Here is a 70,858-nt window from a genome sequence, read left to right as displayed (position 1 = left end):
CTTGGGGGAGCCCGGGGGATGTCAGACCCCACTCCCAACCCCACACAAGTGCAGCATCTGCACCGCAAGCACACAATAACCCGGACCCCCCCACGTCCCCAGCCCCTCCCTGCCCTCAGCTGTGCCTTCTCGAGGTGACCAGGAAAAATTAGGCTGGAAACTGTCCTGGTGATTGATCCAACCAAATAAACATCTCCAGGGAAAGGGGGGGAAGGAAGAGAAAAGCCTTTCTGCAGCACGGAGCCCGAGAGGGGAAGCAGGTAATTAGCTATGTGATGGAGCAATCCTCTCCTGCCGAGGAAATTCTTGACACCAGAATCCTGCCCTGAGAAACCAAGTGTGACCCAAGTGAGGATTTTTTTCCCCCCCTTCCCCTTTTTAAAATTAAGATCATTATATGTTTTTTAAATGTCAAGCCCAGGAAGAAGTGGTGGGGTGGGGGTTGGGGAGCTGCGGGCATTCTTCACTTCAGAAGCTTGAATGTTTCAAAGTTGCTGCTGTGCTGTTAGCTGACGGCTATTGTGTGTGTTTAAGGCTGGGGGGGCCCGGGGAGGGGGCTCGGACCCCCCGTTGGTGTGGATTTGCTGTCCAAAGACCGTTAGAAAGAGGCAAGAATGAATGAGATTGAATGGAATTGTAATGCACAAGGCCCTCCTCCTTTCTCAAGGAGCTGGGAGGCCAGGAAAGCGAGTCGTGGGGAGAGCAGGCAGCTTTCCTCCACATAGGAAGAGGCTTTGCAAATCAGCAAATTGTATATTTCTAGGGGAAGAGGGGAGGGAGGGGGGTTATTTATTTTTTTTATTACAGATCTGGAAAAAAAAAAAAAAGCCCTGCAGCAGCTAAGAAGACCAAAAGGAGACAGAGAGAGAAAAGAGGGAGAGGAGACTTGATAGAAAAATCTGATTCCCAAACCTCTTGTAAGTGTAATTACTTTCTAAGAAAATGAATTGCTTTCTAAGAAAGATTAAAAAATGTAGAAGTAAGTCTGAAATTATAGCAGGGACCAAACTCTGTTGATGCCTTTCCTACACAGAGAGATTTCTGGGGCAGGAACCAGAGGCCTAGAACCCGCAAAACCTTTGTCTGAGATTTGAAAGAGATCTGGGCTTAATTTTTAAGAGATTTTGCTTTCTCCTCCAGGCTGTGGGTCAGCTCCGAGGCAATGCTCGGGCTGGTGACGGGGCAGCGGCCGCTCGGCGTTGCTCTGGTGCCTGGGCCGCATCCCAGTGGCAACAGACAGACAAAGGCTGCTTATTATTGACTTATTCAGCAGAAATGAGGAGGGGGATGAGATTTTGGGGTGTTTTTGAGCGCTCTGCAATGTGTGTGTGTGTGTGTGTGAGCACGTGTGTGGTGTCTGTGTGTGTGTGCGTGTCATGTTGTCCAGGACAGGGCTGAGCGCACGTTTTCCACGGTTTGTTGTGCCGCAGTTGATTTGGGGTTCAATCTTGTATATTTTTCTAATGTGGTCATCTATGCGTGGTGGAGCAGGGGCTTGGAAATGGAAGGAAAGTGGAGGCATGTTGCTTGTCTCTGGGATTCCTTTGTTCGGGGAACAGTAGGTGGTAGGTTTAAAACGGCAGAGAGCGACAGAGGAGGAGAAGAAGAAAGAAACGAAAAAGGGTGGAAAAAAATGGCCCTTTACGAATCATCTGACTGTTTTCTTCTGGGATGGAGAAATGCTGCATTAGAGATTAAGGAAGGGCTGTGCTTAAGACAAAATGTCTCACTGGAAGTGAGGGTAAAATAGCAGCCAAACCCAGCCTGCCTTTAAAGCCTGGGATCAGGAAAAGGCTGCAGGGCCGCAGAAGCGGGGGATGAGCTGGTGAGGGTATTTAATGGTAAACTTTCGAGGGGCTGAGCCGATGATGGGTTTGTTGTAAAGGAGAAATAAACCCTGCTGCCGGCCTGCCGAGCAGCAGCGCTCCCCCCCGCCATATGACATCGCTCAGTCACCACCGCGGGGCTTCGCAGTGACAGGAGGCTCAAAATACCCCAACCCCGCTCCGCCGGGGGAGGGGAGAGGAAAATCAACCCCTCGGGTTTTCGGGGAGGATTCGCGGGGGGACAGGGGCAGCTGGCGGAGCGAGCGCTCGGGGACAGACAGACCGACAGAGCCAGCTCCCCGCAGGGCCCTCCGGCCGGGTGCGGACCCGTCGGGAAGGGCACGGAGGGAAACACCGCCTCCTCTTCGGCGAGAAACAACCCGGGGGTGTCCCGTGGGTCCCCCCAGGGCTGACCCGGGCGCCCCCGCGCCCGCTGCTGCGGCTCCGCGCCTTCAACACCATGGACAGCGAAGCGGGGCCGGGCCGGGCCGGGCCGGGGGGAGGACGGGGACCGGCGACCGGGGACGGGGGCAGAGGGCTGGGGGCCGGTGACAGAGGGACCGGAGGTCTCGGGGAGGCCGGGCCCGGGCCGGACGGGAGGCCGAGGGCCGGGGCTCGCAGGGGGGAGGCGGCCCAGTCGCCCCCGCATCCCGAGCATCCCTAGAGCCCCTCCGCATCCCTCGTCCCCAGCTCGGAGCGGCACCCTCGGGACTGGATGCGAGGTCCGAGCCTCCCCCGGGGACAGGCCCCGTGCAAACGGTAAACCTGAGCGTTTTCCTCCGTGATAATTTGTTTAGGCTGTTTTCTTTTAAATCGATAAAAGATTGAGGGCCTCGGTCTGGCGGAGTAAATAGGTCAATATGGAACAGGCTCTAAATAAGCAGATTTTTTTTTTTTTTTTTTTTTTTTTTTTTTTTTTTTTTAAGTTTCGGAAGATGAAAAGCAAAGGGAAAATTCCCTTTGCTGTGTAATGTCAAACGCTGATTGTTCCTGGTTTGTGCTTGTCATGAACCGCAGCATTATAAAAGAGGAAGAGGGAAAGGCACGCAAACAGGGACGGGGGCTCTCAGTGCTGTGGATGCCTTGAAAATATGGCTCTTGAGTTTGGGAGGTGATATTTCACCTCCCTGCGAGTATTTCAGTAGCCAAATGGGGCCCACCAGTTTTTTACAAGCTGCTATTTGGAGGCCATTTCCCCTTTGGAGCCTGGCCTGGCAGGGCACGGCCCTCAGAGAGGGAGACGAAGGCCTCAAAACAATTGTTTTGCTCCAGCGGGGAAGGGAATAGATCCCTCTTCCAGCGGTTGTTGCCCAGCTGTCCTGGAAATGCTCATACTGCTGAGGCAGGGAGAGACTTCCAGCACTGGAGCAAGACACCTTCCATCAAAACAATTGTATCCTGCCTTCCCCCACCTTACACCCTTCCTTACCATGGAGGAAAATACCACAGTGCATGGAAATATACCCAGGCAAATAAATCCTCGCCTGAAAGCTCTGCCAGCAAGCACGCATAGCACTGCTGGTCATAAAACTTACTCTAGGCAGGGAGTCAGGGCATGTAGAAAGCCACAGACCTGCACCTCCTGTCACAAAATGAGTGTGAATGTGCCTCAGGTTTTTTGGGAGGGTGTGTGTTTGGAGCAGGAGGGATGGATAATTAGCACTGAAGAAGCGGCGTGCTTACCAAAAAATTAAACACATGCAAGGGTTCTAAGCAAGACCTCTCCTTACTGGACATAGCCAGCTTGTTATTAAACATGATTTCTCTTCCCAGAGATTAAATTTGGTGACCTGAGATAAATAAATAAATCTCAGAGCCTATTCCCATTGTAGCAGCCGCCCTGTGATGAGGTCTGTAAGTTTAACCAACAAGGGGTGCAGCAAACCCATCTCCGCTTCCCAGCTCGCAAAATGGATGTGGTGGAAGGATACAGCGAGGCACCAGCTAAACTGCAAGTGCAGGATGCCTGAGAGGGATGGGGAGAGACACCTGGATGCCACGGCACAGGTTAGAGCAGGTTGAGGGCAGCAAATCTATACGTGATTTCGGCATTTTCCAGGGTGGAAGTCTTAGCTTAAAGAAAAAACAAAATACTCTCTCGGTTTGTCACTTGGAAGTCAAAACCATTTCCTTCCAGGTCCTCACTCCTGTGAATCTGAGCTCATGCAACGTTAAGAAAAATCTAGCATTAAACCCCAAAATATAAAATTCGTATTGTATATTTAAAGGGAGCCTCTTACTTTATATAACTCAGGACACATTGTCTCTTCTTGGAGAGAACGGGGGTGAAATCCTACACATTACTTAAAAAAAAAAAAAGAAAGAAAAAGAAAAAGAAAACACGTTTTAAAATTACATCCATGTCAGCTCTAAAGAAAATTATCGCTGATGTCTTTTTGAGCTTGGAAATATAACTGTAGGATTCAGCTTTCCCCTCCCCCTCTGCCCCTCCACCCCCTCCCTTCCCAACCAAAAAAAAAAAAAAAAAAAGAAAAGAAAAAGCAACAGAATATATAAAGCTCCTCTGATTAACAGTTTAGGTGCAGAACCCTATTTATAGGGTACACGTTCTCCTGTGCCGCCTCGATCCTCCAGCCTGGAGCGGTGCATTATTGATGCAGCTGCAAGTGCTCAAAGCTTAAACAATATTTTTTCCGAAAGCCCCAGCAGCCCGCCCGGGAGGAAGGTGGGGACGGGCTGGCGATGGAGTCCTGAATGTTACTCCTCCAGTTTCAAGGACATCTTGCTGATGAGGATTTGGTTAATGGAGGAGAACTTATGTCCTAGCGGTGACGTCATTGGGTCCCAATGTAATCCTCTTGTGCTGAACCCAATCAGCAGATGTGCTGAGAGCCGGGATGCGGAGAAGAAGCTCTAATCCCTTAGACTGGATGAGATCAGCTGAAAAAGCCAGGACTAGACCACAAACCCCTCTGCTAGGAAGATCAAGAGAAAAGGGATAAATTGAGAGAGACGCCTCATAACCCCTTTAAAGAGCTTTGGAGAAGAGAAGAGAAAGATGGGTGGTGCACCAAGTTCATCTTGCTTTTAAAGCCTAGCGGGAGCCTGGTTTTCACTCTGATGAGGTCCTTCTGCATTGTTCCAGGGCAGGAGGAGAAAAGAGGAAAAAAAAAAAAAAAGAGAGAGAGAAAGAGAAAAGGAAAAAAAAAAAAAAAGAGAGAGGAAAAAAAAAGTCTGAAATTCAAAGATAATGAGAGACTAGGCGCCTTTCTTATTCATCTCCAGCTTGCCTACACAAAAACAAGCGTCCTGAGCCACGGGAGGGCGTTTGCACTGGATCTGAGCGAGGAGCGGAGTTTGTGCCGCCGGAGCCGCCGGGCGCCGCGTCCACGAGTGGGTAAATCCGCTACGAGCGGGGCTCCGGCTGTGAGCGCGGGGTGCGGGCGACAGTGGCGGGGAGCGACCGGCTCTATCGCTGACTTGGAACAGCATCAGGATTTTTTCCTCCCCTTGTGCAAGCGACCTTAATGGGCTTGTGATTTTTTTGTTCTTTCTTTCTTCCTTTTTTTTTTTTTTTTTTTTTTTTTTTTTTTTTTTTTTTGCTTTTGGACAAAAAAGAGGGGAGGAAGGGGAGGGGGCGAGGATTTTTCAGACACGATATCTAGAGAGAGAAATCGTCCTAAATTCATAAGGCGACTCTAAGTCTGACGGCGATCAACGAAACCAGTTTAATTGCTTTACTTCTTTTCAATCCCTCTCAATTTAAATTTTTTTTTCCTCTTTGCGTTGCTATTATTTTTTTTTTTAATGAAGCTATTATTGTGCCAACCGCGGCGGAGCGGAGAGATGGGAAACGCGTGTTTAACCTCCGCCGGTTTCCCTTCAAGAGGAGAGAAATCGGCTCCTTTGCCTGGCCAGCAAAGACAAACACACGAGCGGGATTTTCATTTCGCTCTGGGGAGGGAGCGGGGGTCCCCCGCATCCCCCACGGCCCCCGCATCCCCCCGCCGGCTGCCCGGGGCTCGGACGGCGGCAGCCCGGCGTGGAGGGGAGAGCCGCTCCTGCAGCCCCGGGACCGGGGTGGCTGTGAAGCATCTCCGGGCGCTTTGCCGCCGCTCCTGCCTCCGTGCCGGGACGCGCCGCACGGCACCGGCAGCCGGAGGCTTGTTGCGAGATGTCCTCGGCGCTACCGGCTTTATTATTATTGTTGTTGTTGTTGTTATTATTATTATTATTATTATTATTATTACCACCACCAGCCGCATTTTTCTCGCTGGTAGGGCCGGAGCTCGGGATGTGTCCGTCTGTCCGCCCCTCTGCCCCTGGGGCTGCTCCGCGCCCGGCGCTCCGCATCTGCCCGGGTGCGCTGCAGCGGTGCGGCTGGGAGGGGGTCCGGGGCACGCTGCCGACCCCGGCAGGGCGAGAAGCGGGGGGAAAAGGACGGCAGCGGCCCCCGGCAGCAAGGCAGCCCCTCCTCGCCGCCCTCCTCCGCTCCCCGCCGCCCCCGGCCCCGCCGCGCCCCCGCGGCCGCCTAGGCGGAGGGGGGCCCCGGGCGGAGGGGAGGGCGGCCGGCGGTCCCGGCGGGGTGGACCCTCCACTGACAGCCTCTCTCTCTCTTTCTCTCCCCCCCGCTCTCTCCCGCAAGCCCCGCTCGCCGCCTGCCCTGCTCCGAGCGGGGACAGCCCGAGCCCCTCTCTGCGTGTTCACAGCGGACCTTGATTTAATGTCCATACAATTAAGGCACGCGGTGAATGCCAAGAGAGGAGCCTCACAGCTTCATTTTCATGGAAATTGGGGACATAAACCCTCTAATTACACTTAACAACAGCCACGGAGCGATCTATGGAGCATCCTCGGCCTTTTGACAAATAGGAGTAACAATGCGCCAGCGCCCGGCGGGGCAGCTGTCTCCTCGCATTAACGGGGGCACGGGGGGAGGCGGGGGGAGGCCCCGCTCCGGCCCCGCCGGGACTTGCGGGGGCTGCCGGCGTACAAAGGGCAGGAGGAGCGGCAGGACAATGCGGGCAGAGCTGGGGGGGCCGCGGGCAGGTACCGCTCCGAGGAGTGGGGCGTGGGCGGGGGGTGACGAGCGGCCCCTCGTCGCAGAGCGAGGGACCCCCCCTCCCAAAGAGACACCCCCCTCTTCTCAGCCTCCACAATGCCGTTCAGAAAGCTCCCTGAAAAAGCACCCCTCTGGAGGATTTTAGGAAGGGGGGCGCTTTTTGCTTCATTTTTTCAGTAGGTCTTTTATTGGTGTTATTTTTGCCGTTGCCCCTGCAATGCTCCTCCCTCACGTGGGGGCTCGGCCATGTGGCTCCCGCTGCTCTGCGGAGCTGCAAGACAGGTCCAGGGTCCTGTCCTGCCCCTCTGAGCCCCTTTGCAGCTCAACTATCCACAGAACAAAACGATGAGCCTGCTTTTTTTCAAAAGCAGGGCTGGCAAGGTGAGAGGCTGCAGCTCTGCAGCCTCCCCAGTGCCACCTCCGGCCCTGTCACCGCAGCCTGCAAGGTGGCACACATCCCCTTTTGCAGTCTCCAGCGAGACTGCAGTAACCCACACCGGTTCTTAGGTCAGGCTTTAGACCTCAATAAATCTCTGTTGTAAGACTCGTGTATTCAACTTCCTAAAGACATGCCGAGCCCTAAGTTTGAGCTTCCTGAGGACTGTGCTTGGGCAAGGGAGGATTTGATAATTTGGCAGCAAAAAGCCATAGAGCCGGATTGAGCCGCATACACCCAAATCTCTGCGCCCCCTCCCCGCTTCATCTCTGCTCCACTTTTGTCAGCATTGCGTCTGTCCAAGGAACCGAGGCCGTGGATGTCTCCATCCTCCATCCCTGCAGTGCTTGTGTGGGACACACGACCTTGTCTGCAGCGGAAATGTCAGTGGCAGAGCACTCGCCTTGCTTAGGAGGGGGGAAAGGAAAACCTTCCCGTACTTTGTGGGATTACTTGATTTCAAGCTGGCCTGCGAAAAGCAGGGACTTTCAGGCAGGGCTCCTGGGGGAAGTGGGGCAAGGGAAGAAGCAGAGGACACGGGCCGTGGAGGAGCGTGGTGTTGAGGCTGTTCTGCTGCAGAGGCATTGCACAACTGAGCAGTTGTGGACGGGTCATGCCTCCAAAGCTGGCAGGAGACAGGAGTGAGGAAGCACACGATGCCCACAGAGCTCCATCGAGCGGTGCAGCCACCTGTCCCTCTCCTGGACCTGATCATGAGCATTGCTCCAACGAGGCCAGGTACCATGTAACTGCAGCAGCTCACAGGGCAAGAGGCTGTGGGGTGCAGGAGGGCCCAGCTTCATCAGGAGGGCTCTAGAGGCACAGAGATTCTTAAAAGAAGCTGGATTTTCCCCCTCTCTCTTTCCCAATAGATCAGCACAGGTACTGAGGTGTCGGAGACCTGCTTGCTCCCACATCCATCGTGTGCTGCAATGTCACAGGATGCATTTTGACCTCATTTGCCCCCAATGTAAGCTGGGCTATGCGGTGACTGGATTCACTGCTGGGGGAAGGGAACATCGCTGATCTCTTCCATGCAACCCTGTGGGGGCAGATCTCCAGCCACAGGGCAGTTCTGCTCTTGAACAAGTCCTTGGTTCTTTGCAAAGCTGGTAGGGAGGAGTAAGAAGTCAAGTGCAGGGAGACAGATCCTGATAAACGTAAAGTTGACATTGAGAAGGGAGTGAGCCACTCCAAGGTAATCTGCAGTGCAGCAGGAAAGCTGCTGGCTTCCTCCAGGGGCCACCAAGAGGCCAAGGATAGCTCTGAAGGAATGCAGGTAACTGGTGGGAGCTGTGTGGGGCCAAATGGACCACACTGGGCCCAGTCCCCAGATTGGCATTGAGAATCAAGATCGGTTGTGCCAAGATGGTGCAAGTCAGATGCTTATCCTGGACCAGATTGCTCTCCAGGTTTGCCGGGGAGGGTGTTGCACAGACTCCTCAGCAAACAGGACTGCCTCAATTCGCAAATGCTCTTCCTCAAACTTTCTATGTGCTCCCTTCTTAGCCAAGAGGGGATTCATTAAATTTGATCACTGAGATGTAACCCTCCTCCCTCACACAAAGCCCCCTCCAGTGCTACCACACCTATTGCTCCGGCGTGCCTGGCAGCAGCCGTGCCCATCCCTGATCTGTGCAGAGCCAGCGGCTGCAGCACAGCCGGGGGGTCACACAAACCCCACCGAGCTCTGGGGCCACGGTGCTGCAAGGAGCCCTCCCCACCGCTGTGACACCCAGGGAGGCAGCAGGAGCCGGATCAGTGCGGCTGGCAGGAACGAGAGGGGAAGGCTGGCAGTGCAGCCAGCCGTGGTTTCATGTTGCACCTTCCCTGCTCCTACACTGACCCCTCTTTAGGTAAGTCAAGGCTCAGTCACCAGGCAGCAGAGAGTTATTGCACAGAGACCTCCATGTGCCCATAAACTGCTCTCCCCGGCCTTCTCCATTGTCTTTGCTGCTCAGTGTGGATTCACAGGTCCCTCAAGGATAAGGTCCCACTTCTGTGCAGCTCCTTAGCCGTGGTTGGTGGTGATCCTGCAGCGATTCCTGGCTGGCTCAGAGGCTCAGCTCTGCTGTGGTTCAGCTGGAGGCACCTCCTCCAGGAAGTCACACATCCCACAGGTTGCTCAGCTGAAAAAAGCCCCCAGAGTGACACCATTAGTCACACAGCAAGGACAGCACTGCCACCAAGTCACCTCCGGTTGCAGGCACCACTTCCTTGACATTCAGAAGGAGAATTTATCCAAGATCAGATATACTCCTGTGGCAGTCACAGCTTTAGTCCAGTTTCCTGATGGGAAAGCCTTGGGGAAAATACGAGCTGCAACAATGGGGCTGGATCAGGCCATTCTATGATAGACTCACCATGGAGGAGAAATCATCATCTTATTTCCCCTGTACAGCTCCCCCACACTCAGGAGAGTGACACAGTTTCCTCCCCACAGGGAAAAGCACAGCTGGAGCCAAGTTGGGGTGAGAAGGAAGCATCACCTTCCACCCTCTAAGCATCTCTTCCTTGTAGATGTACACAAAGCACCAGCCTCCAGTCCACGTCCACATGACAACTGCTCAGGAATTTGCACATGACAGGCTCATCCTTTACAAGTCCTGACATCAATCATTAAGGATAGGTTAAAAAATAGTGTCTTTTCTCCCAAATCACCACAGGGCAGGTGGAGCTGCCTTGTCAGCCCCCTGTGTGTGCCAGGGAGGCCTTGGGTTTGAGCTACATTGAGAAATACAGGCACCACTTGGCAATAGAATAAGGAGAAACCCACCTGGGCAGAGGCCTGACTTTTGATGACATGAGTGGGTAAACCTAAGAAAGAAAGGTTAACAGTGAAGTGCATAAAAGGCTGCTGCAAGGAGAGGCAACCAGACAATTTCCATGGCTTTGCAGGTAGGAACAGGCCCAACCTGCAGCAGGAATGATTCAGGTAGTAGGAAAAGAGCCTTCTGGTGGAAAGGATAGAGAAGCACTGGAACAGCCTGGGAAGGAGGAGAAATTCCTGCCCAGGGAAGATCTGGGAGAAGCACATAGCAGGAGTCCCAAGGTGGCACTGGTCCCTCCAGCCTAACAGTGCCACCAGCAGAAAGTGGCATCACACATCTATTTCTTCTGAAAATACAGCGAAGCTTCCTCACATCTTCATGTCTTTTCCTAAACCCAAAGGGCTCATCATCTGTGTCTCCACAGAGACCAGAAATGTGCCTCTGCTCAAGTGACAATGGCAGAGTGCAGTGCCTTGTTGTCCTCATACAAAGACAAGGTTGAGGAATCGCAACAGAAGTCGTCAAATTCAAGCATCATTTTTTTCTAAAACGATAGAAATGGGATGTATCTTCATCAGTCCTATGAAAGTAATCCTATTTGGGATTACTTCCTCACATGGTTTGTCCCAAGCCAGCTCAAAACCAATTGAGAGCATTACCAAGGTATAATACCCTCAGGTGACATCCCAGAGGGATTGCCATTTTCTGTCACCTCCTAATAGCTCCCTTTCAATTGACTGCACACCTTCCTGGGTACATTTGCAGAAACAGAGGAAAACATTGATAATCAGATATGTGTGGGATCATAAAATATATCTTACACAGGTGCATCTGAAGATTCATATTTATAATACATACATATATATATAGATATACATAATATATGTGTTATACAGCTGTCTCTCTGTCCAGGGACTTGCAAAGTCAGACACAGAAGGATTCAAAGCACTCACTCAAGGACCCTGAACCACGGCCTACCCTCAAGGGAGGGGAGATTTTTAGGAGGAGAGGTGATTTTTTAAGCTGTCAGAACAATTCACCTCACCTGCAGCCCAGCTTTCCCAGCCTGGGCTGCCCGACTTTTGCCACTAGAAAGTGAGGGACCCTCAGCACATCATCCTCCCTCCCTGCAGATCCTGCCTGTATTTTAGAGCAGCTTTCCTGTGCTGTTTGTGGAGCTGCTCTAGGACTGGGAGAGCACAGGGATCGCTTTCACAGCCCGCTCTCATAACCCTCTAAGTAACCCCACCGCCAGCTGCTGCCCAGCCCGAGCGGGCAACACATCTTTAAACTTTTATCACCTTTCGTACAAAGCGAGAACAGAGACAGAAACAGCTCCTGCAGGACAGAGGAGACAACAGCGGGACAAAGGCACTGTGCCTCCTGCAAAGGGCCAGGTGACCGCAGGATGGCACCACTGTGGCTTCTCCTGCAGGGACAGCAGGGACACCGTGCCAGGGCCGGGCGGCGAAGCGGCCGCGCTCCCGCTGACAGAGTCGCCGGCCCTCGGGCCTCCCGGGTGGCCTTTGTGTCACCGAACCGCCGATGAATGATTCAGTATCCTGCACCTACACACGCCCTGAACTACGAATTTGGTTTCAAGACTGTGGCTTGAATTAAATTTCATTCTGAACTGAGGAGGCAACTCTGCCTCCTCCTGACCGTCCAATCCCGCTTCCTGCGAGGCCAGAGCCACCCCTCTGCTCCGGCATTTAGGGAAACAACCAAAAGAGGTCTTCTACTACATTCTTTCACCCTCAACATTTTAGCCCACCAGCTGCCTGCCACTGGCTTTGCTACTCTGGCTCAGCTCTGAAAACCTCTCTGCCTGGCAGCCCAGCACGCCGCAGCCTGGTACCCCTGGTACCCCTGGTACCCCTCCCGTCTGCCGGGGCTGCCGGGCCCTCTGCAAGGCGCAGGAGGCGGCTGGGGAAGGGGCAGGGACCCCGTGCTCCGGGTGGGAGCCATGGCTGCTGCTGGGCACACGGTGGCACTCGCTCTCCATCCCAGCAGAGCTGCGGGAAGCGACAGCCGGTGCAAGATGCAAAGCAGGCATTGGGTTGCTCCGTCAGAAGATGCGTGCTCGGCTCCTTCCCTGCATCCCCCGGCCCCTCTCTGGATCCTCCAGGCACGGCCGGATCGCTCGTGTCCCGGTCCTTTCTCTCACACGCAGCAGTTCTGGACGCCAGGGCTGCCACTTCCACGGGGTGTCGGCCAAGAGCTCGTGTCTAAAATGACAAGGCCGGGACACCGCAAGGAGCAAAGCCTTTCCTGCTGGTCTGCAAATGACCACTGTGATAAACCAGACTGTCTGAAGCCCTTTCTCCCCATAAGGATGGGAGAAGGTTACCGTCTTCACTTAAAAACTAGTTCTCCCTCCTTTCCCTCATTGCCACAGGATTCCCAACTGAGATCCACCCCAGAGGATGGATCTCCATCCCCAGAGGCAACACAAATCTCCTCTTCCCCGGCCCTGCCCCCATAAATTAACCCAATCTCCAGGGGGAATGGATGCTCCTGAGCACTTCACATCATGGTAGTAACATCCAGCCTTCCCCCACCTTGTTCCAGCAAAGCTTGCATCCCTTCCCCTACGGAAAATGCCAGCTGATTCAGAGAGCTTCATGTTTTGTGCAAAGCAGTGATCAAAGGCTTGCTTGCAGCTGCTGAGCTTCATTTCAGCTATTGCACAACACAAGAAGCTGCCTCCTAGCCCACCTTATCCCCAACAGCATCTCCAAAGCAGGAATGGTATTTAGATGAGACCTACAGAAATCACCTAATATGATGCGTCAGATCTCTTGCATTCAGATGGGGAAAGAAAAAAGGCAGAAGCAAGGGAGAGGAGGAGGTGGTAGGTGCACATGAGATAATTTGTCAGGAGCCTGTATGTCAGCTCCCAGAGAGAGGACTTGTATCACATACTTGGAAAGGAGCAACTTCCATTTTAGAGGGGTTACTTGTAGGGTGGCACCCTCATAAAAGACACCCCACGGGGTCCTGCAGCAGGAGAGGTTGTGCAGTGTTAATGCCAAGGCACAAGGATGCCAGATCCGGAGGCAGCCAAGCTGTAGGCTTGGAGCGTAAGGCATGAGGAGCTGACACCCAAGTGTCTGCAAATAAATGAAAGCAGGGAGAAGGGAGGTGGAGCTGGGATGGAGCAAAGCAGCACTGCAAACCGGCCAGTGGAAGCAGGAGGACATGGGGGCTGTTTTCCTGGGCTGCCCTGCAGCTTTCTGCTCTAAACTCTGCTGGCAGCACAAACCCTTCCCACCCAAGGCTCCCCCTTTTCCCAGTGCAAGTGACAGCCAGACAAAGTCAGACATCTACACTGTCAAATCCTGATGGAAAGCCTTACCACTGGAAACCTGTCATTCCACAGCTGAACTCAGGTGCAGGCCCCAGAGACAGAAAAGCTTTTGGCATCATTACAGGAAAAGATCTGGAAGTGCTGTAGGAAGTTACATCCCAATTAGCTTCACGTAAAGGTGGGGTAAGCATTACAAAGCATTTAAAAGATCAAATGCAAAAGCACAGCTTGAGTAATAGGGACCAAGGTGATTTCAGCAAGGAACAGTTGTGGTTAATCTGGTGGAGCTCTTTGAGGCTGGAACTGCTGCAGCAGCCAAAGGGGAGGGAACAGCACAGCACAATTAGGTTTGCAGCATGCAGTGGACAGGGCTTTGCAAAAGAAGCTAATGACTGAGATGGGGAGTCCCAGAATAAGAGGATGTGCTGTGGCTTAATGCTCTGGAAATTGCCCAGAAACAAAGATGCAAGCAGGAAGGTATTAATGGAAGCCTTCTGTGTCAGAAGGAAATGATTCCAGGGATGCAGCAGTGCAGCCAGCTTGTCAAGAGCAGAACAAAAGGCAGTGAGGGAGGACAGGGCTTCCTAGGGCAGGGAGCTGCATTTCAGTGCTGAACATCATTTTCCATGACCCCTCATACCCCGAATAAACAATTCCCTCCTTTTTTTTATTATTATTAAGCAGGGCTGCTGGAACGTTGCTTTTTATATTTTTTTCCGGCTTTTTTTTCTTTTCTTGCTCTCAAGTTTCTTGGCTTGGGTTTTTTTTTTTTTTTTTGGTTTGGTTTCTTGTTTTGCTTTTGGTTATTTTAATTTTTTTTGTTTGGTTGGTATTTTTGTTTGTTTTTTGTTTTTTTTTTTAACAAAATTAGGAACTTCTTTCAGAACAAACTGTGCCAAGCAGCACACACAGGCCCCATCAGTGTGGGGATGGAACAGTTGCATGGCTGCGATCACATCCTATACTTGGAAGGCCAAGCATGAGCTATGCCAGATGGTGCCAACCGGGAGTTACATTGCCCATATCCTTCCCTGCATTCTGCAAATCTGCAGAGAAATGGAAATGGCAGGTGAGGAACAGAAAGGCTTCATTTTGTACCCTTTAGCTTTGGTGAGAGCCTTGCAGTGCAATAATTTGACACACATGGAAACAAATTCCAAGTGAATGGCACCTAAAAACCATCTCAATTCCCAGGACTGAGAGCAGTGACATAAGAGAATACTCCAACATGACTAAGACAGGAGCTAGGATTATTTTTTTGCTCTAGTCCTTGAATTCAGTACTTGGTTGTAATACTCACAAGCCAGGCTGATTCTCAGCTCGAGCTACATCCCTGCAAAGACCACAATCTGAGGGGTTCCCCCCTTGTGGGAGTCACATCTAGAAGTCAGAGCTGAGTATGGCATAAGCTCAGGAAAAGAAAACAAAGGGTAAAATATTCTTGGCTCCTGGAGCACTCATCCCACAGGGAACAGAGCCTGACCTGACAGCAGCAGAGCACACACAGGTTAAGGAATCTGTTTGCCAGAGGAGGATGCAAAGCACTGTGAGAGGTCACCCACACTCTTATGATTTACCACAATCCTGGTGATTTCCACGTGAATTTATTTCTCAATTCAACAGGTCTTGAGAACTCTGGGAACAATTTACCAACTACATCACATGACCTCAGAGTGATCCATATATACCTATAGCTTTAAACTAATTCAAAGGCATCCTAAATATGCAGTTGGACCTATGGAAAGAGTCAACTCCCTGCCTAGCTCTCTTTGGCTCATCTGAACTCTGCTGATGGCCACTGAAATGGCAATGCTGTTAACTACAGCAGCACCACTAAATTAGCACCACGGAGATGATCAGGATCTCTGCAGTTGGCCTCTTGGCATGAAGTTTGCTATTACATTTCCTCCAGCTCTGCTAATTCTGATCCTTCACCCTCCACTAGCTGTGCTAACTGTGCAGCCTGGGGTGTAGATCCAAGCACTGAACTAAGGTATTTTGGGTTTTATAGTTAGAGCTCAAATAAAAAACCAAGTATGGACAGGACTGTAATGGGAAGGGGAGAAGCGCTCTGGGACAGAGAGCCTGTGCTGTAAGCCAGTGTTGCTACTAGAGAAAAGGTAACCCTGAATAAAATCCTTATCTTACCAGCCCTTTCACACTGTAAAAGAATTGCAGAGCTTCCCAAACCCTTTTTTATTTATTGGCAAGTTCTTGCAGGAAGGAGAACCCATCCTCTCAGAATCCCTTTGTTGGGCTGGAACCACCCAGCGTGGGATGTGCTTTTACAGCATGGGCAACCGGGCAGGCATCACACCAGACCAACTGTCTGACAAAAGCTGTGAAAAAGGGGTTGCTTTCCCTGGTTTGCATCTCTGAGAACAGCCTCTGATGTACACTGAGCCTTCCAGACCTCCTCCCTCCTCTGCTATTTCATTTCATTGTTAATCATCCCACTCTCCTCTTTGTTAGCATCATTAATACCTTTAATGCATTCTTATAAAAAGCACAGTGAGATTGCCAGCTAGTGGAAATCAGCAGCATCTGGGGCTGTGCCAATTCCCTTCAGCTCAGACACACAGTGATAGCTGCCACCTTCCCATTTGTGTGAAGAAAAAGCCATCACTATTTGTCCGTGCCCATCTCCTCTTGGAAGCAAATGCATGCATGTGTGTACATAAATGTAATATATACACTGGCATACATAAAGCTATTATACAGCAGAAAAATCCCAGTGTTTATTCCAGAGTGTGATTTATTTGAGAAACTAATGGCTTATTACATGCAGAACGCTCTCATTCTACTAAGGATGAAAAGTGCCTTGGAGAATGAAGTCTGAGAAAGCTGCACAAGTAACTGCATTGGAAATGATGACATTAGCTCACAGAGAAAATCCATTTTAACTGCCCAGGACTCTGAGCCTGTGTTTGTACAATTTCCTGTGGGCAGAGGTGTCAGAGAGGTACTGCCTATAAACCTCCTTTTCTCTGTGATGTGATGGCTCCTGTAACTAATCTTTCAAACACACAGAACGCTTGCTGCAGTCACCAGGCTAGAAATGCTTTGTGCCTCTGGACAAACCTCACCAGACTGACTAATGGCACAGCTGGGATCCCAGGAATAATTCAAACACCACCTTTATTGCTTTATGAGCAACGACTGAGGGATGCTGCAGCAGCCACAAACCTCTCAGGAAAGCCCATGTGGGCTTCTCACTGCAGGTGTGCTGGGGAAGCTGATGACAGCACATACTGTGCACCACTTGTTTTCCCTCCCCTCCTCCTGTCTTTCCCTTTATCTCTAACATAACCATGCCTTCACACTTTAAAAAACAAATAAGAGCAAAAAATATCAAGGTTGCTTTCACGTTTGCCACCTTCCCCCTTCCCTCTGCTCAGGTTTCTCTTCCCTGGCCCCCTCTGTGCCTTGCTGCTCACCCTGCAGAGCCGAGCAGGGCTCTCTCATGCTCCACTTGTACAACGGGCTTTCTACAGGCTTTTGACTGCTAATGACCTCCATGCTCCAAGTATTTCTGAGCGAAAAACTGCATCTGTTCACCGACTGGAAAGCACAAAAGCACAGCTTCACAAATGCCTGCGATGGTTTTACTCACCCTCTTCATCACCTCAATGGGCCACTCGATTTGTGGAACATCAGCCCATCAGGAAGATGATGAGGAAGGTGAGAGGGAAAGGGGCTGGGTGTTCTCTGAAGCCCCAACGCAGGTCACAGTCCCTACAGCAGATGACAGTTTTGAATATGTTTCTGAGGATGGTTGTGCCTCACAACCCCACTCTCATTTCACCAGGAGGCTTTTGGACTTTAACAGGAGGAACCTCTGTGCAATTTGTGACCTGCAGGTTCACACCCTTGCTTGTATTTATTATTTTAAAAAACTCTAATGGAGTAATAACTTTTAAAAATCTGTCTAAAGATCACTCTGTCTGCTGCTCTTTTATTAATACCCTCCTTTTCATCTTCCGCTATCATGTTCTTTGAAATAACTGAATTAGCAACTTGCAGTGTTTTCCCATCCTCATCAAGGTCAGTAAGTTCAGGAAAAAATCTGAAATTATACCTGGCTCATAAAATTACTCCTCTTCCCCACCTACTATTTTACTCACTACGGGGAGATTACATTTCCCATGGGGGCTCATTAGTGTTGCTCTTTGCTCAGCATCAGGAAATCTTTTGGAGTTGTCTTTGCTCCCACTTGATAGAAATTGCTCTTTATTTCTTCTCCCAGCTCACTGACCACGACTCCCTCATTCTTAGGGATTTTTAGAAAGACATTCTTAGGCATTTTTAGAAAGACAAAGCTTTTGGACCAAAAAACCCTACCATGCTTCTAACCTTGATGCTGCTGCTGAGAGAATGAACGAGCTGTCCAAGGCACACTGAAAGATTGTTCTTTAAGGGACTAACAGGTTAAAACTAGGAATTCCTGTTCTTTGTCAGAGCAAACAAGGAATTACAATGTTTTAGTTGTAATTTCTCTTTTACAGAGGTCAAATATATAAAGCTAGAGGACACAAAGCAGTCTCCCTTGCTTTCATTTTTTTAAATGCTGCACACCAGTGATACAACATGCAGCTATACCTCCTTAATTGGTTCTTTTGTTCCAAACTTCTGGTGGCTGATCTAGCATTAGTGGAAAAAAAGCATAAATCCCTGAACACTGTGAAATGAGCTAGCTCAGTTAAGCAGGTACTACATATAAAAACCAGGGCATAACAACACTGAATTTGGTGTGATTAAGAGTCTGACCGTCCAACTGCTGCCAACAGTTCAATTTCAGTACACTATAACTGAGTATTTTGATTCAAAAGGAGATCTCAAAATGACACAGCGTTGAGGACTGAAAAGGATAAAATACGAGAGAAATCTCAACAACTTGCCAGTGGCTTAAGAAATAAAACCTGCTTTGGTACCTCAGAATTTGATACTCTCCCAGAAATGGGGTCCTAACCAGAAACTGCTCCTTCCTGACACCTCCCAAGCAGCCTCCCTGCTCAGCCTTTTTGGCTCCTACTCCAGTCCCTGCTCTACCTTAGAGTACCTGTGGGAAAGTAAAAAATAGCTTTTAAAGATTAAACCTTCAGTCTTTAAACAGAACAGTTCAAAAATCCTTTGCAATGGCACAGTTTTGTTATCAGTCCTACCCTGCACCTTTCAGGCTTTGTCCAAGCCCAATCCTGAGCAGCAGAGCTGGGAAGGATCTCAGCTTTTGTGTATCTCAGAGCACCTTTCAGAGAGGCTTTGCATGAGTTCAAGATTGGAATAGAGGTCTAGAAAGTTTACAGACAATCGCACTTAACAAATGTGAATCTTCATGCCAGGTAACAAATGTCACTGATGTATTTATGAAATACAGGCCAAAACATCAAAGCACCTTGTCTTTTCCCCAAAGTGTTTTCAAGGGCTCTGCATAATCATCTTTTTTACAAGTGGCCAAAAGCCTCCGCTGATAGTTTTTGATGTTACAAGTGGGAGCTTTTTGCAGACCTCTGAGGAGTTCTTCCCCCTACAAATCAGACTATTGGCACTCACATAAATTTATACTGTTGATGTTTTACAAATTCGTATAGAACAGATTTAGATTAGAGAAGGATTTTCATACACAGCAATGGACTAAGAAAGCCGAAGAGTCTCCGTAAATCCCCAGACTTTCTAAAATCCGTTATTTCCTGAAAGGGCTGATTATTCACAAAGGGGATGAAGAAGAAGCCACTCCACCAGTAAGTTTAACTCCAAACTTGGTAAATTTGGGCCCGCTACAGAGCATGTGCAATCTTGAATTACAAAAGTACTCTCCCTCCAGGTGCAGACAACGATCTGATTTGCTACTTCTCAGCCTAACGACTCCTACCTCCCCGAAGTTCCACCAGAACTGACTAAACACTATTTCAGCAAAGTGCTTTCAGCTGCAAGAACCTGAACACTCCACTTCTCTGCCATCAAGTGCTTTCAGCTGAAATGTGTTGTCACAAGAGAGCAGGAGCAGGAGGAACAGCTCCTACTACATCAGTGGTTTCAAACTCAGGAGGGTTTGCAGATCTCAACTTCCAGAGACATGCTGAACTATGGTAGAGACTTAGACATTATGAATAATCAAATTGCCCAAGTTACAATTTGCAGACCCACAGAGCAGAGCACAGAAATCAAAGTAGATATAAATAATGAAAAAAGCTCCTTAATAATATCTGTATAAATCAATGCATCCTTTACTGATAAAATTTATTTTCTTCCTATTCTCACACCCAGATGGTGAGGGGGGAAAAATTTAAGGAGGTTGCTTGTAATATATATTACTGTCCAAGGCAATGCATTAATAATCTAAAAATAGCTGGAGAATGTATATTTGGTAAAACAAGTATTTACACCTCTTTCCCACTGTCTTCATTACTGAAACCACAGCAAAACACCAGATCCTACTGTTTTGGACATTAGAAATGCGTTTGGTGAAGACTTTCGTGTCTGTCTGTTGTCATGGTAACATGCCAGGTAAAAATAATTTCTTGAATAACTTATAAACAGACAGATGGCATAAAACCTCCTACGCTCTCCAAATTGAAGGAGATTCAGTAAAAGACAGTGTTGATGCCAGTTCCACAAAGTCCTGCATGTTGAAGAGGGCACATCTCCAAGGTCTTGCTCACGCTGGCAGAAGTTCACCTCGGGACGTGAACAAAAGGGAGATCAGGGATGCTGCAGGAACCAAAATGAGGAGACAGAAGTAAAGTCAGCACTCTTCTATGTAGCATTTCCCAAGGGATTACAAAGGTGTCCTGAAATAATGATCCTACATAAAACAAGGAAATTAATCCCATATTGTACCAGGGAACAAAAGCTGTTCTTGGAATTGCTAAAGCCCTGCCCTGCTTATGCTCTGGCAGGGAAATGAGAAACATCACCGGCTGCCACCACACTGCACGTGCAATGCAGCGCTGCATCTGCAACAGGCAATTGGAAAGCTTTTTTTAATCAACATAAGCTTTCTGAAGACAGGAAAGCTGTGAAACTGACAACATTCATACCCAAGACAATTCCCTTCACCCTCACATTCGGCCAAAGCACCAAGAGATGTGAACGGGGAAGTCGCACTGTGGGAATGATGTCAGCTACGGAACAGTCCATCGAGCTGAACCATGTTTCTTGTGAAATCCAAAATCTCCCTCCGCCAAGTCACACCCCAATTAAGTCATTTCAACATTCTGACTCAACTCCCTTAATTCTAAAAATAGGCTGAACAAGAGCTGTTCCTTCTCAAAGGAGCTGTGGACAAGGCAGGCTACAGCCAAGGCAGTGATCACAGCCCCAGCCACAGCTACACTCGCTCTATTCTTGGGCAGGATCACAAATTCCAATTAAAAACCTGCACTTTCCCAAAAATAGCGAACAGCTTTCTCCTGAAATGAGCAGATGCTGAGCACCGTCGTCAGCAAGAGCCAGAGCTTTTTCCAAGGGAAACAGATTGTTCAACATAAAGAATTCAAAGTAGCTGAGAGCCCAGGAAAAGGAGCATTGCATCAAAACACACTTCCCTCCATCAGCTGTTTGTGCCTTGTTTTGCATTTATCTGCTGTTTTAACTAAACTTCCCTTACTCCTCTCAGCTACTTTTCTCAATAGGTGCAGAAACCAGAAAAAGGCAGTAACATTAGATCAGTGAGTTTTCTTTTGATATTTTTGCACTATCTCTGCCTACAAGTTTTTTTATGGCCAGATTTACTGGAATTTCCATCTTCTATGGCCAAATAAAACCTGTCATTATTAAAAACGAAAAGCAAACCACTTACCCCTTCTCTGTAGTGCACTGTGGTCAGTCTAATGCTTAGAAATAAATACTTATTTTTTTTTACTGAGATCTCATTAATACCCTTTGAGTAAATTCATAAATACTTTTAAGTTCTCCAAAGAAATATCAAGTATTTTGTGAAGAAACATCTTTGAATATAAACACATCATCTCACATCTTTGAACATAAACAGTACTGTAAAGGGTGAAAAAAAGAAAAAAAATAGAATTTTAAATTTTACATCCCCTATTTCCATTTCCCAAAAATGAGAGGTAAGAAATCAGTCTGGCCTTATGAGCACAATGTGTTATGGGAGAGAAGTAATCTTGAATTTCTGTCTGCTTGTTTCTGCCTTCACACATCTGTGTAGGGTTTAACTTCATCGTTTGCTCTACAAGCTCAACTCACTCCCAGCAACAAACATAATCTCCATGAAGACTTAATTATTCAGTTCTATTACCTTTGGTGTGATGACCTGCAAACAAATAGGTTTTTCCCCCCATGATGTAAGTTCACAGCTTCAGAGCAGTACAATGGGCTGCCATCACCAACCAGTAATTGCACCAGAGAAATAATTTAACTTTTTAATCAGCATTTGGTGCTACCAGCTCCATTTGACTTAAAAGTGAAAGGCAGCAGCGTTATTGTCACACCCAAACTCCAGAAACATCAAGCAAAGCAACTCATTTAAGGAGCGAATTTAAGCACCAATTCCAAAAGCACACAGCAACATTCCTTCAGAACCATTACTTGGACTAAATAAAGAATTAGCAAGACTTGTGACATGAAGTTATTCTTCAAGAGACACTGGAAGAATGCTTCTTCCCCCTCGCAGTGAAATGTGAACTCTGTGAAACACAAAAAGTGAGTCATCCCTTGGAATTGCAGTGGCAGGGGATTGAAAATCAGAAGGACCAGCAGCCAACACTGCAGTTATCTGAGCACCCAACATGGTTGTGATGAACAGGATTATTTTACCCACTGTTGAATCTTCTCCCACCTCTCTGATAGGGCTGTACAACTCTGCAGTATCAGTAAGAAGTCTCTTCAGACTGAAGCTCTTTTCTGCTGCCCACAAAGCCAGCCTGCTGAAACACATCATCGCCTTAATACAGTCAAACCAGTTTCAGCTGAAGGCTCCCAATTTTTTTAAAATTTTTGTGTTTCATTTTCTTAGAAAATATTTACCTGAAGTCTGTATCACAGCAGAGATTGTTTAGATTAAAAATAAAAAGGTACTAAAGTTTGTAACTAACTTTTCTCTTGAGGGTCCAGATGGAGCAGAGATTTTTGGCTCTAGAATCACCAGTGGAAGTGTTCTGACATAACTGAAACTAACAGCAGGCATTTTTATTGGATGACAACATGTTTATAAAAAGCAGAATTGCTTCAATCAGTCAGTTAAAAAAAGGTATCAAGGCAAATTACTACCGTTAGAGCTGGGAAACACAGCCAAGTGCTGGGAAAGAAACTGGTCAGAGCTTTACTAGATTTGGGAAGTTCTTTTCCCACTCTGGTGACCGAAGGCTGTGCTGCTGCCTCCTGAAGGACACAGCACAACTTCCAGTCCTCTCTTCAGCTTCTCTACAGTACAAGGGAAGCACAAGTGATGAAGCACAAGCGACAGCCTCTGCACACGGATGCAGGTCCTCTGAGGAATGGGAATAGTCAAAGCAGCTTAAATGTCCTCTGCAGAGTCCTGTGAAACCCTTCTGCACCCTTCAGGTGTGCTGAGAGCTAACGTCTGAGTTAGTCCATCAAACCACTTCTCAAGTTAGATTTAATTGATGAGTCAGCATAAAGGGTGACTGGAACAGAGGAAGACAAGTGAATGCAGGGAAAAAATGAAAATGACATCAAGCTTGCTAAATATGTATTGTTTATTAAGGCTTGTATTCTCCTAGAGGAAAAAGTTAATCTGATGCTGTCCATTACTCCTTACAGGCAGTAACAGTCCAGAGACAGAGTTATACGTTCTAAATACAAGTCTAAATGATACAGATTAAACTTTATTTAAATTGGAGGTCCTTTTGGAGTAAATAGTATTCAGAAGATACTTGCTTTCTAATATAGTAAAAGATCCTCTACAATAAACACGTGCAGATTCAGTGTGCTAGAGCAGCGGACATGAGCACCATTTCCATGCTTAACTGGAACTCCAGTTGGTGACAGGTTCTCCGACGGTCCCCTCACTCCACAAAAACATGACAGCAAATTCAATTTCTTAAAACAGGTTTTTTTACTCATCCAACAGAAAAAAAAAATTAGACATACACACTGTCAATTTTAAACATCTGAGGCATAATCCATCATATTATCCGTACTATTAGTTCCTACGTTAAAGCTCAGCATTATTGGTATAAAAACTTTAAATGGCATTAGGATTTGGGGGGGTTGGGAGAGAGTAATGAAGGGAAGGATTAAAAATGATCTGCAATTAACTAATAACACCTGAAAGCTGAAACAGGTTTAAACACATTGTTTAAAACCCCTGCAATGTCGATAGCATCACATTATTATTTAATTAAGCTACAAAAACCATAAAGCAGAATTATGGCTGAGAGAAAGCATCTCGCTCACCCTCGGCAGGATATGGAGTAACAGATGCACACTGAAGCACTGGTTAACAGAATGTGAAAGGGAAATATTTTCCAGAAAAACAATTCCACTGACAATTTGATTTTCTACTAGACAGACCAACATGGCGCATCAGCAGTTTTAAAAGAGTAATTGTACAGATAAATAAAGAGGCAGAGCAGCTGCACAAAGTGATCAGAAATTTAGGGTTTTTTTCATTTCAAAATTCTGAAGTGCAGTATCTTAGAAGGGTTTTTTTTAAATGACAAAAAAAATCAATGCATGGTTTCTTACTTCTGCCATGAAGAAACAGGGGTTGGGAGGAGGATAAAGGAAGATTTGTCATGTATTCTCCATAATCTCTATATCTGGCTAGGAACATAATTTGTGCCAAAATAAAGTCTTTGGGAAGCACTGACACTTTAGTATGCTCATGTATAGGTCCACATTAGGTTAATATAACTGTTTACCAACTTAAAAAAATAAAAACAGACACACCTTTATTAATGATTTCTACAGAATTTTACATAGAAAAAAGATACAAATTAATGCAGATCCACTTGGGCAAAAATAAACTACAATGTACTTAAAGATGCAACAACTTAATTTCCCCTGCACGAGAAGATATATTGGAGCTGAAAGCTTTAGTTTGTCCTGATGCCAGGATACAGCACCAGTTATACTTAATTTTGTTTCTCATAGTCGAATTTAATATCAGTTCTAGTATATATATCAAACTGTATATTTTTATTCTTATTGTTTGTTTCGATTCTGACGTTCCTGCAAAGAGAAAAAAGTTAAGATTTTAGTCAAAGGAACAAGCAAAGAGTTTTTAGTAGTTTAACTGCACTAATGTGCTTCTAGATAATTATACACTTAAAACAATGCTGCTACTTTTTATAAATATATTGCTCATACCCAACAAACCCAAGGACTCGATAACTTAATGTTTTTTAATGCAGCCTCAAATGGAACATCTGGATGAATACCTGCAGTCACTTCAAACCAACAGCAGCTGAAGGTCACAGAGAGAGAAAGGTATGAAATATCAACACTCCTAAGGAGAAACAGGATCTGCAATATTTTACTTTCTGGATTATTTCAGCTACTGCAGTAGTAGCACAACCAATACATGAGCAGAAAGCAGATGGCAGATTAGTGAACTCCACAGAACTGGTCTAATTTTGAAGCACTCAAATGACTTTGGAGTTAAGTCACATTCAGTAAAAGCAGGGATTTGAGCTGTTGAGAAATGCTGTCAATTCTTCTTCTTTGTTCAACTATTCTGGGAAGCACTGGGAAATATTTGGGGGTAAGGGAAAAAAATATTAGGTAGAAGAGTTTTGTGCTTCTACATAAGTCTGATAAAACCCAGCACAGCTGGAGTGAACAACTGAGCAGCTGGGAGGGTCTTTGAGCCTTTTGCCAAAGTTTCTGCTAATGACAAATACTGAAACCAGATAAAAGTCACCCAAAGGATACAGCCATGGGGACTGCCTGCAGGTGAGCTTCACATCAGTGACCCTGAGCTCTCCCAGCAGCACAGGGCTCCCACAGACACCCTGAGCGATGCCCCAACAGAACAGGGCACTTGTTCACTCTGTTTCAGGAGCCCCACAAGTGCAGAACCTGCAACAACAGCAGGACAAAACCAGGCTGCTGTGTCCTCAGTCCTGTGCATCCTCCAGCTAAGGCACCACTGCACACTGAACAGAAAGGGCTCAGCCTTCCCATTTTTGCTGTTTACAGTGCAGAGCTGGCATGGAAAGACTCGACTCTGTACTTAAATGCATCAATATGGCACCAAATCCTATTCCAAGCAAGGAAACTGTGAACTAGCCCCAAGAACCACCAAGAGCCAACTCCTGAACTAACTCCTTCAGATTCTGTTTTGTGGACTTATTCTGTATGAAGTTCATCTCAATTGTTTCTGCTGTGATGTAAAGCTTATTTGGAAATATACCAACCATTATAAATGTAACAGACTGCACTTGTTGCTTCAGCTGGTCACAGCATAAAAATCAGAAGAGATTTTTAGAAACTGAATATATTGATTTCTGCCTCCAGGCAGAATATTAATATTTCAATTTTCATAATAAAATTAAGTCAACAAAGTCCAGAACGAATTCTTAATCTATGATTTAAGACAAGTAAGAGATAGCAAAGTTGTTTTACCAAATCAACAAAACAGGTTGTATAAAGTGGTAGAATTTATTATAAAAATCTATATTCTTCCTGTCTTTTAACTCTTGACTATGACGAATTATCAGTGAAAGCCGTTTCTTAATGGCAGTGTCAGAACATTAGGTGTTGTTCTTGATAAAAGGAGCTTATGTCTGCCTGACATTTCAAACAAAAGGTGGTTAGAATGCATCTAGAACCGAATCATATCAACTCTATTTTCAGGCTTCCAAAAAAAGTAATTGTTTCATCCTATTTCCAGCTTCCCTTTCCAACATCCCCTTTACTGCCCTACCTTGTTCATGAGCTGATTCTGTCCCACTGCCACCTCGTAATTTATTCGTAGTTTTCTGTGTAGTCACCCACTGACCTTCCTAATTCCACTTTCTTTAAAAATGGAAGGTTGTATTTATTTATGTGGACTAGTCCCACATAACCAGAGGCAGGCTAGCACCTGAGACCTCCACCTGAAGTGCTCATGGCATTCAGAAACCCAGCTCAGACTTTGTAATTCAGTAAAAAGTGCTCTTTACTGAGCAAGTTCCCAAGCAGTTCCTCCTACCTTGCTTTTTGCTTTCTCTCTTGGGGGCTAATCTGAGTCTTCCTCTTTACAAATGTCTGAAACAACATAAACTGATGCAGCAATTCTTCGTGCTCTTGAGCATGGCTGCTTTTTAGAAGCTCTAACTCTCAAATTCTTGTCCTTACTGCTACTTAGCACTACTGCAAGCAAGAACAAACAGTTTTGTAAGCAACTAACAAAACTGTGCTCATTCTGGTTCTGAAGATCCGGAGCCTTCAGTTTCTCTTCTCCAGTGGAATACTCTTGATATCTCACAGGAAAGCTCCAGCTGCACACTTCTCCTTCATGACACTAATCTGTATGGTCTTCAGACACAGGGAAAATGGGTTTCCACAAAATTTGCAGAGATTTCCATCTTGGAGACACTCATCCCTGTCAAACTTCTTTTCTCTTCATCTCAGGCTAAAGTAGCTTCAACTTTCCTACTAAACTTTGTTAAAGTCAGTGGGATCAAAGCATTTATGTTCAGACACAAAAATATAAATGTTTTCTTTATCTCAGGAACACAGTACTACTCTTAAAATATGTTTTTTAACTAGAACTTTGGAGGAAGGACAATATTCCATCCTTTAAAGTTCTGTGAGTGTGTTCACAGAAAGCTCATCACTGAAAGGAATCACACAGTGCTGGGAGAAAATGAGTATTCCCAGGCGCCAACATGCACCAGCCAACACTTTCCAGTATTTAATCACCTAAAGCAGAACTGGTAATCCTGGTGATTCAGGAGCTTTGAGGCTGTGCAGCTCTGCCAACACAACACCAAGGTGTAGACCTTGGAAGAGCTGAGTGCCCTGCTCGGATCAGAGGTGACAGCACAGCAGCCCAGTACAGGAACTGGGACCATCTGCTTTGGTGCAGATCTGGGAGCACGAGCTGCTGACAGCTCATCTGTCACCTGTGAAGTACCAAGAACTGCAACAAGTTTCATGTCTTTACAAGCTTTTAAACTTTGGAAGACAACTTCATCAAGACTCTGAGGGCATGCTTTAGGAAATACTAACAACTAATGCCACATTATACTCTATTTTCTTTTAGAAGAAGCTCTCTCACATGTCACAACGTTTTTACAGTTTTCAGAGCACGAGCTTTGATGACAGAAGTAGCTCTTTGTGGGCACTGTAGCAGCTCTGGAACTGACTGAAAAAGGCTGTGAGGGTCAGGTGAGAATTCATGCCACTCACTGTTTTGCTGTTTCATTCCAGACCCCAATACCCTTCTATTACTCCCCTCCCATGTTCTGGGTCACCAGACTGGGCTTAAGTATTTCAGTGTGGCAAATCAGAAGCTGGACTTACATCCCAGCACGACCAAATCCTCTCCGAGTTCTGAAGGGATACCTTCTTTCGGCAATGCTGCAACAGTGCTGAATCTTTGGCATTTGAATGAATTTCATCCAGCATTATACCTGCCAAAGCCTCACTGGATGATTTGGCACTGACACAGAAGCTCCTACATCAGTTAAACTCAGCTGCACACACTGGAGCTGGATCTGCACAGCAGCCATGGAAATGCTGGTTAGCAACAAACTGGAACCATCTAAAGAGCTGAAAGGCCAATGGCATACCCTGCACAGATTACATTATTATTCTCTACTAAATATTTGTGTATAAAAGAAATTGTATCATTCAAGCACTCCTTGTACAGCTTTTAAAGAATTTTGTTCTTGTAATCACAACAGCAGTGAAATGGAAGCACAAAATTTCAACAATTTAAAAGCTAAACAAGAGTATAATGAATTAAACCCAGCAATCTGAAAACCAATTTGGATGCCACATATACAAACAACTATCTGAAAACGTCAATTAGGTCATAGGGTAGTTTAACTGACCGCAAGATTCTTCAAAAATTACTGTCCTAGGAAGATTAACTTTGTTAACAGGAAGGTTTGAACTTCAACAGCACAAACTTCTTAACAATAAGAACTTTAAATGTGTGCATATCCCGTAAGAAAACGAACTCTTCTAGTAATCAGCTGGAGTTCTAAAATCCATTTTGTCAATGAAGGGGAAAAACAGTGACTTTCCAGACAAGTTTTATAGAGTGCAACCTGACAAGCAGCATCTTATTTTTCATTCCTTCACTGCTGCTCTGCTTTACCTCTCTGGCACTATTACCTTCCTCCGGATACTCTGGTGTCTCATTTTCTAAGCTATTCAGAGGAATCTAAGAAATATTAAATTAGACTTCATAGTTTATTTTGTGAATGTGTAATACAAACCAGAGCCTCCCATTTTAAATGAGGAAGGAAAATGCATTATTTTGAAAAACTGATCCTATTATAAATAAAGCAGTGACCTGGTAAGAATATTTTTGAGCTGATAGTGAGAATTAGTTGTGTTTATTAAACCAACCCAAAATGAGATCAGCTCAGCAGTATAACACCAGCCCTCTGAGATCTTAAAAAGCACAGGAATTCTGGTGTTTGTGCCACCATTGGGATCTTCCTCAGGCCAGTGAGTTATCTGTGCAAGGGTAGATCTGTTACCACTTTCCCTGTACTCTCACTCCTTGAACACCCACAGTTCTCCCCTCCAGCCTTGGCAGCAGAACACAGGGAGACAGAATTAAAAACCCAAAACAATCACACCCCCGTATACACCACAAACACTGGACAGAGGAACCCAGGCTGCCTCACTTTATCAAGATTCTCTCCTACATAAGGGAACACCTCTCCAAGATACAGGTTGCATTAAATATTGAATTGCTAATTAGCTACTGAAGGAATGAAGTGTTCAAGCAAAGGCCTTTAGGTTTTACCTCATGGAACCCCACAGGGAGTACATAAGAAAAACTTGCAGTTTTAAGCTGTCCTTCTCTGCTGTGCTGAGGTCAGCTGTGCGCATCTATCATGGCCAGGAGAAGTTCAGCCACGAAGTTTTGAAGACACTGAACTCCTTTTCTCATATAATTTAACAGTACATTCTATGAAGACAGTTTAAAGCAATTTTATCTACACTTTTAAATGGCCATAAAAACTTTAAAACGGCAATTTTAAAATTTAAGCTGCAGGAACATGCATTAAGTCTTTGCTTTAAAAACATCTTAAAACAAATGTGAGCCACACTAAACTAAACCAGCCTGTCAAACAAATGCTGTATTTGCAATGCTACACAAAAAGGTCTAGGAAACACTACCAACAACAAGCAAATATAAGTGTTACTTCAGTAGCAGCTACACATCCTGACACCTATTATTTTGTCAGGCTATTACTTCTAGACTGCCTAATTAGAGAAAGGCATTCTTGAAACTGAGGTTGTGGGATGGAGAGGGACAGAGATCCCTTGTGATAAGACTTAGAGCCACAAAAGTGTGTGTGGAAATTTTTACTACACTCTCACAGTTACTGCCCAGACTTCTCTCACTACATCTTCACTCAAAACTTCAAAAATTAGTAGACAGATTAAACCTGGGAACTGAAAACCTTTATTTATCCAAATAATACATGTGACTTCAGCAGCATAAATGCACTCTTTCTAGCACTATTCCAGCAATATTATGCAACTCTTTCTTTTCCAAAGAGATAAACTGAATAAACAAAATCAGTTTTCTTCTTCTTAAAGGTGATGTACAAATTTCAAATACCAATACAGGTATCAATTTTGATAGCCCAGTTCCAGTCAAACAGTGCTAAAACAACTCATATTTAAGGCAAAAAACTTAAGTGACAATCACTGGCAGAACCCAATTCTGAAACAGAAACTATTTTCTACTAACCATGTTAAGATAAAAAAATAAATCAAACTCCAATAAACTGGACATAAAGTCCTTTACCTGTATTACTGCTTAGCTTTCTGCTTTGAAACTCATCGACTTGTGAAACTTTCACAAACAAATACGCATCAGATTTGTGTTGTTAAACACACAAGAAACCATCAAGTTGAGATGTATTAAAAACATTTTGAATTCCTACTTACATTTTTCCACCATAGCAGCCTTCACATTTCATTTTCCCCATATCTGTGTATAAAATAAATTTTTTAATAAGTTTACCTTCCGCACCACCTCCTCCTCTTCCTGGCGCTTTTCATAATGAGAAAAGTCATCAAAGATGGAGGTCGTGTGCTTGTAAGTAGCAATAATTTTAAGCACTTGTTTTGCTTTTTCTAGGGGCACCTCCTGTGTATCACGGGAGTTTGTAACAGGTTTGTTGTCATTGTTCTCCAGCCTGATGTGTCTCAGTTGGTTGTTGGGCACATCCTTCACAAAGATCCACTTGACATCAAATTTCCCCTTCCACTTGTCCTGAGACCAGACACCTGCACTGGTGCCATAGTCCACAGGTGATTTCATCTCTGCTACTCCACAGAAGTGTCCACTGCCATTGACACTGAACAGCAAGTACACCGGGCCCTTGCTGTTCATGGAGCGAAAAGCACTGTCCAGGCGTTTGTTGCCGTGTTCCGTACTACACCAAATAGAATATTTAATGGAACGATGAATATCATCCTCGGAATAGCTCTTGATTATGAACACACGTCCATTTTTAAGGTTCCATTCGAAATCTTTAGGGTTATAGCTGTGAGCAGCTTTCAGTTTTTCAAGGACAGGATGGGACTCACCGCTTGGAACGGGGTTGGGCTGGGTGCTGCCAGCCGAGTTGCTGTCGTTCCCAGTTCCTCCACTTTGGCCAAAAGCTGCATTTCGGTTGCGAGGAGCTACCCAGCGATTTTGGGGTGGCTGCTGAGGGGTCTGATACTGTGACTGAGTCAATGGAGGAGGCTGAGCTGGAACAGGCTGCACAATTGGTTGCTGCGGCTGTGGAACAGACTGAGGAGAAGGTATCTGTTGGGGGGCAGGAACTTTTGCCACAGGACCCTTATTGTCCCAAGTACCTATGTCCATATTATGCTTTATAGGGGGAGGAGGCAAAGCTCCTCCAATTACAGGCCCAGTTTTTGTTTTCATTTTAGGCTGTGGTTTTGCAGGCTTGCTGGCAATAGCAGCCCAAGAGGTTGGTTTAGATACTGGCAAGTTTACATTAGATCCACCATTCCCAGAGAGGCCACCTGTCATCCCGGCACTGTTAACAACAGAACCTACTGTTTTCACCGCAGAAGTTGTAACATCTCCACCAATCTTAAGTCCAACCATTCCCTGTTCAATACTGTTCATTCCAGGAGCTTTATTTAATGTATCATTATGAAATCCTGTTTGTCCATCCACAATGGTACCCCCCAGGGAACTGGGTGGGTAGCTGTAACTGCTCCCATATGCTGAGCTTTGAGTCTGCTGTCCTTGGGATCCACTTGTTCCCCAAGCTGAGAAGGCAGGATTTTCAGGGAAAAAGTTAAACCGGTGTTGATAGATATTATTTCCCAGACCCCCAGGCTGTCCAAAAACGGCATCGTGCATAAAATGATGATCCCCATTACTGAGCTGTCCATAGGTGGTGAGATAAGGGATAGGAGGATCTCCTCCTGTAGACCATGGTGCTTCACTGAGAGAATAGGGGAACCCAATAGATGGTGGATAATAACTGGACAGATAAGGATCAGTCATTGATGGATAGCTACTGTTCTGTTAAAGAGAAAAAAAAAATCACCAGATAAATAAACCCTTCATTTATAAATAGGCACAACACCAAATAGAAAAGAACACTAGAGACAAGGTAATGTAATTTCTAATGACAGATCTTAGTTCATACTCCAAGAAGGATTCAGGGCTAAAAGGAAGTATCTGGGCATTTATAATACCCCCGGACTAGGGGCTCACACTGAGGTTAGTAGTTGAGATTTTGAAACCATGTAATCTTACGTTACTAAGGTTATTTAGTAGCCAACACCCCAAATTATTTCAAGGAACATATCTAACTATATTTTGTAGCTCACAGAACCAAGGATATTCAGCACTTCTAGACTGCTACATGGAAGAAGCTTTAGACTATAAATTACCTTAATATGACAATACACATAACATACTACTACAATCCTCATTAGGGAGTTGTTTTAAGGGGCCAACAGGCTCCAACAAAAAACCACACCTCAAGCAGTAGAACACATACAGGCTACTTCTGATACACATGCCAAGTTTGCCACAGGTAAGAGATACAAACTGAAATTACAGGGACTGGTGCACCAGAGACAAGTCCATGCCAAGATGGCACACGACACAGGCCATCCAAACTCTTGGAGAAAGACCCTATCCAACCTTTTGCATAAGTCTTTTCCACCCTCAGTAGTAAAGTTAAAACTGTGCAGGAGTGTTTCTGACTGTCCTTCCAAACAGGACATCTCTCCCACTCATGAAATAAGAGACCAAACAATTATAAACCACCAGACACCCTCAGAAATTTTCTCCCCATCAACTGTTTCTTAGACCAAGCTGAGAAGCTTTTCCTCTCACTAACACTTTTGCTGGCACTTGATTTTGAAGCATTCCATATGATTCTTCTACTCAACAATGTGAAAGAACAAAGCCAGGATATTCTAAAGTAGGTTTTATTCCTTTTCAAATCAACTTGAGGCACATATATTGGAGACCTTCCAAAGTGACACTCCAACTGTAATTACCAGAGGGGGGAGTGGGAAGGTCAACATCTCCTGTTAATGAGTCAAACAGTAGCTCGCCTTTCCTTACTCATAAAGGCTATTTTAAGAAGACGAACTCTTCTTTCAAACTGCTAGATTTCAAACTTGAAAAGAAAAATGTATCTGCAAAATTAGCAAAACTGCACCAGAACTTCAGTCATTTTTCCAAAAATCAGATTATTTCTCAGCTTTCTAAAAACAAGGTAAAATCCCCTCCTTGCTGAAGATAAGCCTAATATCCAACTGATACAGAATCATGTAGGCTGCTCATTTTTCAATGACCTCTTTTCCATGATACCCCAAAGCCAGAGTAATTCAATATCCCTATGTTTCATACACAGAATGATACCACAATATTCCTCAGACTTCCAAACAGTACTGCAAACACTTCTGAGATTTAAACAGCCTAAATCCAATATTATTGATTCAAAGGAAATGATCTCTGCCACCGTTCAAGCTGCCTTTATTTACACACAAATTCTATCACTAACAAGAGGTACAGAAATCACCTTCCTATCAGATGATTCTCTAAAATACCCCAAGTTTTCTGAGTCGCCCAAGCTCAATATTTAGTATAAAAACCCATTCTTCTGAAATACTTTACTTTAACATTGCTGTGTGTAATATTTTAAAGTGTTAATTTAAGAAAAAAATTAAAACAAAGGCAGGTGAAAGGGAAGAGGTATAAGGAGTTCTCTGAGATACTTATGCTCATATATTCTACAAATTTAGAACGTAAGACCAAAAAGAGTAAGCCTACAGAAAAGCGTTTTGTCTCAGAAATATTTATGCTGAAGGATTTTAGACAATTCCTGCAGCTGTCGTCTCCTCACAGCCTGTGAAGTCTCCACAAGGATTCTAACAAGATTAAAGGAAAGTTTCAGCAGCCATTCCTACCAAACGTTCAATCTATTTTGCCTGGCTTTATGCTAGAGTGTGTAAAAGAAACCCTGACAGAAGTTCTTTCCTGCAACATCAGAACATTTATTTCAATAAACTTATCCTTGACCTTTCTGCACCCTTCTGTATCTTTTGTATTAAAATAAAAACCCAAACAAAAACAATCACCCATCCCAATCATTCTGTTACTTAGGAAAGAATCTCCTTTCCCCCAAAATATGCTACTTGCTGGTGATTCCCTGTTCCAAAGGAATAATCTCTTCGTTCTAAATGACTTTACAGGAGGATGCTTTTCTTGCTGAGTATAAATTTTTATATGAAGGGTCTACTTGACTCAGTTCCCTTTGCTCTTAAAAGTACTTTTAGTGTGCTTTACAATGAAAAGCTCTCATATCTCTGTATTAACTACTGCTCCTTGGAAACCAGAACCTTTATGGGAAGAAAAGAAGGTACCACTCAAGCTCAGTTTTCAAAAGAAAGATGGAAGGCAATCATATTTTATTTGATTTTATAACATGCTCATCCTCATTATAAAGACTAATTAATATTTTTAAATTATGAAATTAACACACTCTTACTAACCTACATTTGATTTCTGATTTCAAATATATTATTGCGTCAGCTGGAGCTTTAATTTCCTAAGTTTTTTTAAATATCCAGTTGGTTTCAAATTTTTTTTAAAGTCATCTGTACTTTACAGTAATTTTCAAGGGCTGAATAAATCTGACTGGATAACTGGATAATAAGGCTTTGTTCAGCAACATGGCTGTCTTCAGTACAAAAATCTCAACAGTCCTAATTAATGCTACTGTCACTTTCCACTTAAAATTGTAAGAGGGCCTACACAATTGTTTCTTGTGCCATGCCAATTTTTCACTGCAGCATAAATAAATTGGTCAATGGAGCTACACTTTCATAAAGAAAACTTTTATTATAATTATGGAAATTCTAACAGCCGTAGCAATTTTTCTATTTAATCCTAATAATTGGGCTTGTTGACAGCAAAGACGAATTTCCTAGCATTAAATTATAATAGATGGATCTACTTTTTCTATGTGAACATTCAGTATATTTAACATTAGAAAACACAGCTTGGTTTTAAGTAATTAAAAATTGCATACAAATGTGATGAAGCACAATTTAAAAAAATCAGAGGGAGGTGAAAACCTCATTTTCTTTTATAATTAATTCTGCATTAAAAATTAAGATTTTACTTCCTTTTTTTCCCCACAAAGTCTTTTCTACCTTCCACAGCACATTAACTCCAAAAGAAGGAATGCTTTCCATTAAATTATTGTACGTCTGGAGAACATGTCTATGCTGCAAGCAAGCTCAGTGATGTCATCAATATTAACAATGGCATCTGACAGCCTCAGGATGAATTATAAATTTCCTTTTTAAAATGTAACTTAGCCTTCCCATTATGTACCTCTGGTAAGTGTTTCTCTCTGAAACAGTGTTTCACACTTGTGAATGAAAACTTTTTCCATCTCCAGTTTCTAAACATTTTGCTCCTCCTAGAGATTTGAAGACGAAGTGAAAAATTACTTCAGAGTGCACTTTCTATTCTAATGGTATTTTAGTCATGGATGTTGATTTAATGTGTATTATAATGAGAGTTTACATTACAGTACCTTACTCTTAAGTAACACATCTTTAATTCTTAAGATATAACAGAGGACATGAAAGAACAACATTTGCTGAAGTGTAAAAAATGGGACAACTCTACAAACTACCTAGAGAGCATCCAACCCAAATCTCAACTACCTTAATTTCTAGGATTATATAAATAATAGAAATCAGGAGAGCCCAAAAGCAGAGTTTTCAGACTTCCACAAGCAACTCGTAAGATCAGTTTGTCACAGTCCAGCCACATCAGTAACCTGCAAGGGGAGGAGGAATCAGCTCTAGCTCCTTGGAGCATTAACTTCATTTTCACTTGTGGCCATCTGGAGATGCAGAATAATATTAGCTTTGGGAACACAAATGCTGGTTGTATCACCAAGTAACACAATATGCTGTCATTTCTTTTTCCATTTCTATTTAAGGCATTTTCTCCCTCCACACAATCCTATGAATGGAATGCCAACAGCATGCCTAAGGAAAAAAAAAAACCTCTAAGTTAAAAATACACTAACCTGATTTGACTGCCCGGAAAGGTAAGGTTCAAAATCGTTGTCATGAACTGTGTCCTTCTGATGTAACGAACCATTTTGTACTACAAGAAAAGGGTTACAGCACATTATAACACCAGCAGCAGCATTGCAGGGATGAGTTCCACCCTATGTACTTTAGGTAAAGCCATATTTCTTCTTCAAACCAGGAAGACTCATAAAAAGACCAAGGGATGACATTTCCCCCCCCCCCCGCCCCGTCAGGTGGTTTCTCTTTATATTTCTGCTTACAAAACAAAGTTTGAGTAAATTTTAAAAATTAGTAATTAAAAATTCTACAGCTGAGAGTGAGTAAACAACTCACGTGAATTAACCCAAAAAATAATTATTGAGAACAATTCTGTGAAAAAAGATTGGGAAATAACATTTATTGTTCTGGCCCATAATGAGAACACTCCAACTCACAGTTCTCCCAGAGTGTGTTATTCACTGCTTAAGCTGGCTAAAATATGATGAGGTGAAGTTACATTTAATTACGAAATGATGACTGCTAAGTGCTTTGGTATCCTGATATTTTCAGGAAAACTTAAGTTTCAACGTTCTCATCTGTAAAATAAAGATATCTGCCATAAAGTCCTGCTTCAGCATAAAAGAATGTCTGATAAGCATTCAAAACCCATTACTGAATGATATACAAACCCAAAACGGGTATTAGGTCCCTTCAAATAATTTCCTGTTTGCTTTAAATTTAAAAAGCCAAGGTCAAACACACGGTGTGATAGTTTCTGTATTTACCTATTTCATAGAACAGCTGAACTAAATAAAACACAACACCAAATAACAAGTTTTGCAAACAAGTTTGGGAATTTAGCAGAATATTTCTGCAAAGTCTGTCAGGGGGAGTAGAGGTAAAAGAGTGTTTACAAACACAGGGAATGTGTTTCTTCGACTAGAAGGAGCTAGATCTTCAAGGCAGGTTAAGATCTATTAAAATGCATTTATGAGTTGAACATCATTACTTTCTAAGCCTTAACAGTTACACACTTGTTAGCAATCACAGTAAGAACAAAGCTATATTTTTAGATGACTTGTTATAAAATTTAACTCCTAAATGAAGCAGGAAAGTTACAAAAAAGCATATTATCTCATCAGAAGTCAGCTACCTTTTATTTAAAGTTCTTTATATTATTAGGTTTGTAGACTCATGTAAATGTCTCAGCCAACAGCAGAGCAGCAACACAACTGCATTCACAGTGTGCAAGAGTAGGTAAATATGTATATATTGTACAGGGATATCCTTGTGACTTTATGCAGCAACATGATTCATCTTAAACAAGGAGAATTACTGAGTACCAACACACAGTTGTTCCCACTGCAAATCCACCAGAATTAAGTGGGATGCAGGCAAGCTCGGATGAATGGCAGTCGATGTTATTTTTGAAACAAAGCACACATTCCCTCATTCCCAGATGTTTTCCATACAGAGTAAGAGTGATACATTTCTGCTCACCTACAGCTACCTGTGTAATTGATCTGTTACAGTAACAATTTAAGCGACCAGATCTCAGCATGATTCTCACCTTTATTATCCTGTCCTTTCGGTCTCTGGGAAGCCACAGCACGTGATTAAGGAAAAAAAAAGAAAAGGGAAATAAAAAAGTTAATTTTAGAAAAAAGCTCATATTATCATAGTCACTGCAAATCCCGGAGATTCTGAGCACGGGGAAGAGACTCAAAAAAAAAAACGCCAGCAGCGTCTCAAGGTTTGTTTGGACCTCGGCTGGAGCAGCGTGCTCCACGTATAACTCAGCACCAGTCTTCCTGAGAAATGGCCCCGGCTCCAGGGAGGAGGCGGGAACGTGCTGTGCCCACGGGGGAAGTTAAGGAGAACGATGGAGGACTAAAGCAGCCGAGAGGGAGAAGAAAGCCTCGCGGGGCCTGCCAGCCGCAGGCCCGGGAATCCCCCCGCCCACGGGCCGCCCCGCCACTCACTCACCTGAGGGTCAACGCTTGTGGCAGACATAATTCATGCACAGGGCCGCCGTGGTTCAGCAGAGAGCGCCGGGGGACGAGGCAAGGCCGCTCGGCACGGCGCGGAGCTCCGGGGCCTGGCGGAGGGGCGGCGGCGGCGCCTCCTCTCCCCTCAAGCGGCGGCCGGGCGGGGAAGGGGCCGGGGCCGAGGGGGAGGGAAAGGGGCCGCCGGGCGCCTTCTCAGGGGACGGCGGTGCGGGCGGCGGTGGCGCGGCTCAGCCGTCGCGCTGCCGGTGCCGGTGCCGGCCCGGTCTCTCACATGCCCGCGGGCCGGGCCTGGGGCCGCAGCGAGCGGGGTAGCGGCGGCCGCCAACTCCAATGGCGGCGGGCGCCGGGCTGCGGTGACGTCAGCGCCGAGCGCGCGCGGGGCGCGCCGGGAGCGCACGGGGCGGGGAGCGGGGGAAAGGCGCGCGGGGCGGTGGCGCCTCCTGCGCACGCGCGGGAGCGCTGAAGGGAGCGAGGGGGCTCATGGCGGGTCCGGCACCGCCCCGCGGCCCGGCCCAGGGCCCTTGGGCTGCTCAGCCTGGGACACGGGAGCTTGAGGGGCACGCCATCGCTGCGTGCGACTTCCTCGGGAGGAAAGGGTTCTTCACGCAGAGAGTGGTCGGGCGCTGGAACGCTCTCCCCAGAGATGTGGTCACAGCACCGAGCTTGGCAGAGCTTAAGATGTGTTTGGACAACGGCACATGGAGGGATTCTTGGTGTGTTGTGCAGGGCCAGGAGTTGAACTCGATGGTCGTTGTGGGTCTCTTCCAACTCGGAATATTCTCTGATTCTGTCCCTTCTCTGTTCCTCCCTCAGCCTTTGCGAGGACTCTTTTTCCACAGACTCAGCTGTGCAAGTTCACAGGATCACTGAATCACTGAGACAGAATCACAGAGCTTCCTGAGTCGGAAGAGACCCAGGGTCACAGAATCAATTAGGTTGGAAAAGACCTCTGAGATCATCAAATGCAACCTATGACCCAGCAGCCCTGGTCAGCTACACCAGGGCACTGAGTGCCACAGCCAGTCTTTCCTTAGAATCATAGAATCAACTAGGTTGGAAAAGACCTCCGAGATCATCGAATCAGACCTGTGACCCAACACCATGTTGTCAACTGGACCATGGCACTGAGTGCCACGTCCAGCCTTTCCTTAAACCTCTCCAAGGATGGTAACTCCACCACCTCCCCAGGGCCACCCATTCCGATGTCTAATCACCCTTTCTATGAAGGAATTCTTCCTAATGTCCAGCCTAAGCTTCCCCAGGTGCATCTTAGGACCATGTCTCCTCCTGTTTACAGCAAGGATCATCAAAGCCCAACTGCTGTCCCAGCACAGGACACCCCCAACAATCCCACCATGTGTCTGAGATCATTGTCCAAATCTCATTGAGCTCCATCAGGCTCAGTGCCATGATCACTTTTCCTGGGGAGCCTGTTTTAGTTCACCCATTGCCCCAAGAGCTTTGGGAGCCCCATTTTTCCTCACACCAGCCCACGGTAGCCATGGCCGGGACACCGTGGCAGAGGATCACAGCCAGTCTGACCACTGGCAGCAGCCACCCTCAACATGGGTTTTTATCAGATCAATTCATTTTTTTTTTCCTTCCAGCTATTTTGCAGAACCTGGGTGGAATTGTGGGCCCCTTAGCCCAGTTTATATTGATTTCAATAGGGCCAAGGTGTAAGCTGCGCAAGCTACAAAGTTTTGTAACATCTCCATGCTTCATTTTGGGGATAAAAGTGGCAAATTTTGATCCTTGTGAAATACAATAAACAACACAATCATGCTTTCCTTTAGATGCAGTTAAAACCAGAGTCTTCTCTGTGTTCACACGTTTGGAACTTGGTAGTTTGAGTTTGTACTTACCGTTCTAATAAAATATCTGAAATGAAGAGTCCCCTTTTGTCCTTTTTCTGATCAGACATAAAGAAGAAAGAGTGCCTGGAGATGCTTCGTGTTCTCTGTTTGACTTAAGTAGCAAGTAATAATTGGTATTTTCCTAGAATCCCAGAATGGTTTGGGTTGGAAGAGACCTCAGAGATCATCTTGTTCCAATCCCTGCCGTGGGCAGGGACACCTCCCACTAGACCAGGTTGCTCCGAGCCCTTTCCAACCTGGCCTGTTCCAATTCTGTTTGTCTCTAGTGTAGTTATGGAGCAAGTCAGTAAATCCCTGCTCTGGGCAGTCCCTGAGTGAGCTGGAAAGGCCATCCAAAGCACAGAGCTTCAAAAAAACAGGACAAAAAAAGTGATCAGCGTGGCTGGAGAGAGGAACATGTGTGTGGAAGGAGAAGGAAAGGCTGGATGCCTGGGTGATGGGCACTGCTCCGAAGTCCATGTGATTGTATATGTTCACATCTCGATATAGAAACGATGTGACTATGAATCATCCTCACCAGGAGAGCGTGTGGGCAGAACGTTAGAGCTCTCTGCTTCAGCATCCCAATGTACAGGGGGCTGCTCTTAGGCTGTACCTGTTAGATTGGACCCAAAGGCAGCAGGACACATATATACATGCATGTACACATCTAGGTCTTTGTGGGAATATTTTTTTTGTCTTTTGCATTTGGAAAATGTGAATTTTTTTTCTTCCTGGTAATGCTAAGAGTGATCTTGTCTATCCATTGAGAAGTGCATAATCTTTTAGAAATAAGACCAGGAAGATGAAAAGTCTCAGTCGAAGGATATGGGTAAGGTGATACTCATATTTATATATATATTATATAACTTAGGATACTCTTGGAGTGTAACACTGTAACCCAGGGGGTGACACAGGGTTTGGTTTTGTCTTAGTTGAAACAAATGTGTTCTTCTAGTTTAAGAAAAAGTTGTACTTATCTTTCTTTCCCCTTGCTAATACTCTCTGAAATCTCAGAACAGTTCATGTGTAAGATACAGAATACTTTTGTTGGTGTTTTCTTTTTTTTTTTTTAATTTAGATTTTTCAGGAATTTTATGCAGCGCTCTCTGTTATGATCAGGGAAGAAAATCAAATATTGCCATAATAGAATCATCATCCTCCTGGACCCCACACCCCTGTGGAATGTTCCCAAACCAAGGATCCAGCATTCACTTCCATCATTTGAGGGTGAAAAATAAAAGCAGACGCACAGAGAAATTGTATCTGTTCTTCTCTCCTGTTTCTCATGTCACTGACACATTGTTTGTGAAAACATGAGGAGGGAAATCATATGCAAAGAGTGTGGCCTGTGAACAGATCCCATCTGACATCAGCATCACACATGCTGTTCCCTGCGAGACAACTTCCTTGGAAAGCTGTGGCAGGGAGCTCAACGGAGCAACGACTGAGCACAGGGACTCTCCCCTGTCTCCCTCTTGATCTTCATCCTTGGCAACTCCTTCTTGCTGCTCTCGTGTGGTTTCCATTAAATTGTAAGGTCAGTCTGTCTTTGGTTACTTTGTTGTGCATTTTCCCCTTTAGCTCTCTGCAGTGACTTCAGGTTGGTCTGTTGTCTTTCTTCCTCGTCTTTCAATCTTGCTATTGATTATTGATACAGGGACAAACTAAACCTATTCCAGGCCAATTTGCATGGAGAAAAGCAGATGATTGTAGTGTGAATAGCTCAGGAATAGATCTTTCTGCCTGTCGCCCAAGCAATATTCAGGCAGCCAGGCACATTCTCTGCAATGAAAACACAGTCCAAACTATAGCAGGATTCAATTGGAAAATCAGATGTTCTGTGATTCTTGATGGCTGATTTTCTGCCAATTATAAAGTAGGATGAGCTCCATTAGAATCACAACAATGCCTGAAAAATCCTTCTTTACAGGTAATTTAATGGCTGAATGGTGGAACTTTGGTCACAAGTGGGTAAGAATCTCTTCTGAGGAGCTGTTAGTTTTATATGTGAACAATTTGGAGATGAAATGCCACTCAGCTTACATGAGGCTCCAGGTCTTCTGTTCCTGTACCTCCTGGCTTGGTGCAGGTAAAGGGAATAAAGCCCAGATGTGAGGCTCCTCCATGTCAGAATCAGAAGGAATTGGGAAATGATCAGTCAGGGGGAGAGGAAGAAGCACAATTCATCATTGGGGAAACCTGCCAGGTGCTACTTAGGAAGGAAAAAATCAAGGGAATATGATTTATGTTTTCCATACTCACTGTGGAAATGTACTTAGCCCTACAGTTCTCTCCTCAACTTTAATGTGTATTCCCAATCCCTGTGCTGCTGCTCAGGCCTCTAAGCACTCTGCTTGCTCTTTGGATCTTTGGATTGTTGATCTGCTGAAAACTGAAAATAGTTCATTCAATTTGCAGCAGCATTGGATGTTTGAAGATTTTTTTCAAGTATTCAGAATGTTATGGGAAACAAAAAAAGGACAACAAATAATGGGTTTGGGGTTGTTCTTTGTTTCTTTTTTTTTTCCCTCATGATGTTTGGGTTCAACAGCAATGGCAAGAAGGGGTAGAAAACTGAATGAAGAGAAAAAATGACCCTTGAAAAAGAAACTCACATTTTTCAGCTCCAAAAGCCATTTAGAAAAATAAAAGAGAAGCTATTTTCTACAAACACTTTCCTTTGAAAAAGAAGCGAACAGTTGTCAACCCACTCTTCAATAGCAAAAATATTTTTTATAATAGGCTGAACACTTAAACCACAAAGTTATGAAAGAGTTTTCCTTGTTTCAAAGAACTGGTGTATTAGTTTGCTTCTCTTTCAGACCACAGTAGGATTTTAAGGCCAGTTCCTCTATTGATTTTTTGAGTATCTGCTGTGCTTTGCAGATTTTCCTTTTCATATGTACTGTGTTCTGTTCTGTGGGCTGGGATATTAATAGGATTTGATTTGAAGCACTTCCATGAATCACGTTGCAAGCTACATTTAGCTATTCCTAACTATTACAATACCTAAAGTTTTGAGGCAATCAAATGCCATGGTAGTGGGGGTCAGGGGAAAGAATTACAGCAGGAGATTGAAAGATTTGAATCCCTAGGAAATCACTTCACAAAACAGGTATTTGTTACTCACCTGTGCACTACTTCCAGCAGTCTCTATGTATAGTATGTATACTTTTTACAAGAGCATGCAGTGATAGGATAAGAGGGAATGGCTTTAAACTAAAAGAGGGGAGATTTAGGTTTGATGTTCGGTTTGGTGTACTCAGAGTGTGGTGAGGCCCTGGCACAGGGTGCCCAGAGAAGCTGTGGTTGCCCCTGGATCCCTGAAAGTGTCCAAGACCAGGTTGGATGGGGCTTGGAGCAACCTGGGATAGTGGAAGGTGTCCCTGCCCATGGCAGGGGGTGGGAATGAATGAGCTTTGATGTCCCTTCCAACCCAAACCATTCTGGGATTCTATTATTTACTTCATAGCAACATTTTCCAGGCTTCCTGAATTAATGATTGTTAATGTGTGAAGAAATAAATCATTTATTATTATTAACGTGTTAAATTTGCTTTTCATTATTATTGAAAAGTCCACTGAGGGAAGTGCAGCAAGGAAGACATTGATAGGCAGAGAAGATCCCTGCAGATGTATAGCAGAGCTTGTTATGGGAAAAGAAAAATTTGAGCTGCATGAAACAGCAAAGTGAGACTTCTGAGCTTTGCCCTGCCCTGAGGGAATGGCTTTGTGTTTGTCCCAGGGGTGACCAGTCACTTTTCAGTGTGTCTTGTCACTATTCACTGGGTTGGATCCTGCTTCCTGTCCGCAGTGGATTTGTTTTATGGATGCTGTGGAGCTCTGTGTCAATGTCCAGCAGTGTGCTTTGGTCCCTCAGGACTGCCCTGGGAGGCAGCTGAGCAGACAGGCTTCCTCACAGGTGTTCCTGTGGCAGGAGCAGTGCCAGCAGCTCCCCAGGGAGCAGCAGTGTAGCTGTTGTGCTGCAGGATGAGACCAGCTGGCCCTGCAGAGGGAAGGAAGGGGAAGGACAACACACAAGGAGGAGGCAGCCAGAAGAGGAAAAGAAAGGCCCTAAATGGAGAAAGAGCAGCAGTCATCTGTGTCTAGGGCTTTAAGTGTAATGATTTTGTCTACTCTGTTTCAGGCTGCTAAGCAGTTATATCACAGGGTCTGAATGGTTTTTTCTGCAAAATGGATCCATGTCTTCATAGTGGCTAATATCTGAGCAAGTGGGAATAGGAATTGTGTTATAAATTTGCTTGATACCCGGTTCCTTTACACATCAGTTGCAGTGGCAAGCTATAGTGTCTCATGTTCCAGCCTCTTCGTTTCTTCACCAGTGCCAACTGATACCTTTTTTTTTCCCCTGTTATAAAAGCCTCTTTCCTCAGTAAACTCTTAATTTATTGATGAAAGCACAGTAGTCTTCCTCAAGCTAAGCTTCATCCCCTTACAGCTGTGTAGCACCTCAAGGGTAGAGATGCTGAATTCTGCTGGAGTTTTTCCAGGGACTCCAGTCACTCCAGTGCTTTCAAGCTCTTCATTATGCTGTCTCCAGCTATACTCTGGGCCTTGTATTTATTGATTGTTTTCCTTCCAAATCAGGCTGATAACAGCAAGCAGATTTTTGATTAATCATGTTTATATTACTTTCTTCATCGAGTGTTTCCAATCACTGTCTAGTGATGGCACTGTTGATCGTTATCACTGATCTGTCCTGGACTCCTGATTGATGTTTACTGATTCCCACATTTGTTTATCACTAGCTCATGACACTCTTCATTTTAAGACGCATTCAGAAGTTCAGTAGGACATCTTAATGCTCTGAAAAGGAACTGAAAAATGTATGACTTGCTAAAAAAGCTCAATGTAAGTTGCATGCAACACATTACTGAATATGTTATTTACTTTCCAAATCTTGGCGTGCTAAAATAAAATCCTATGATTTATACATGGTGACTTGTGTTTACTTGCTCTCAGCACCACACTTGGTATCATTTCATCTTCTTCTGCTGCAGTTATCTCACTGGTCCTTCCCAGTTTTCCTCTGTTGGTGAAATGTTCCCCCCAAAATCACGAGTGTATCCCACAAATGATCAACCTTAAACCTGTCTTGAAGTTTTTATGATGGAAGAATATTATGTATACAAGAAAAAAACACAAATAACCACTTCCAGAAACAGATAAATTTTGTCAATTCACTTAGAAGCTGCTTTTGAACTTCTCTGAGATTTATACAGCTTTTCCCTCTTTAACAATCAGGCTGGGTATTCTCCTAAAATAGGTGGAATTGTGCACACCTTTGAGAAGCCAGGTGGTTATAAGCAGTAGAAGATGAGGTCATTGCTTGTAAAACGCTTCATAAAATCAGAATTATCAGTCACTCTTATTGATTAACAGGTGATTTGCTACAACCCATCAACAGACCCCAAACAGCCTCTGTAGGAGGGATTTTGTTAACACTGTCCCTTGGATTTTTAGGATGCATTCTTCAAGAATCAGCATAGACTTAGAAAGAACAGGATCCATGGAGCAGAAGATAATGTGCAATTATCTTTATATGTATTTTATTACAGAGAAATTCACTAAGGACAAACTTCCCCAGCACATTCTCTTGTTACAAGATTCTGTAAATGTCATATAAAAGCACTGCCCTCTACTGCTCAGGGGCTTTCATTAACAAGTATTTAATTAGAAAAAACCCAACACTGTTCTTTTTAATGAGAATGATTGTATAGTCTTGCCTGTAAGAAAGACTTTGGATCTTTTTATTAAAACAAAAAAGCTAATTTATCATTTCTAAGAAACATAAACCACCCGTGTTCTTATGTTTACACGGAGAACTGGTATTTTGTCAAGAGTTTAGAAGAAGCTTTATGCCTCTTCTCAGGCAGTGGTAAAGAAAAACACATTTTCGAGTAATTGTACCTTTCAAAACTATCCTTAAAATCTTCCATTTTGTGGAATTGTGACCACAGGAAGGCAAAGGAATAGGAGGATTTCAAGTTGTGAAAATGCGATTGTAGAAAAAGACTTAATTCCTAAAGTAAGGGAAATGCAATCTGTTCAAGCTGTCTGGAGAAAATTCTTGTTGCTATTTATCTGCTAATTTTACCGTACATTTTCTTAAGAAATGTCAGGTGCAAACCACATGTGAAAACAAGCTGAAAAGATGCAGAGATACTGTTATTACAGTCACAGCAAAATAGGGAGGCGACAGCCATTGTATCATAGGAATCAGGATATCACACCTGGCACTAGACTAGGTTTTAACAAGATCAGCTGTTTTCTGGAGAAAATTTGAGCCTAACTTTTGCCTCCTGACTCCTATTTATAAAGATGAAATTTGGACTCTAGCCAATAGAGAATTTCAGTCCAAACCTAACCAATTGGGGGCAACTAAGCATTATAAATGGCCTCTGAGGCAGATGGGCTCATTTATGCCTTGGTGGTGTTTCTCCTTTGGGAGAGGCTTCTGAGGAGAGAAGATTTTTGTGTGGAGCTTGTGGTGTTGAGAGAATTTTAATTCATGGAAGCCTTCTGGGTTTTTGTTCGTTTGCTTCAGGTAAAGTTGTTTTTTTTTTAAAAATAGTTTTATTTCTTTTGTACTAATTGGTGGCATGAGCTACAATGTTGCTTTGGCTTTGTAATACTATGTAAGTAGCAGGTTGTGAAAGAACATTAATTTTTAGTGGTGTTATAACTATTTAAAATTTTAATTTGGTTTGGGGAGTCTTGTTAGCAAAGTTAATGAATCTTCTGCTGAGCACGTGAATATGCAGGTACACTATAATGGGCTTCTTAATAAGCAAAAGATAAATATATTTGTTCTCCTATGTTGTATCTCAAAGCAAAAGCTGTGAAGCTTGGTCTCAAGGGCTTTCTAGGTGGAGGGAGGCTAAGACAAGCTGGTCATCAGCTCTGTGAAACCCAGAGTTTGTTGTAGCTTAAGAGTTATAGCTTTTGTTTTGTTAGGGCCCAAGATGGGAACAGCACTGATTGGGGAGCTGTGCCTGGTGACCAAGCTTCTGTGTTCTGGGAGCAAAATCTGCTGTGAAAGTAAATAATCTGTCTGTTCCTCAGTTTGCTTAGCTTGCAAATTCTGCTGGGCATCAGTGACTAATGGCTTTGGATTTTTCTTTATAGCAGTGGCATAGTTCTTGAGTAACTTCTTTATTGTATTAAATAAAGCACAGTTTCTGAAAGACACTTTTAGAGCTTTTCCCTCCAACTCTGGTTTCTGTCACTGTCATTATAGAATGAAATTCTGGTTGTTAATGAGCTTTTTCTTCCTTGCTGCCTTTTGTTGTGAGAGGCATGTGGCTGAGCAAGCTTGGTTTTGCACCTTTAACTTAGTTACGCTTTGTAGGAACTTCAGTCCAAAGGAATTAACTTGTTCCTGGTTCTCAGTTGTGTCATTGTAAGGCTGTTTGAAAGTGTCTTTGCCAGCCATAGGGAAAGTGTTGGACACAGTGGCTGAGTTGCAGTTCAGCTTAATCACCCAGGGAAGGGCTGTTACTTAAGCAGGATGAGAGCTTGGATAATCAGGCACTGGTAACTTCTTTAATTTCACTCTTACTCTTGTGCAGAAGGAGGACAGAGCAGAAAATGACAAAAACTAGAAAATCCTTCATTTAAGGACACCACCTCATAGAAACTGCACCTAATTATTTTAGGCTTGGAAAGGTTCTCTTTTATAGAGCTCTTTCTGGATATTCAGTGCTTAATAATCATAACAATAAGGTCACGAAAAATCTACTGATGTTTTGCCTGGTGTTTGGCTGTAAATGGGAGATTGAGACATTTGTTTGGGTGTGGCCGTTCTCTGTTTTATGGCGTGCCTGGTTTGGGGAATAAAAAAGCAGAGCCTTTCTAATGTTAGTTTAAAGGCTGAGCAAAATGGCTGGGGATTTATCTTGCAGATCAGATGCCAAAATCAGGATTGGTTCAGCTTGGGAGATGGCACGGGTTTTGCCTTCCTCTCTCTGTTCCATCTTTCCTGTAAATTGGCAGAGGGGCTTGGAAAGTGCTGGGCTCTTCCCATCAGACACCAGTGAGTGCTCAGCAAAAGTTCGACAGCAAAGTGCCGAAACACAGGGTCTGTGGCTGGGCTGCAATTCTGAAACAAGCTGGGCTTTGTTGATACCAGAAGCTTTCTGGAATGTGCGTGGGGATGAGGAATAATAATGCGGGGTGGGTGCTGTCTGGTGCTGGGAATGCAGCTGACTGCTCTGGGCTCTCCCATCCTCTCTTTCAGAGCACGGCCATGGGGGATGCAGCAGCAGAGCAGCCGGAGCCCAGGGGTGCTCGCTGCCAGCTCTTTGATTCCAGCATGAGGAACATGGCAATGAGACTGAGGACTTTCCAGCAGTGGCCCCGCACCGCCCCTGTGTCTGCCCGGGATCTGGCCAAGGCTGGATTTTTCTACGTGGGCCCCAGGGATGAAGTGCAGTGTTTTTGCTGTGGTGGTGTCCTGAAGGACTGGAGACCTATTGATTGCCCCATAATAGAGCACATGAAATTCTTCCCTTCCTGTAAATACATCTGCGGTGAGGATGTTGGGAACCAGGAGGTGCTGTCCCTGCAGGAGATCTTTGACACTGTGGATGGGCAGTTCCTGAGTCTCTTGCAGGGGATAGTCAGTGAGGAGACAGCCCTGCCCAATGAGCCAGAGTACCCCGAGATGGTCACAGAGGAGATGAGACTGTCTACATTTGAGAACTGGCCTCAAAATTCCCACATGCATCCAGAGCAACTGGCTAGAGCAGGGTTCTTTTACACAGGTGGGTACTCGGGAGAAGTGTCCTTAACTCTTACTCACCTGAACTTTTGAAAGTTTCACTATGTGTTACTGGTCTTATAAATACCTGTGAGTGTGTGCATTGTAGTTAAAAACCACATCCTTCCTTGTGCCTGTGCTGTTTTACTTGCTGCTTGTGCACAGTTTGTTTCAACATTTAACTCCTGTTTGGGTACTGAGGGGTCCACTAGTAAATAAACTCCCCTGCCAGCAGGAGTGGAAAATGTGATGTGTTTTAAACAGATGTTTTACTGACAGAAAAGTGTGTGCTTGAAGATCCATTGAGCGTATTTATTCCTTGCACTGCTAAAAGGACTTGAGGAGCTTGGTTTGTCATGTTTTGCATAGGCTCTATCTTGCACTGAAGCTTTTTCTTTTCAAAACCCCAAATCCGAGTGAAAGCTGTATGGAGTCAGCACATCTGGCTTGTTGTTCTAAGAACACTTTATTTGAAATACAGAAATAAGATACTTTTTTTTTTTAGGAAGACTTGTAATATTTCTTGTAATCTCATGTACATGAATATCAATATAATGTTATTGTTTTCCTCTGAGAATGCTTTGCTGGTTAGGTAATAGGTTTGAAGAAATATTCATCTCTGAATTGACCAGTCAGAGGAAATATTTGTGCTATGGCAGATTGTGGTTAGTGAGCAAAGTGTGTTCACAGGTACAGCTAATTACAGCTCTGCTCTAAATGTAGGCAGGGGGATTGGCTGGGGGGGGCTGTGCATGGCAGCTCAGCTGCTCCCATAGATGCTGCCTGTGAGCTTGTGACTGCCTTCTGGAATCATCTCAACCAGCTGCAGCTCTGGGAGCTCAGACTGAGTTCCTGCCCCTGTACAATGTGCACAGTGCTGGTAAATTGTCACGTGTTCATCTCTTCTGTCCAAAGCCTGTGTTTTGTGCTGAGTCTTGCCCCAGGTTCTCACCCAGGGTTAGTGTAGAGCATGTAGTGTCTCAGATATCAAACAATCTCTTGGTCTCTTTCAGGACAAGGAGATGTAGTGAGGTGTTTTTACTGTGATGGAGGTGTGAGGAGCTGGTCCTTTGGAGATGATCCTTGGAGGGAACATGCCAAATGGTATCCAGAGTAAGTCAGTCTTGGTTAACAAATACCCCTCATAGCAAGGCCAAAAGATAGGTCATGCATTTCACACTGACAGATTTCTTTCATAGGATAGAAATATTTAGATCCTCTCACCTTAAAAGCAAAATAAGATGTTCAAGTTCAGGAGGAATGGCCCAGTTCAGACCTGAGATTCTCTAATTTGACCTAGAATTCACCTTCTAAGAGTTCAATTAAAATAACTTTCTTTGCCATCAAAGAAGAGCTTTCATTTCTCCCACTCTGAGGTACTAGAAGAAATGTACTGTAAACCTTGGGTTTCTGCAGCAGTTCTTGTTTCTTCCTGTGAACTGCTCTCTCATCACAGTTCCTGTGGTCTATTCTAAAGCATGTTACAACTGAGCTCATCCTGGGCCAAAATGAAGACTGAATTAAGGGGGAGGAGGGATCATGATCCTCTTACTTCTCAGCCTTTGTGCAAGAGGTGGGCAGGAGAAACCCTGTCTTTAATGGATATATAGCGGTTTGCTTATTGCTCATAGCACCCTTTGCTTCTAAAATTCAAACTACTACTGCTAGCTTCACTTGGGAGATCCTGTACTAATGTCTTTAAACCTTTCTGATCATAGGTGTGAATTTTTACTGCACTCAAGGGGGAGAGAATTTGTTAGCAGCGTTCAGGCAACCTTTTCTACCACCCTGCTGGCTCCAGTGAGTCATGAATATTTTGTGTGTAGTGGATTAGGTTTGGTAGATGGTGGAGTTTTGAACACACTTCTTTTTGTGTCATTTTCAGAGACGTTCCTGGGATCAGACTGAGCAAGACTCCTCTCCTTCCCAAGGTTAGTGCAGTAATTCCATGGTGTTCTATCTTCTGGTGAACTTGGTGTAGTCTGAGTTCCATCATCCCACCCCAGCTCCTGTGCTCTCTGTAGACAGGGTGTTTGTGAGATGTTTTGATATTCTAGCAGCTGTTTCTCTTTGGTTTTAGGAAACCATCTCTAGCTCAAGAAACAGTTACTTATTCTAGTGAGACGTCTTAGTCTAAGACCAGAGACACTTAGCTAGTCTGGAGGTCCTGTGAATTTTGAGTGCTTGCCTAACTTACCTTTGGCTTTTGTATGCTCTTGCTGTTGATGTCTGTCTGTAAAGTCTTTCACTAAAACATTTTAAACAGGCTTGATAAGAAACCAGAGAACAGTGGAGGGTCTAGGCGTTCATGAAAGTGTTGATCCTAGGGATTATTCCCATTTATCAGTTGCTCCCAGAAATGTAAGTAGGTGAAATTTGGCTCCCATAAGCTTAAGCAAGACTTGAGCCTTTGAAGAGATTGCCAGCTGAATTTCCTACTTCTGTTGTTACTGATGAATGGTTAAGGTAGGAGAGGCCTTAATTGGGATGTTCCACTTGATATTCATGAAAGCGGTTCCGAGGCTTCTGTTCTGGGATGTGAAAACAAAGAAAAGGATTCTGGGCTGATGCCAAGCACAGGAGACTATGTTCACTGATAAAGTAAAATAAACCATCCAAAATAAGTGTCTGGGCTTTTATGAAATTGGTTTTGATTAACTTTCTTGCGAATTATGATTTGAAGTAAAAAATAAATGTGGATGTTAATCTGGCTATATGGATAGCTTGAGGAATGTTCTAGAATATATTAATGCCATTTTATGTAGAACACCTTCAAGGAATGGCACACTTTTTGCCCAAAGCTCTGCCTTTTTGGTAAAGTATCTGTTCACTGCTTTACAGATCCTCTGAGAGATTGGAAATTGCTGGCTCATCCTTCTGAGGATCAGAGTGCCATAGTGCAGAATGTCCTGCAGATGGGCTTTGACCCCACCTGGGTGGCAATCCTGGTAGAGAATAAATTTGGGCTGACTGGGACTTTCTACCTGTCTGAGTCTGAGCTGATCTCAGACCTGCTGCAGTCAGGTGGGGGGGCCAGCAGCAGTGCAGGAAGAAGCAGAGGTAGGCCTGACTCACACCTGGGCTGGGGTTTAACCTCTTTCTCATTGCATCTGGAGCACTGCTGGGAGTGTCTTGAGGGTCTGCCTTCACTCTGCCCAGGCTGGAATTAAGAGGAGGAATGCCCCCAAGCCTGCCTTCCCTTGGGAGGCTGAGCAATGAGGCTCTGATTTAAAGAAACCTGGAGAAGCTGTGGTTACTGGGATGTCAGTGGCTGTATCTGCCTGCACTGGGCTGTGGTGGGGATATCCTTGGTGTTTCCTGCTGCCCTCAGAGCTGCAGTAACCGGCAGCTCCGTGATGTGGAGGCTTGTGCATAGATTCACATCTGATCCAGACAGAGGCAGTTGTCTGAAGCAAAGCTTCTAGGATGGATGATCACTCCAAGCCTATTTAAAATTGGATCAATAGCTTGATCAGAAACAGCCATGCTTTTTGTCTAGATAGTATGTATTTTCCTTAACTTCTGTCTGTCTTGTGTTATCTGTTTTGTGAAGCCTGTTTGCCAAGTGACGTTTACTTGAAGATGCAGTTCCAAAGCTCCTGCCTCCACAGCGTGGTCTTCCATTTCTGTAGCTAACATGGGAAAAAAAAATCCACAAACCTGAAATTTTGATTACATAGTAGTATAGGAGCTGGAATGACCAGCTGATGTGATAGATAAACCAACCTTGAGGAGAGAATGTGATATGGACAGACAGGCATTGGCAGGGAGTGAACTTACATAGCTACTGAAGCACCACAGAGAACATCAGCCACACCAGGCTGAGTAAAGAAATTTTTAACTAAATGCTTCTGAGGTCCAGGGTATTTAGTCTTTTCACACAGCACTGGCTGGAGAGGGATAAAGGGGGGTAGCATTCAATACCATCTTCTTTTCTGGTTATACAGGTGCTGTTCAGAGAGAGATTGGAACATCAAGACAAGAAATGCGATCTGTGCAGCAAAAGGAACCAGGTGCTCTGGGCTGGCAGTGGTGGGGAATTGAGCCTCAGCATAATTGGGAGGGCTTCTAGAATAACAGTATCAGTAGTCATTATACTAACTCATTTTTTCAATTTTGAAGGGGACTGTGTGCTTGTTTGAGTGGCACCTGAGCACAGAAACCCTTTTTCAGGGATTGGAATGCCCCTGTGAAGCAGCTTTTACAAAAAAATCCAGTTTATCAGGATAATTATGTACCATAGTAAATGCTGTTGATCTGTGCCCCTGCTCGGTCCAGCAGGTGTAGATAAGCTGAATCTTGTGTAGATAAGCCAGTCTACAATAGCTGTAGTTTTTCAGCTTAAATGAAACTTGCCTAAGAGGTACTTTTGCCATCTTCACAGTCTGAACAAAACAGTGGGCAAGTTGCAGTGTGACTTCCTAAGCTGTCGCAACACTAACACACACACTAACAGTTTGGGCTTTTGTTTTTTTTCTTTTTTGGTAAAGATGAGCCTCAGCTGAGCACAGAAGAACAGCTCCGCCGCCTGCAAGAAGAGAGGATGTGCAAAGTGTGCATGGACAAAGAGGTGTCTGTTGTGTTTGTTCCCTGTGGCCACCTGGTAGCTTGTGGAGAATGTGCCCTCAATTTGAGGCTGTGTCCCATCTGCAGAGCTGTCATCCAGGGGAGTGTGAGAGCTTTCATGTCCTGAGCCATGATGCACCTGAGGGGAAAGATAAGTCTGTACAACTCATTTGTAACTCAGCAGAGGGAGGAAATAAGTAAAGAGTTTGATGCTGGAGCATTCTTATTTGCAGGGTAGCTTGGCTAAGTGTGAAAACTCACTAAATGTGCCTCCCATGCACAGTGTTCCTAGGAAGAGCTGCTGGTTTGATGTACTCTTGCTGATCTTGCTTTAGGACTACTCCAGGAAAACTCTGCTGGGCTCTTTTGTCCTCCAAAATGAGGCTGTTGTTGACAGAGATTCTCCTCCACATTTTTGTGTTCTCAAGTGACTCTTTGCTCTGTGTTGAAATCAAAGGCTGTTTTCAGCAGACTCTCTGGTTCTCTCACTCACTTAGCAGTTGTCTAGAAATTATTCTGCTAGGGATTCCTTCAGGAAGTTTGATTGAAAATGGGAGTATTTTTTGTACAAAATGCATTCCATTGAGACTAGAATACTCAGCAGCAATGTGTTGTAGGGGAGGGAGAATCTACCTTTTTCTCCCCTTTTTGTTGAATCTTCGACAACTGATGAAATGTTTCAGCAATACTCAAATTTGCATAACTAAGTGGAAAAGCCTGGCCTGACTCTCCAACCTCTCTGCTCTCAGCTGACCTCCCCAGGTGAAAGGCTCTTTGCTCAGGGTCACTGAATGGTCTCCTAGAAACTTCTTATGGAGCTCTTCCCTGGCTGTTGGGTACTATCCTACTAGAAAACAGCTCTGGAAAAATACCTTTTTAGAACATCTCTTTGCTGGCTAAACTGGTGATTCTTATTTAAAATGGAATATTCTATTATGTAGCCAAAAAAGAGTAAGTTTCATCCACAGTATCCCTTGTTAACTGAACGGGAAAGGAAATATGTTTTTAAAAATAAACTGTTCTTTTTCATGGAATAAATTTTTTCCTTTGTTTAATTTAGAGGTCCGAGTATCTGATTGTAGTACAATTCCCTACCAGGGGAGGGCTGTGATGGTGTCCTAAGATGTTAGAGTGACATCAGGTTGTAAATCACATCTGTCCTTCAGTGCTGCATGGGCATGAGTAAGAAAAGCAACTGTTCTCACCGTCCACTAATTTCCATTGGAATTCACCAGACAGCACATGGGCCATAGAGCCTTCAGATGGTTTGGATTGGAAGGGACCTTAAAGCTCATCTCATTCCAACCCCCCTGCCATGGCCAGGAACACCTTCCACTATCCCAGGTTGCTCCAAGCCCTGTCCAACCCCACCTTGGACACTTCCAGGGATGGGGCAGCCACAGCTTTTCTGGGCACCCTGTGCCAGGGCCTCACAGGGAAGAATCTGGTTTGTCCAGGTTATCTTAAACTGCAAAAGAAGGGATAAGGATGCAGGAGAACAAGGATCTGATACAAGAAACTGTTCAAATAGGGAATAATTCTGCATCTGAGCCCTTTGCAGAGTTTTGGTAGGTGGCTCTTTAGTCTGTGGCTCTGGAACTGCTTCTCTTTGGTTCCAGCTCTGGTTACTAACCAGGCTTATGGGCTTGCCTATGAGTAACTTTAAGGTGTCAGTTATCTATGTGGATCACATGGGAAGGCAGCTCTCTTCATCCCTGCTTCAGAAGGGATTATTAGTTCTTGGCAAAGCTGAGAGAAATTACAAGTTGAGTGGTTTAAACTCTGCAACTCTTGGAGGAATTGGTTGGGTCTCTGCCAGACCCAGCAGCTTTCCTAGGGAGCAGAATGTCACCACCATGCCAAATAAGGTGTTGTCTGGGTTCAAGATATCACTGGCTTTATTTTGCCTCTATAAATACAGCAAAAGTGTATAGTTTAAATAGATGTGCTAATCTGAGAAGGGAAAACAGCAGCTCACTGCTGGAGCAGTGTTATTTCCTCCCAAATTCATCTCAGTGTGACTGGAACCTAAGCAAGGCTGGAAATGGACCAGCTATTTCTGGGGTTTCTCCTACTGAACACTGAAAATTGTGGCTTCTCCACATCAGGAAGGGAGGAGCTGGTTTTTTTTCCTGTGGGGAAATATCCCTTCAGAAAGAGGTACCATGCTGTTCAAGAAACATCTCCAGGGATGTCTGTCCCCAACAGAGGGAAATAAGGGAACACACCTGAGCACCACCTTCAGCTGCTCCCTGCTCCTGGATCAGGCTGGAGATGGGATGGGATGGAGTGGACTGGCACTCTGTGCCCTCACAGAACAGAGGGTCACTGTGTCACCTTGTGGTACTTGGAGTGGGTCTAGCACAGAGCAGAAGCAGGAGTTCTCAGAGCACGAGGATGAAATGGTTCTGCTAATGAAAACTGGAGGAGGTAATTAAGTGTGGAATATGACCCTTGGTAGCTTTGTTTCTTCTCAGGCTGATATTTTTTTTTCTTATGATTAATGGCAGTCATTGGGACTGCATACTATAGGCGTACCTGAATATGGGCTCGGTGTTCTACTCCTGCTAATTGGAGCTTTATGCTACAATGAACACAGGCAATTGAGTGGTAGTTCTGAAGCTACTCAGTCATCACACTTTTATGTAGTTGCTCTTTACCAGTGTGTGTTAAAGCCAAGGGGCAATGCTGTTAAGTGCAGAGTTTGATGCTTTATCTCTTTAGAGTACTTGGCAAGTGGTATTGATCAGTTTTATTGGTGAAAGTGGCATCAGGGTTTGGTCAGTTGGAGAGGTGGAGTGTTAAAAACATGCAGACCTCAAAATAATTCCAGAAGTTCCCTCTTATTGCCACCTAAAAGAATTGCTTCCTGAAACTACCAGTGAAATGTTTCACCTGTCCAGAGCTGAAACTGTGCTTTTTCTACCATCTGTGTTGGATTTTGGTACCTCCTGGTATCTGATTGATAATATTCTCCCTGAGGAAAAGAAATCACATTAAACCAAAAAGTGTGAAGTCAGTGCTTTCTGAAAAAAGATTAATTTAAAAAGCCCCAAACAAATGAAATCTTTCATGGGAAAATCTCATTGAATAGAGGATGTGTATTCTTTTCCTTTTTGTTTCCCTGCCTCTCCAGGGAACATCAGGTGGGCAGGCAGGAATGAGTGTGATACAGAAAGGAAGTGAATAAAGGAGAGGTAGAGAAAGTGTTAATGGTGTGTGCACACTGCTGTGTGGGATCTCAAAATGGAGAGTAGCTTGTGTTTCACTGATATTTCTTAACTTGGTAGTGACATAATATTACTAATAAGGGAGGTAGTTGTGTTTTGTCAGGCAGAGCTGTCAGGGTTGAGCTTTTTTTCTTTGAGTTACTAAACTAGGATGAAACTAGTTGTCTGTTTTGCTCAGTCAGAAGCTGTGGCTTTTGGTGGCTAAAAGAAGGGAAAAAACACCCTACAGAAAACAACATTTTTAGTTGCAGCTGCACTCAAGCAAAACTTAGGATGTTTGGGTATCTGGAATAGAAGTCACACAGAAGCAAAAAAATACTCTTAGTGCTTATACATTTGGGTTTATAAAAGATGATTTTGCTTCCTGGGCCCCTTGGAATGAGACAAAAAAAAAAGATTTAGCACTTAATGTTTTTATTTTTTTCTTAATTCTTCCCTCACACTTCTCCCTAGCATGGCTTCTAGCTTGACCCTTCTGAAAAGCATTTCTCAAAAAATGCCAAGTAATCCCAAGAAGATTAGGCAAGTCAATAATGAATTACAACAGCACTTGGAAGTAGCAACCCAAAAATGCCAGGGCTGGCTGACAAGTGCTCCTCCTCTGCTTTTGACACAACATGCTGGGAGACACAGCTAACAAAACTGACTTGGTTTTGTTGTTTTTTTAATTAATTGCTGCAGCTCATTAATGCAACTTTATTACACTTGCATTCCCCCTTCAGCCCCTTTCCCTCCCCTCGAAAAACCTGTCACAGATGAAATTCTTCCATCTCGATGTTACCGTGGAATAGGTGTGGCTCTAGGTGAAGAAGGCAGGTGCAAACCCACCTCTGATCCATGAGGAACTGGGTCTTTTCCAGTGTCCTGCAGCAGGATTCAGCTGCATATGTGGCTACACCAGGGTTAATTTAATGTAGCTGGGCAGACCCAGAGTAAGCTACAGCTGCTCCAGGAATGGCTTGGCTGGTTGCAGTGGGGAGAAGCTCCCTGCTGAGTGAAGAAGTTTTCAGCTGTTCAGCATTACAGGAGTTAGGCCACAGAGCACTGAATTCCAGGACAAATGCCTACTGCCACATCTACAGAGAATGAGCAAGGGAGTCCTGGGTGGTTGGGGAGGAGGAAGGGAAGAGTTCTCATCTATAACTTAAAACCCAACAATGCCTAAGTAACTCAAGTGTAAAGAGACCCCACCTAGTTTTATACAGGCAGGGAGGAGATGAAGTTGTGTTAGGGGATTTAGGCTCTGTTCAGAAAAAGGGGAGGAAACTAACTACAGAACATATGAAATGTCCCAGGGTGTTATGCAGTGCTTCCTTCTTTCTGGATCCATGGCGCAAGGAAGCAGCTCCGACTTCAACTGTAGCTCTTGAGAGAGGCTCTTGGTGAACTTGTTCTGCCAGAGGTCTTCAGGCCTGTGCCATTTCTGGGCCAGTACCAGCAGACTGCGGTAGGAAAGGTTCGTCAGGGCACTTGGAGAATTAAAAACCAACTGTGTGGCCATTCTTTGATGTACATTCATTGTGTTTGAAAAGAAGACAAGGACGAAAAAAATGGAATGGAGTTCACCATCCTGCATTTCCTCTGCCAAAGATCCAGGCCCCAGGGGACTGTTTCCTGCAGCACCTTTGGTGGAGTGCAAGGTTTATCCATCCTCTGGCTCCTCTTCACTTACGCAGGCCTGTAAGAGGGGGGAAAAAGGTGAAGGCAGGATGTGAGTATGGAGCAAGTACTCAATTGCTTTCTTCATGTAACAGAAAGGGTGTGGAAATAACGAGGACAGATTTTTTCTTTTGTCTTCTGGACTTTTAAATATAATTGACTACAGATGAGGAATAGGATTGAGAGCTCAGAAGTAATGTGGTTAAGTAGTCTTCAAGCCTGGAAAGAATGCTATGCATATGTCAGACCTGAATATGCTGCAGTTAGGCTCGAGTGTTAGATCTATGAATCCTCAGCATTTGGAGCTGCATAAAATTTGGTTAGGAACTTAAAAAGCTAAGGGTCATCTCTAGGATAAAAGAGCTGCTTGAAATTGCGGTGATGTGCTTTTTCTGTAGGTGCAGCAGGATAAGCAGATCTACTCTTGGAGCCAGCAGTAAAGGTGAGTGAATGCTTTTGGCTGAAACATCACCTCTTACACATGCAGCTTCAGGATGATCAAAAGAGTTTGCAAATTCATGTTGTTTGTTTGGGAAAAAGTCTACCTAGAAAGAGAAGCAGAAGTGTTTTGTTTTGTGGGGTTTTTTTCTCCTCAGAAAAAAAGTGGTATTTTTTTCCTGTTTAAGTTTCCTTTGTAAATTATTCTGGTTGTCAAAGTTTGGTATTGAAGAACCCACTTTAAGCCAGTAAGGGATGATGGCTGTATGGGGACAAGTCCTTTAATGCTCACAGCTGCTTCATGCCTGTGGCCAGCAGACAGTGCCCCACAAAAGATTGATGAGGGACCATTAAAGTGGGCAATTGGAGCCTCAGATCCCTCAATTAACCAATGCCTCCTGTTGCTGCCCTGTCAATACTGAGGGCTCCATCTGATAAAAGTCACACCCTGTGTTAACACAGGGCCCTTTCCACTGGTAGATCTGAGGAAAGGAAAGTCCATAAAATCTGGCTACATGACTAAAATTAAAGCTTTTAAGGCCCTAATGTGATGCAGTACTTGAGGTGCCAGATCAGTGTCAGGGGCTGGAAACTCACAGCTGTGCAGTTCACTGCTTGGCCTTACAAACACAGTTTTAAAAGGCAGGAAGATCCAGTGCTCATCTCTGTACCTTTAAATAAACAGAGGGTACCTCCTGTCATCCAGCAGGTTCCTGATTTAGCTGTGTAAAAAACACACTTTGAGGCTATTCTGCTTTATAATTGAGATAGCACAGTGCTGCTTTACAAAACTAATTTGGAGAATGATGTCAGGAGACTGAAAGGATTCGGCAGGCAGGAGGTGCTGACATGCTCAGGATGCTCTGGGTACTTGGCAGGTAGTGCAGGGGGCTCGGAGAGAACAGTTTGAGTGAGGAATGCCAAAGCTGGCTCGGCCAACACTTCCACAGTTACTGGTGCAAAAATGCTTTTGTGCCTCAAGTGATGAGAATTCTGTTACTACAAATGAACAAACAAGAAGAAAAGCAACCCAGAGCTGAGGTCCTGTGCTGTGCAGCACAAAGGGAGACAGTGGCACCAGCAGGCACAACCTGAACTTGAGCTTCAGCTGAGGGAGGGGGAAGAGTTCAACCCTTCCTTCCTAAAAACTCATTGGAAATATTCTCATTTAGCCTCTGGCTTTCAAGAAGTGATTTACTATCTTTTGGGTAAGTATCTTGACACAGAAACTCAGGCACTGAAGACTAACATGCTTCCACCAAGAGTCCTAATATATTATTATTATTAAATAATTAGTGTGATGCCTTGATTGGTAATCAGCAGTGAGATTAAAGGCAATTCTTTTAGGCAGTAAAACTTCCAGAACAATTTTTTTCATGTTTATTTGAGCCTCTTTTATGTAAGGTTGTGACTTCAAACAGTAACTATCACAACCAAACTCCCCTGGAGTCAATGAAATGTGGAGCAAAAGCAGTTGTGGAACCTGAAAAAAATTACTTTTAGAATATCATTGTTGCTGTGTGAGTGTTCAAGGTGTGATTTGAGATGAGCACACTTAAATCTTGCCTTTGTAAAAAACAGTACAAAATGATGGTTGATTGTTGTTGGTGGTTTTTTTTTAAAAGAGAAAAATAACACCTGACTTGAAAATTTGTGAGGTTTTCCACTAATTGGAGGCTTGCAGCTGAGGTCAGGGAGATCATTATGATAAAGCTGGGACATAACTGGATTATGGTGTGGAAATATCTATTATCAGTAACTGTTTGGGGAGATGTTTTCTCCTCCTAGTAGGAGGCAAAGGTATTTAAGAACTTCTTTCAGTGCTGTGGCTGGAGGCTGAAGGCCAGAACTGGGGTGCGCAGTTTGAATACTGAATTTAGCAGCTCATGTCATTGTTCTGTGGAGTCTCAGATCTCTAAAAACTCATAAATTTGGAGAGATGAAGAAGAGAGACTAGAGAAAAATGCAGGAAAGGGAACAGTGGGGAGGAAAGAGTGTGGTCTCATCAGAAAAAGATAAGTAAAACTGGAGTGAACAGGATAATTCCATTAGGGAATGAAGAAAACTGATCCTGTTAGAGAGCTGTGGGAGCCCAGACAATGCATTCTCAGGAGTGCAGCTGAGTGCAGACAAGGGGGTGATACCATCCTAAAAGGAAAGTTCCTGGTAGCAGTCAGCTCCAAGTGATCAGTTGTAGAATAAATTTGGGTGCATTCAGCATTTCCATCAACAAAAAGGAGTTCAAACCAGAAAGCCCATGTTCCTGATCCCTAGCTCTTCTATAAACTTACACCCCAGATAAGCTGGATGTATTTGTTGTTTTTCATCTTCCTGAACAGGATATTAAAAAAAAAAAAAAAAAAAAAAAAGCCTTCAAGTCATCACTAAATGATTTTAAGAGCAGGACAAGGGCATTTGGCACTCAGTGGCCCAGCCTGCAATGCTCCATGGCACCACAGCTTGGGAATCAATTATCCCTTCCTCCCCTCACTACCATTCACACATGTGGAAAAAAGGCAATAGTAAGGCTGAAATAAATAAACAAAGATTGCTTTTTGGTGGCTACTGAAATTTATAGAGGGTCACATTATCTACAGCTCAGCAGCTGTTTTCACCTCCTGTTGGCCTGAGAGAAATATTATTTTGTGCTGGCAGAAAATATCAACAGAGAAGTGATGGGCGGAGGAATGGGAGTGAGGAGCAACAAAATTATCTGTGGACTTCAGCAGCAGCTTCCCATCTTACTGAGGCCCTGGGAGAAAGTTTTGCATTGCTAACTTCTCTTAATATTCCAGTCTCCCCATACAGGAATCTTCATTTGGAAGTGATAGCTTTTTTCACAAGCAGAATTGGTAATTTTAAGAAAAAAGCAGCCCAAACCCTGTACTGTAAAATGTGATGCTTCTTCAGCACGCTGCTGCATCAAGCTAGTAAATCAGGGAGCTGCTTAAAGCTGCACAGCTTCTGCAGACTATGAAAAATTCCACCCCACTGTGAGAAAATGAGAGAGAAATCAATATTGAATCTCCTGTAGCATCCCTTGTAATAACACTATAGAACTCCCAAAGTTACAGGGAATTCAATGGCTTTGCAAAAATTACTTGTATTCCTGATTGTGTGCTGCAGTGATGAAGTGGGCAGTAAGTCCTTATGAAATTAGAGGGGCTCATCTACCAATCTACCTCAGGGAAGTTTTTATCCCCTCAGCCCCACTCTTTTTCCACCACCCTCACATACATCCTTCTTTTTGGCAGGACTCTCTGGTATCATTGTTCCTGAAAAACAGCCTCCCTCAGCAGCTGCTGTAAAAAAACTTCCATGTGTTGAACTGCCTTTTGCAGATCAATTTAAGGAATATAAGCTCAGATCTCATTGTTGCTTTAAACAGACAAATCTGGCCTTTGTGTTTGAGAATCTCATTGAGAATCAGCTTTTAAGTGGACAGAGTGAAATTGTGATCTTGTGCAGAAATGGGACTTCAAGAGTGGCTCTTCATTTATTGGTATGAGAGAAGCCGCTGTGGACAACTCCCCTTTCTGCTCCCTGCTCTCAGCTGAACTCTTGGGCTGCCCCACACGTGGAAGGCTCAGTTCTTGCAGGCAACAGAATTTAAAATTATTTTGGAGCTGAGAAAGGGCAGTTTCACCCCTGGTGTCCATTTGTTCATTCCTTCCATGCCTGAAAAGCCTGTTGGAGAAATCAACCTGCCAAGAAGAAAAAACCCAAACCTGTGGTACCCTTGAGCCATGAAACCAAGAAGCACGTGGAGTCTCTTAGCACAGATGATACTTACAGGTATGTCTGCTTGAACAAAAGGTTGGTGGGTTTTTCATTGACATGGTAGAGAGGAAATGGATCAAATCCACCAATGAAATCAACTGAAAAAAAATCGAAACTCAAATAAACAAACAAACAAACATGGCCAGAAAGTTGAAAGGAAATGAAAGGAAGGGTTGGTGCATGTCATGGCATAAACACAAAAAATTAGTGACGGAACAGAAAAATGATTTTTTCAGGTGTGGATTTCTGGGATCTCTTGGGATGGGCAAGCATGCCAAAGAGGAGATTTCAGCTAACACAAAACTTAAAGCAGAGCTAACAAAGGACTCTAGAAAAGCCTCCTTGGGTCTTGCCCCCACGCTGTGACTGCACATGAGAGCGAGCAGACAAAGCCGGAGCCGCTCCGTGCAGAGCTGAGGGGAGGAAGCTGGGGAACGGCTCCTGAGCGAATGCCAGGGAGAAGTTGGCAGCACAGCACTCCCCGTGAAGGTTATACACTGAAGGGGGAATTTTCTTGCCCCACTTGTCTTTCCTGCAAGACAACAGCAGCTTTGGAAAACTGCAACCACCTCGTTATCTTCAGCTCTGGTATTTTTCGCATTCCCTCTGCCAACTCAATTTCTTTGAATTGAGTACAAGTAGGAACAATGCTTCCCTTCTCCAGTGTTCACAGAAGGGCAGCGTAACTCAGCAGGGAGAGTTCTAAGTGACAATTCCCTTAGTAACCAGGGAAGAATTTTCCAAGGCTGTCTCAGTTCCCTGGACTTTAGGCTGAGTCTGCAGCACAGAGCTGGCCAGCACAGTCAGGGCAGGAGGGGTGTGAGGTGCTGTGATTTGTGACTGACCTCGCAGGCCTTGCCAAAACCCTTTCAAATAGACCCAGTTTGGATCATTTTTTGGTGCCAAGTTAGTGCATTTTGTATGGAAGTGTGAAAACCATCCTGTCCAAGTGCCATTTAAAAATAACTGGAGAGTTTTATTAACTATTTAAGTGCCTGCTTATTTTTCTTTCCTGAAGGTGGCACTATTATTTTAAATTTAAGATGGAAGAGGTTTGAGGATTTTTACTGATCAAATAATAGAAAAAAGTATTTACTAATATATTGGATGTGAAACAACCCAAACTTCTTAAAAGACTTCTTAAGGACAACAGATTCTGACAAATTCATCTTGCTGGAGAGCTTCATGCTGATACTGTGATTTTGGGACAACTGACAGGTAATGGGTGAAATCTGTAGAGGTTCTAAGTTAATTGTTGGGATAATTCCCAAATAGTTTCAGTGAACCTTTACCTTTTCTCAGCCACTTTTGAAAGCATTTGAGGATTTTTAAATCAAAACTGGCTGCACTTAAAAAAACCCCAAATACTAACTTCATTATCTCAGTTGTGGAAGGCCTAAATTGGGAAGAATTGGGAAGAACTGCAATTTTCAGTAACTGTCTAGTACCCTGAACCAACACAAGGCTTATCATGTGAACACCCAAGCATGAGGGCACTCAAAATCCAAGACACTTAAAAGAAAAATCTTAAGTGTGGTTTCTTGTGATACAATACATTGCATTAGCACATCTAAAATATTCTTGCCCACAATTCAGCATTGGTAGATCCCTACTGCTGTGTTTTCTCATGAAAATCACGTTAGCATGAGCTTCCTGATTAATGTGCCTCAGCACTTATAATTACTTCATGCTGCATATCAAAGCAACATTTAAAGGAAACCACAAATGGAAGAGAAAATTAAAACGCAGCTCAAATTTATTCAGGTCACTGGAAGGATCTACCCCTGTGAGTGTGAAATATTGATGGTTTGTCATTGTTAATTATTCAAGCTGGCATTTTAACTCCAAGCTGGGAAACTGGGAGGGAAAGTGAATTTGTTAGTGGGGAAAAAAATACATATCCTGAAATTAACAGCCCTGTGTTTCCTAGATAAAGCTTCCTTCCATGTTTTTGTCTCTCCTAACAGACCCCTACTATAAAAATGAGTTCTGTCAAGTTACTGCTTTACAATATTCAGCAGGGGCTCAGAAATGGAGCTACTTAGCTAATAGAAGAGCTATAGCCTAATTAAAAAAATATTACTATAATGTAGCACCTTCTCTAAGTGCACTGCCAAGCTCTAAAGGAATGATCAATAAAGCCAGGAGAATGAGTTCAGGCAGGAAGGAAGGAAGAAAAAAACATAAGGACGAGGCAGATAAGTAATGCATCTCCTCTCGCTCCTGTGAAAACACATTCTTCACATACTTTCAAATATTCAGTTCAAAGCTGCTGTTTTCCAGCTCTCATCCATGCCAGCTGCTCTTTAAAACAACAAAGCTACTTGCACAAACCTAATCAATGCCTTAGAAGAATTGATACTTGGATGTAAAACTTTTGGATGAGATCCTTTGCTGGAGTAAACTGGCCTAGACCCAACAGAGTGCCAAACAAACAGAACTTTGTATTTTAACTCTCTGCATCCATTTTTCTGTTTGTAAAATTATTGGTCTCAAAGGGAGTTTTAGAGGTGCAAAGCAATCCAGGACCAACTGGATACCTGCACAGGTCCCACAGACCTCTGAGTCTTTACCCTGACACATGTCACAGTGGCTCACTGTCAATGAAGAGATTTGTGTACCCAACACGATGGAGTTGGCTCCTTCCTCCTCCTTGTAATTCAAATACAGCACTTCCCCTGCTCTTAAATTAAGTGGTCAGATTGGTTCTTGGCAAGAACTCTCATGATCTGCTTCATCCTCAGCTTGTGGCACATGAGGCTCAGCAGGTCTCCTGCTCGAGCCCTGGGCTGAAAGCTTTGTTGTAGGTAGGTGCTTTTAATCGCAGCAGTAATATTTCAGAACCATTATTCTCAGGCTATATGAGCTTGAGAAAAGAAGTAGTTGCCCAGTTTCTCTAAAGCTTAGTCCAGCTGAGAAGGCAAATCCAAGCTCTTTTTGTGCTCTAAGTGTAGCAGAATTACAGCATCTAACACAGAGTGACACAGGGGAAAAAAAACCCTCACTGTAAAAATAGCTGATCCTTGAGGGGTAGTTAGTGCCATGACACACAGAGGCAGAGATGGAAAGAAGTCTGATGGCAGCTCAGACCTGACAGATGAACAGCTGAGAGAGAAATAAAATTTACTAAAACCTTTGCCAAGGGATCTGTTGATAAATACTTACAGCTGTCTTCTTCTTCTGTAAAAACACTAACCACGTAACAGGCGTACACAAAGCCCACCAGCTGGAAAATAGAGAGAATAAATCATTTTAGCATCAGCCAGTGTGAGCCTGGTCAGAACCCACTGGGCACAACTTCAACAGCCACTATTTACACTCAGCTTGGCAGCATTTCTGTAATTGTGGAGCCAAGTCACATTTGCTGTAGGCAGGTGTAGGTGTCAGGGCAGGCACTGAGGGAGCACACCCAAAGCTCAAGAAGGAAAACTTGCAAGACCCATCCTCACCTTCAGTTTCTTGAATGATTGGTAAGAGCATGGCTTGGCTTTATTGAAACTGAAACTACTGTGCTAAATTAATTCTCTGTAAGAAGTGATGGGGATACAGGAGAGGGCCTCGTGGGACAGACAACAACAGACAGGAGACACTGAGAGTCAGGACAAGAACTCATCGGCTCAGCATTTCTGTCATATGGGGTAAATTACCAAGAAGAGGTGAGTAGTTTTTATGCAGGTGAGACAGAAGAGTAGTTAACCATAAAAATGGTGGTGTACTGGCAGAAATGTTCAGAGACACCAAAATCTTTAGCAACTCAGTAGTTTGTAGAAGCTCTAAAGCATCAGAGCTGCCTCTGTTGGCCTCAGTATCAAGGTGTTCCTCAGCCTAAACAGAAACAAACTCCATGGGAGTTAAGCATTCCAGATGCAGCAGGGTCTTACTTTGCTTTGCCTTCTTCCTGTTAATCAAATATCCTCCCCATCCTTCATTTTACATCTTTACATAACACCCTGCTTAGCGAGATCCTGGTTGACAGTAACTGTGTTAGTAAAGTTATTGTGAGGCATAATTGTTTTCCACTGTGAACTCAATTCCTGGGAACAGGAGTCAGCCTGTAGCACACAGTGACTCACTCCAAGAGGAGACAGAATGATGCATGGGAGGGCTTGAAAAGTAGAGTCCATTCATTTTTAATATGACAGAAAAATACATCACACCCGAAAACAAAAGGCAAGATAATGAGATTTCTGCTGGGGAGTTATACAACATTTGTGCTTTCTCCAGCTCTCCCTGACAAAACATGCCTCGTTGGGAGGAAATGGAATGTTTTTGGAGCATCACTAAACCATGTTTTTCCTTGAAGTTTTTTCTATAATCATATGAAAGAGAAGGCAGCTCACTCCTTTCCTGTTGGGTGAGCCTTATGGGAGCACATCCCAGAACCTCAGTGGAGGAAGGGTAGCTCGGGGGCCTCCCTCATTCCTCTGCTGGGCATTTCTGAAACCAAGGCTGCTTCAGGCTAAGTTCCTGTGAGCTACAGGGAAAAATAAATCCTCTGGCCACATGCAATGGCCAATCTAATTGTACCTGCTGCCTTTCAGAATTGTCTCAGAGTAGAACTATTACTGTTTAGAGGTAGACAAAGCAAAACCAAACAGAATATCAGAGATTTTTCCTCTCTCCTATTGCTTGTACTGTGCTAACATAAAACCTGGAGACTGGGGTTCTTTCCTGAAGTTTGTGGCAGTTTTTGGGCAGGTAAGAGCAACAAATCTGGGGAGGGGTCCAGAGCACAAGGCTGATGAGGAATAGCTGAGGGGGCTCAGGAGAAAAGGAGGCTGAGGAAGGCCCTTATTGCTCCCTACGACTCCATCCCTGGAGGGACTTAAAAGACAAGTAAATGTGGCATTTGGGGACAGGTTTAGTGGTGGCCTTAGCAGTACTGGGAGAACTCTACGATCTTGGACAGCTTTTCCAACCCAAAGGAGCGCAGGATTCCCGGCCCGTCCCGGGCTCTGGCCGTGGTGCTGAAGCCCCGAGGCACCTGCTCGTCCCTGGGCTGCGGGACCTGGGATGAGATGTTTTTCCAAGACGCTCTTGGAAAAACAAGAATGCTTTCTGCACTTCCCAGCACTCCACGAGATGTCCAATCACCCATCTGCACACTCTCATCTCCAGCATAAAGGCATTTGAACCCAAGTAACAAATTAGGAGTGTGCTCAGACACATCCTCTGTACCTGCTTGAGCATTTTTATAGTTGCAAGATCCAGTCTTTTACACCAGGTCAAACAATGCAATTTACACACACAAATATATCCAAGCAAGAAAGATGCATCCTGAATACAAACCGTGATTCCAAAGGAACTCTAGGATGGTTTTCTCCCTCCCCAGATCTCCCATCACCTCTCAGAGTAGGAACTTTAGGTTAACAGCCGTGCAAAGTGGCAGCCCTACATCCACTCACTGTTATTATACTCTATAACACGTAGATGCAAATCTTATGTGATACCTGTGCCAGGAAACTCCTGATGGAATTAACAATGAAAATTATTTACCTGCCCAGTTTATGGGCAGAGTTGGGAGGGATTATCAGCTGTACTGTCACAGCAAACCTGATAAAGCTCTGGACATTTTTCACGGTTCAGAAGCACCAAGCACTGCGATTGACTAGGGAAGTTTGTTTTGCTCAGAAATTAATGCCCCATAACCCTCAACCATCATTCTGCTCACCCCATACATTTTTCACTTTATGACGAAGGTGACTTTTTGCATTCAGAAAAACAAACCAACCAACCAACAGCTAGTGAATTAAGGGAACTTCCCTGAATCTCTAATTCCAGCTCCATTGGAAGGGAGGGTTTCCTTTTGTGATTTCTTCCAGCTCCTGGCTTTGTTTGTATCTGCTTAGCGTTCAAAATTTACTTTTTATTGACTTTATAATTCATTTCTTCTTTAAATTAGTTTCATCAATAAAAAAACTCGTTTATTTAATGGAACTTTTTATTCAAAGAAGCTTTGTCTTGTGATCTGGCCAGAACAGGAGAGTTTAAAGGGCAAGGTGGGAAGAGATGTACAACATAAATATGAATTTCATTTTTTTATGTGCTGACCTAAACTGTAATTACATACTCTAAAGGATTCATCTGTAATTAAATAACCTCAAATTAAAGAATCTCAAGGATTAACTTGTAGGTACAAAAATGATGTTAGCGAGGATTTTCTTGTTATTTTCTAAGTCCGTGAGAGATTTTTCTCTCTCACAGAAGAGGTAGCAGGGAATGTAAACAACCAAACACCTGCAACCTTGAAAAGTCTTGTTTATAGTATAGTAGAAAAATATTTTGACAATGGATGTTTTAGGATTTTAGCCAATCACCCCAAGGGGAGGCTGATCCTTTGTCCAATTAGACTATGAAGAAAAAAGTCTATAAAAGAGTTTGTAAAATAATTAAATAAATCAATCTTGTTGCACAATTCCTTCCTGCTGGATCTTTTCTCCTCCTCCTCCCTTATGGCTGCGGGACACGGTGATATACCCTAGGGCCCAGGCCAGCGGTAATATTAACTGAACTCATGGGAATCCCCATGTCTCACCTCTGGAATAAATTATGAATGAAATATAGCTAAAGAGGAGAAATGCTGCTCCTGTTGTCCAGTCCTTTCTCCTGGAAGAGTCTGCAGGAGTGTGAAATGAGCAGACTCCAAGAGACACCAGAAATTCCCTTCTGACTGCATCTTTGACAATGTTGTGTTGAGCCCCCAAACGTCACCCAGTTTATCCGTGATTAACACAGAACAGGAAGCTTCACAGAGGCCAACAATTTGGAATCATTTCACCCTTGCTCCAAGTGCCATCTTGGTTGCTGATTTCAATACAAAGGAGGGGTTTAAGCTCTGTATCCCAGGGAAATACCAATAATTCCCGGATCTTTGCAAATTACATTGGGGAGGTGAAAGAGGAGGGAAAACGTCAGCGATGTAAAATGACACTAAGCCTCTGCTCTAATTCCCCAAAGAATGTTCTAGGGCTTTAGCCTCTGCTGCTGTTTCTCTGCTTGTTCTGCATGTTCAGTACCAGCTTTCTCCAAGCTGCAGAAGGATCCGATTATGCTTTTTATTAGGAACACATGTCGAGGGCAGGTGTGCTCTGTCAGCCTGGGAACACACGCGCTGCCCCACAAGAGGGGATGGAGCTGGGGTGTCCCAAGCACTCTGCAGGCAAACAAATAGAGCAGGAAAGACAGGAAGAGACAAGTGTGCTCAAAGGGAATGAGGAAAACATATGTCTGAGCATTCCCCTGCCCCTCAGTCCTCTGAAGTTCAGTTTTTAATAGAGAGTTGAAAACTGTTCATAAAACAGCAGCATTGAACTAATGTGCTGGAGTCAGTAAATTAGAGAAAAACCTGGAGAAAGAGACCAGCTGGCTGAAAGTGTGCAAAATACACCAAGGATGGGAAGGCAAATTTTAGGAGGTGTTACTGTTACTTGTGTAAGATCTTAGCTTTAGTCTACCTCTGTCCTAATGAAGATTCTCCAGCTCTTCTCTCAATAGACCAACTTTCCACTGCTTTTTCCACCACAGAGAATAGGTGCAAAGTCTCTTCTTTCAGGGCAGCTGCACTCTAGGTTTCACTTCTAATCAGAGCTAATGAAGTGTGAACACTGTCATCAGTGCAAGAGGGGGAAATGAAGAGAAGTCTGCTATGAGAAAGCAAAAATCCAGCTTGTAAAAGAGCTATTGTGACCAGATAGCCAAAGAGAGGCAATCAAAATCCTTTAATTCCTTGACCTTCTTTACTCTTTGGATGCAATTTCAACCACTGAAAATCTACCTTCTGCCAAGAGGAAGGCATCTCTTGTGCATTGGTTCTCACATAACATCTGCTGTCAAGGCTTGTATTGCTGCCTTCCTGGGAACCTTCCAACCTGTCAGTCTGAGTGAAAACAACAGACAGGCGGGCAGCGAGTTCTGGCGGCTGGGAAGACATTTCCAATTTCTACCCCATTCAGCGGAGCCTCAGGAAAAGCCGAACCCTCCCCACTCCCAGAAGTACCATATGGACAGCCCAGAGCTATGCCAGGTATTTCAGAGCTGGGAATCGCTCCTGCCCATGCTGGCTGGCGAGCTGGGGACATGCAAGATGAATCCTTGCTAAGGCAAAAGCAAAGCAGAGTCTTGTCTTGACAAAGTAGTTGCTGCTGCATTTCCTCCCTGGTTTGGTAGGATTATCTTTACAATTCATTTCTATACCAGTAAAGACTTTTAGATGTTGCCACAAGGAGTTTTTTCTGCAATGTGCTTTGTGCTAAAGCATTGAGGATTTTCCTACTGGGCCCTACAGCAACTTGTATCATGTGTGGTGACTAATATGCCCAAATTTGATTGCATTCTAGATTAAAGGAATTGCTTTTGCCTTCAAGGAGTACAGACAAGCTCCAAGCAAAAGCAGACTGAGACCTTATGTATCTTCAAATGTATGCCCAGGAGCAGGATGATAGAATCAGCAGGAGTCAAGCTGACAGCCAACACTGTGCTCAC

General features: G+C 44.3%; 3 protein-coding genes across 4 annotated transcripts in view; 1 reads left to right on the top strand and 2 right to left on the bottom strand.

Annotated features, from left to right (window-relative positions):
- Positions 1-23,024: 23,024 nt before the first annotated feature.
- Positions 23,025-38,411, bottom strand: YTHDF1 (YTH N6-methyladenosine RNA binding protein F1). 2 transcript variants are annotated; one of them, XM_082292927.1, is made up of 5 exons: positions 38,042-38,411; positions 37,626-37,650; positions 36,070-36,149; positions 30,419-32,021; positions 23,025-24,520 (listed from the first exon to the last, which is right to left on the bottom strand). In XM_082292927.1, exons 1-4 carry the CDS (start codon positions 38,066-38,068, stop codon positions 30,447-30,449), a joined length of 1,707 nt encoding a protein of 568 aa, XP_082149053.1. In that variant the 5' UTR covers positions 38,069-38,411; the 3' UTR covers positions 23,025-24,520; positions 30,419-30,446. The 2 variants fall into 2 exon arrangements, with proteins under 2 accessions (XP_082149053.1, XP_082149054.1); XM_082292928.1 differs by having other exon boundaries at positions 23,027-24,520; positions 30,495-32,021.
- An 8,043-nt stretch (positions 38,412-46,454) lies between these two features.
- Positions 46,455-53,397, top strand: BIRC7 (baculoviral IAP repeat containing 7; the record flags this gene model as incomplete). Its single annotated transcript, XM_082292602.1, has 8 exons — positions 46,455-46,490; positions 48,183-48,708; positions 49,718-49,817; positions 50,423-50,504; positions 50,590-50,635; positions 51,546-51,764; positions 52,652-52,717; positions 53,195-53,397. 8 exons carry the CDS (start codon positions 46,455-46,457, stop codon positions 53,395-53,397), a joined length of 1,278 nt encoding a protein of 425 aa, XP_082148728.1.
- Positions 53,398-57,251: 3,854 nt separating this feature from the next.
- The window catches only part of NKAIN4 (sodium/potassium transporting ATPase interacting 4), a 50,091-nt gene continuing 36,484 nt past the window's right edge, over positions 57,252-70,858 (bottom strand). Inside the window, exons 5-7 of the mRNA XM_082292570.1 lie at positions 65,543-65,603; positions 62,391-62,475; positions 57,252-58,178 (exon numbers count right to left, since the gene is read on the bottom strand). Coding sequence (XP_082148696.1) covers positions 58,169-58,178; positions 62,391-62,475; positions 65,543-65,603 — 156 coding nt within the window. The 3' untranslated portion in view covers positions 57,252-58,168. The remainder of the gene's footprint in view (positions 58,179-62,390; positions 62,476-65,542; positions 65,604-70,858) is intronic.

Source organism: Coloeus monedula (genome assembly GCF_965178545.1).
Source record: "Coloeus monedula genome assembly, chromosome: 17".
NCBI classification, from domain to species: domain Eukaryota; kingdom Metazoa; phylum Chordata; class Aves; order Passeriformes; family Corvidae; genus Coloeus; species Coloeus monedula.
Note: the sequence above shows the minus strand (reverse complement) of the source record. Positions and strands in the feature narration are given on the sequence as shown.

Coding starts and splice junctions, on each gene's coding strand:
- YTHDF1 (XM_082292927.1), bottom strand. CDS start 38,068: ATGTCTGCCACAAGCGTTGACCCTCAG. Junction 36,150..37,625: donor GAAAGGACAGGATAATAAAG/GTGAGAATCATG, acceptor CTTTTCTTGTAG/TACAAAATGGTTCGTTACAT. Junction 32,022..36,069: donor TTTCCGGGCAGTCAAATCAG/GTTAGTGTATTT, acceptor TCTCTTTAACAG/AACAGTAGCTATCCATCAAT.